At 42.2% G+C, this 72,089-nt stretch overlaps 1 protein-coding gene and 1 non-coding gene across 2 annotated transcripts; one reads left to right on the forward strand and one right to left on the reverse strand.

Moving 5' to 3' along the window:
* Nucleotides 1–32,407: 32,407 nt before the first annotated feature.
* TRNAE-UUC (transfer RNA glutamic acid (anticodon UUC)) lies at nt 32,408–32,479 on the reverse strand. The gene has a single exon. It is a non-coding gene; the product is annotated as a tRNA-Glu (tRNA).
* Nucleotides 32,480–33,279: 800 nt separating this feature from the next.
* On the forward strand, nt 33,280–60,061 carry EXOSC8 (exosome component 8). The gene is made up of 12 exons (XM_078776996.1): nt 33,280–33,302; nt 33,360–33,392; nt 41,226–41,262; nt 41,453–41,516; nt 41,764–41,837; nt 42,571–42,616; nt 44,999–45,104; nt 45,196–45,241; nt 45,402–45,498; nt 51,471–51,591; nt 51,710–51,816; nt 59,606–60,061. The coding sequence occupies exons 2-12, from the start codon at nt 33,376–33,378 to the stop codon at nt 59,722–59,724; spliced, it is 834 nt and encodes a 277-aa protein (XP_078633122.1). The 5' UTR covers nt 33,280–33,302; nt 33,360–33,375; the 3' UTR covers nt 59,725–60,061.
* The last annotated feature ends 12,028 nt before the right edge of the window (nt 60,062–72,089 follow it).

Here is a 72,089-nt window from a genome sequence, read left to right on the forward strand (position 1 = left end):
AACACTGTTCGGGCGCCTCAGCGAGCACGGCCTCATCGTCAACCCGGCCAAATGCCACTTCGGCACGACGGCCGTTGATTTTTTGGGCCACCACATCACCAAGAACGGGGCCGTGCCGCAGCCAAACAAGGTCGAGGCCATCACCACGTTCCCGCGTCCCCGCACCATAAAGGCCCTGCAGGAATTCCTGGGAATGGTGAATTTTTATCACCGCTTCGTGCCCCGCGCTGCTCAACTCATGCGGCCCCTCTACGAAGCCCTCCGGGGCAAGCCGGCCAAGCGCGACATCGCCTGGTCCGCAGCAATGGATGCGGCCTTCCAAAGCTCAAAGCGGGCCCTTGCAGACGCAACACTGCTCGCTCACCCGGTGCTCAACGCTCCCATCGCCCTCACCACGGATGCCTCCGACTACGCGGTGGGCGCCGTACATGAGCAATGGGTGAACGGGGTTTGGCAGCCACTCGCTTTTTTCAGCCGGCAGCTCCGGCCGAACGAGCTCAAATACAGCACGTTTGACCGGGAGCTCCTCGGTCTACACCTGGCCGTCCGCCATTTCCGCCACCTCCTGGAGGGCCGACCTTTCACGGCGTTCGTCGACCACAAGCCGTTGGTTTACGCCATGGCCAAGGTCACGGAGCCGTGGTCGGCCCGCCAACAGCGCCACCTCTCCGCCGTGTCGGAGTTTACCACGGACATCCGGCACGGCGCCGGCAAAAACAACGCCGTGGCCGACTGTCTTTCCCGGGCCAGCGCGAACGCGGTCCACCTGGGCGTGGACTTTGCGCTTATGGCGGCGGACCAAACCACCGACACCACGGTGCAAGCCCTCCGGGCGGCGGACACGGGCCTCCGCCTGGCCGACATCCCCTTCGCGGACACTGTCCTGCTCTGCGACGTCTCCCAAGGCCAGCCTCGCCCCATCGTGCCCGTCACCTGGCAACGCCGCATCTTCGCCTCCCTCCACGGCCTTTCCCACCCGGGCCGGAAAGCTTCCCAGAAGCTGGTGTCGGCGCGATTCGTCTGGCACGGCCTTCGTCGGGACGTCCGCGATTGGACCAGCAACTGCACGGCCTGCCAATGGGCCAAGGTCCACCGACACACCCAGGCCCCACTGGCACCTTTCACCGTGCCCGAACGACGTTTCGACCACGTCAACGTGGATCTGGTGGGCCCCCTCCCCCCGTCACGGGGGTTCACACACCTGCTCACCATGGTGGACAGGACCACCAGGTGGCCGGAGGCCGTTCCCCTCGTCTCCACCACCACCGCCGACGTGGCGCAGGCTTTCATCGCCACCTGGGTCGCCCGCTTCGGTGCACCGGCGGACATCTCGTCAGACCGCGGACCACAGTTCACCTCCGAGCTGTGGGGCGCGGTCGCCCGCAACCTGGGGGTCAAGCTCCACCGTACTACGGCCTACCACCCCCAAGCAAACGGGTTGTGCGAGCGATTCCACCGCTCCATGAAGGCCGCGCTCATGGCCGGCGTTCAAGACGGCGGTTGGGCCGACCGGCTGCCGTGGGTCCTTTTGGGCCTCCGCACGGCCTCCAAGGAGGACCTCCAGGCATCCACCGCCGAGCTTGTCTATGGCCAGGCGCTACGCGTCCCGGGCGAATTCGTGCCCGACGCTACCAGTCCCTGGTCCGCAGCTCACCAGCGCTCGGACCTCCAGGAGGCCGCCCGACGGTTTGCCCCCGTGCCAACATCCCACCACGGTGACCCCCAGTCCTACGTCCCCCCAGCACTTCGCACAGCGGAGTATGCTTTTGTGCGTCACGACGCACATCGGGGGCCACTCCGGCCGCCGTACGACGGGCCCTTCCGGGTGCTGCGACGGGACGACAAGTCGTTCGTCATCGACATCGGCGGCAGGTCGGACCGGATTGCGGTGGACCGCCTCAAGCCGGCGCACGTGGACGTCGACCACCCACCACGGGTGGCCCTTCCGCCGCGGCGAGGCCACCCCCCGTCCACAGTGCCCCCCACTCGACCGCCCACCACCACACCGGACCCCCTCCCACGACCCGCCAGGGGTCGCTTCGGCCGGGTCATCAGGACCCCCCTCAAATTGACCCTGCCGGTGCAAGTCGATTCTGGGGGGACGTGTGTAGCGGCTACCGCTGGGTTTTCACAATCGCCTCGCACCTATCAAGGACGCGGAGCGATCACCATGCCGGGCTCGTCCAGGACGCCCGGGCAGCCCCGCGCTCAACTTGCCAGGCCTCGGTCGGGACGCTGGGCCATGCCCCCTCTCGCCTTTCCTGGGCAAACGCTCCGGGATAATATGTATATATATTGCTGCCCGATAAACGGGCTTTTCAGAGTGCCTGAGTGTTTGGTTTGAATAAAGCAACTCGGATGAATTCCAGCTTTTTTGTCGCGTCCATTCTTCCGATCGACGTGGGAGCCCCAGCTCCTTCACATCCATCAAAGTCCTACTCCATATTGGATGCACCCTCCCTGGAGGCTCCTGTGAGGCCCAACGCTCGTTTTCTTGCCTGCGTCGTCTGAAGACCTACCTAAGATATTCCATGGGAGAAAGTCGGATGGCATCTCTGGCCCTCATGAACATACACCATGACGTCACCATATCCCCACATGATGTGTGTGACATTTTCATTCAGAAACACAAGCGCCGTCTATTCCAAAATAGCAAAATTTACGATTATTAATAAAATAATTCACGTCCGCTGACCTATCTGATCTGTTTTGTGGGGAGAACCCCCTGCCTTGAGCTTCACAACCTCGGCGCATGGCGGTGCCGGGCTTTGACCAGCACCTATTAAGCTGCTCTATACACCTTAACATTGCGTGCGTTCAGAAACATGGGAATTCTTCTGGATTCTTTGTAGTTAATCAGCCTGATTAACTCAGGAGATCATAACAATCATTTCGGGAGAACTACACCAATCAGAAATTACATTTTAGAAAGCTCCATAGAACTACACAAAAAACATGGCGCACGCATGCACACCACGAACACACACACACACCCACACACACACATCAAAGACACACACAAAGACACACACAAACACACACAAACACACCACAGACACACAAACACACACCACAGACACAAACACACACAAACACACACCACAGACACAAACACAAACACACACACAAACACAAACACACACACACACACACACACACACACACACACACACACAAACAAACACACACCACAGACGCAAACACAAACACACACACACACACACACACAAAATTCATCAATTTATAGCAGAAGGCACAGCTATTTGTTGACTTTTATTAACCATTTCACTCATTGGCCAGAAGCGACACTGATGGCTGACATCACTGCACCTACCATCGCCAGAGCTTTTGTCCACACCTGGATCACAGATTTTGGTGTTCCTTCAACCATGACTACTAATCATGGTAGCCAGTTTGAATCGCCTCTATTTCACGAGCTGACTCGACTCTTGGCTACCGACCATGTGCGAACCACCACTTACCATCCATCAACGAATGGCATGGTGAGGCATTTCCACCGCAAACTCAAGTCTTCCCTGAAAGCACATGACAACTCCACGCACCCATACCTACGTTCTTGATGGGTACGTGAACTGCTCTGAAAGATGAACTTGCATGCTCCATTGCAGAGCTAGTGTAGGGTGCAATGCTTTATCTCCCAGGAGAAATCTTCTCAGCGTCCGATAACATTTTCTCCGATACCAACAACTATGCCAACCAACTTCATATGGCCATGCACGGCCTCCATTCGAAACCAACGCGTATGTCTTCAGCACGCCTGGTTTATTATTCCCCAGACGTTTTGTGCATGCACCCATGGATTTGTGTGGCATGACGCTATCCGGAGACCGTTTCAGAAACCATACAACAGACCTTACAAGGTTCTACAATGCTCCGAGAAGGCATTCATACTTGATATTAACGGTAGTCGGAAGACGGTCTCCATAGAACGCTTGAAGCGAGCTTTCCTTGATGCAGTACCGGAAAAATCCACGTGGCAAAGAGAAAAGTCCCACTTGGCAATGAGAAAGTTCCCACTTGGCAAAGAGAAAAGTCCCACTTGGCAAAGAGAAAGTTCCCACTTGGCAAAGAGAAAGGTCCCACTTGGCAAAGAGAAAGTTCCCACGTGGCAAAGAGAAAAGTCCCACTTGGCAAAGAGAAAGTTCCCACATGGCAAAGAGAAAGGTCCCACTTGTCAAAGAGAAAGGTCCCACTTAGCAAAGAGAAAGTTCCCACATGGCAAAGAGAAAGGTCCCACTTGTCAAAGAGAAAGGTCCCACTTGGCAAAGAGAAAAGTCCCACTTGGCAAAGAGAAAGTTCCCACATGGCAAAGAGAAAGGTCCCACTTGTCAAAGAGAAAGTTCCCACGTGGCAAAGAGAAAAGTCCCACTTGGCAATGAGAAAGTTCCCACGTGGCGAAGAGAAAAGTCCCACTTGGCAAAGAGAAAGTTCCCACGTGGCAAAGAGAAAGGTCCCACTTGGCAATGAGAATGTTCCCACGTGGCGAAGAGAAAAGTCCCACTTGGCAAAGAGAAAGTTCCCACATGGCAAAGAGAAAGGTCCCACTTGTCAAAGAGAAAGTTCCCACGTGGCAAAGAGAAAAGTCCCACTTGGCAAAGACAAAGTTCCTATGTGGCAAAGAGAAAAGTCCCACTTGGCAAAGAGAAAGGTCCCACTTGGCAAAGAGAAAAGTCCCACTTGGCAAAGAGAAAGGTCCCACTTGGCAAAGACAAAGTTCCTATGTGGCAAAGAGAAAAGTCTCACTTGGCAAAGAGAAAAGTCCCACTTGGCAAAGAGAAAAGTCCCACTTGGCAAAGAGAAAGGTCCCACTTGGCAAAGAGAAAGGTCCCACTTGGAAAAGATAAAGTTTCCATGTGGCGAAGAGAAAGTCCCACTTGGCAAAGACAAAGTTCCCACGTGGCAAAGAGAAAGGTCCCACTTGGCAAAGAGAAAGGTCCCACTTGGAAAAGATAAAGTTTCCATGTGGCGAAGAGAAAGTCCCACTTGGCAAAGACAAAGTTCCCACGTGGCAAAGAGAAAGGTCCCACTTGGCAAAGAGAAAGTTCTCACGTGGCAAAGAGAAAAGTCCCACATGGAAAAGGGAAAATCCAATTTTACTGAAGTAACACAAGGAAAGGAACAATTGCAAACGACTTAACACAATGTTAGCTATCACATGTTGAGCTCCACTGAGTGCAATTTGTAGAGAGGTCTTTTTGTTATTTTCATCTGTGGATTAAAAAGTTACCTCGCAGCTCATCATACATCAAATGATATTGAAATGTTAACTGTTTAGTAGTTGCCGAAGACGACAAGAAGAGGCCATTTCGTTGGGTACAAAGCTTGTTTATTGTACAGAAATCTCCAGCAACTGCTCCCGAACGGAAGTCGTAACGGCTTATATCAAACCAAGAACCCTCTTCGGAGGGCGTGGCTCCAACAGCCGCGCGTGCGTCACGACCACACAACCAAAAGCCCGTGTGCGTGGGTTAGACCAAACATATCGTATTGGTAACCGTCACATGTGGATAAGTTAACCGCGACATGTGAATAAGATAACCACGACATGTGAATAAGGTAACCACTACATGCGCCCCCCCAGAAGGCATGCCACGGGCATGTACGTAGTTCGCCGGCGTGCTCGGCAGTGCCGAGAAGGCTCGAGCAGGGCCCGGCCTCGGTACGCACGAAGAAACGCAGCCGTGGGGTTGAGCCAACCGAGGGGCTGGTCAAGGCCTCGGGGGAGGCTGCCGAGGTGCCTCGCGGGCCTCCCGAGGTTGCAGTTCGCGGGTGGAACAGAGCCGGGCCGCGGGTGGAACAGAGCTGGGCCGCGGGTGGAACAGAGCCGGGCCGCGGGTGGAACAGAGCCGGGCCGCGGGTGCTGAGCAGCGGTAGCAGTTGTAGTTGCAGCAGTAGGAGTTGCGGGAGTGGCGAGCAGCAGTGCGCGCGAAGACAACGAGGCTCCAGTGCGCGCGAAGGTAACGAAGCAGCCGTGCGTGCGCAATAGATGAGCAGCGGTAGTAGTTGTAGTTGCAGCAGCAGGAGTTGCGGGAGTGGTGGGCGGGGCGTGGCGGCGCCCACGAGGTGTGCATCGGCATCAGCCTCGGGACCCACCAGGTGTGCAGCAGCATCAGCCTCGGGATCCGCCGTAGGAGCAGTAGTAGGAGTTGTGGGAGTGGCGAGCAGCAGTACTCGGCCTGTGTGCGCGGAGGCGACGAGCATCAGTACTCGGCCTGTGTGCGCGAAGGTGACGAGCAGCAGTACTCGGCCTGTGTGCGCGGAGGCGACGAGCAGCAGTGCTCGGCCTGTGTGCACGAAGGCGACGAAGTAGCCGTGCCGCCAACGCCCCGTAATGGCGTTCCTTCGGAGGGTCCCGGAGCTGGTTCGCCCCTCTAGTCGTAGAGGAGGAACCGAGCGCGATGCGCGAACCACATGGCCGCTCGTCGCTGCTAAAACTCCGGCAGTTCGAGTTTAGGTCTTGTGGAAGAAATTGCGGTCGCAATACTGCCGTGTTCATTTGGCCCCCGAATACGTTCGGGGGCGACGGGGTCACCAGTTTAGTAGTTGCCGAAGACGACAAGAAGAGGCCATTTCGTTGGGTACAAAGCTTGTTTATTGTACAGAAATCTCCAGCAACTGCTCGCGGACGGAAGTCGTAACGGCTTATATCAAACCAAGAACCCTCTTCGGAGGGCGTGAGTAGTGTAATAATGTTGCTTCTGGGACACCTCCGTTTAACATGGGAAATCCCTATCTAATGTCATTTACCCCCTTGTCTTTTTCAAAAATCATAAACACCTCTATTTCTCCCACCCTCATCTTTATGAACCTTTTGTCTGTAGTACCTATCCTTAATGTTGTTCATTAGACCACTCAAACACTACAAATATTTGTTTTCTCTTATAGACCTATCATCCTTCTTCTACATATCATCTGGCAGATTAATCTTTGACCCATTCACTTCCATATTGCCCCTAAAGACCTCTATTTCTCTCACCCTGTTCTTTACGAACCTTCTAACCTTTTGACATGCTATCCTTATTCATTAGACCACTTAAACACCTGTGATCCTTCTGACCTTATGAACCTTTTAACCTTTTACTCTTAATATCATCTGGTGAATATAACCCACTCAAACAACGACCCTACAAATATTTGTTTATGCGTGGGAAATAATTTAATTCTCTTGCCACTCTCTTCACCATCTAATATATTAACAAAAAATATGTTTGAGTTTGGTTCTTTATTAAGATATTTTAACTGAGCTAAGATAAAATGGTAAACCTCCCTCAATGTTCTTGTTTGAGCACCTCCAGTGCCACATACCATTTTAAAATTAAAGTATATATTTTCCTGACAACCATCAAAGTTTTCCGTCCACTCAAAAATATTTCCATCTTTTTTACCCAATTCACCGGTATTTAAATTAATTCTCTTATTTGTTTTGTGAATTTTTTTACCAGTTGCCTTTTCAATTATACCTATTTGATATTTTTCACATTCATTATGTTTTCCATTTATATACCAAGGTTGATTACACCTCCACTCTTTAGTCTGGTTGATACTTGGTTCTATCATTTATATAATAGTAAAAAAGGTGGCGGTAGCCCGTTAAAATCCCCAACCCCCCCCCCCCTTTTTAACTTATCACTTATATATATCTTATCACTTATATATATCTTATCACTTATGTATATCTTATCACTTATATATATCTTATCACTTATATATATATCTTATCACTTATATACTTATATAACCATAAGGGAGACTATCAATTCCATTTTCTAAAATAAACCTCTTATCATCAAAAGCCCCCAATGCTTTCTTATTTATCTCTTCTGAATATAATTGATGTTTATAACTTCTTATTCCATTAATCTTTCTAAACTCTTCTTTCTTTGTTGTTAAACAGTTATAATAATCCTTAAAGTTTATTGTTTCTTTAATAACATTTTTCTTTACACCTTTTAACTTCTTATCAGTCTTTTCAACGTTATTCACAATGTATTTATAAGCATAAGCCTTTGACCTCAATCCCACAAATTCACTCATAACATTTCCTCCTAATTCATCCTTGAACTTTCCAATCACCTTTTTATTTTTAGAAGAGAACAACTCACTCTCTGGACTGTAATTACTCGTGTCATAGATATTAATGTCTCTTTTCATGTCTGAATAAACATCGTTGGTATTAATTTTCAAAATAAAACTATCTGTATCCATATAAAGTAGATTAACATCATTTTGATATTTCTTCCTCAAGTTATTATAAAAGTAATCATACATTAATGACTTTGATAAATCAAGAATTGTTGTTCCAATATAAATAGGTTTGTTCATTTCAATACTCTCTTTAATCAAATGGATCGCACAAAAGTTCTCAGTAAAGACCTCAGCTCGAGTAAAACTCGGTCTATTAATTAATTTTGATGCTTGTTCCCAAGATGTTGATAGTCTGATATTTTGTCTTTTCCTCACATTCTCCATAGTCTTACCAAAGACCGCATTATTCATCAATTTATAAAAGTCTTTCTCAAAATCTGTTTTTGACTCTGTTCTTCTTTGTGTATTAAAATCAATGTACCCCTTTAACCAATGACTTTGATTGAACTTTAGAACCCTATGGATCTTCTCTACTCTTAGACCTTTTGATAAATATTGTCGCAAATTTCTTTGGTGTAGAACATAATTTTTCTTGTTATATAATGTAGTAAGTAATTTTTCTGTTGATTCACCTATATCAAACGATCGTTGATAATCACTCAACCATTCTTTCTTTGGACTTTCTTTCTCACAAGCAAATGGGAGATCTTTGTGTAGGTTATGGAGTTCCTCTGGATATTTTAAATCAATTTCAAAATAATAACCAACTTTTTCTTCATCCAATTCTTTTTGTGTAGAGATACATACATCTTGTAAAACGTTTTTGTAGTCTTTTTCCTTTACCCATCTAAGTTTTCCATAAGGAAGAGCCTGAGACATTGCCCAGCCATACAGGTTGTTCGCGTCATAGTACATCAAGTAAGAACTCTCTTTCGTTGGATCATAATTTGGAAGATATTTGTTATTTGCTTTTGCGTATCTACTCGAGCAGACTTGTGAAATTCCACCTCTTTTTGCCTTTTCAATCATCAAAAGCATATCAACATCGGTTATCAAATCCAAATCTTGTTTTGTCATTTTCAACATCGCACTCCAGGCCAATCCAGGTGCTGTGTAGTAGTGAGCAGGATCCAATCCATATCCAGTGCGACAAACAGATCTAAAGGCTTCAAATACATCGGCCAATAAAAGCACATCAGTTTTGAGATACAAATCGTGATACTCGCCAAGATTCTTGATGTTATATTTTTCCCAAACATTTTGTGCGTGTACATAATCTTTATCAGATATATGACTATTATTTAATTTGTTATAGAAATTTTCTTTTGAAGGAAGTTGTGTTTCATTGAATCTCTCAAATGAGTCCATATAGTCATAGGGGTAAATTCCCTTTTGTGTTAGAAAATCTTTATCTAAAAAATACTCTGAAAGACATGGAAACTCTTTTAGATTTTGAACCAAGTTAACCAATGGACTTGCCATGAATTTAAATGTATCAAGAAATCTGATATGAGTAATAGGAGATGTGTGAATTGTTTTTGTGAATGAAATGTATTTCTGATCCGTGTTTGGAATTGCTGAGATACTTCCAGAAGTCTTTGAGAGTTCCTTGATAAATAGATGTGTATCATAATGAGCGTTGTTATGAAGAAAGACAGGAATGAAAGAGGGGAGTTGATAATTAATATTACAACTTTGATGAGCCGGACCTCTATATTTACCAGTGAGATGACAATGGTCTCTAACCTTTAGACCTTTACCAATTTTCTCCTCACAAATATGACAGACATTGTTTTTTATAAATTCCCTTTTTTCTTTACTTGTTAAGGACATTGGTTTATTGGTTTCTCTCATTATCTTGGTTAATCGAACACAGTCTTTTTCTAGTCGTTTCACAAACTCCTCTGGGGTATTTGAGCCTCTATACATCTCTAACTTGTTATATTTATCACCAACGGATGATTTGATATAATAACAAAAACCACAAGGAGTATGTTTTTGATATTTATTTGTGTATGATTCTTTTGGATCTTGAGAAGCAGTATCAATTTTTTCTAAAATACTTTCAAAATCAGCATATATAACAAATGGATGTTTGATCTTTTTATTTTCATCTTTGAATGTGATCTTTGAGCCTTCTTTAGGCATATTGATTACCGTTGATTTATGTTCGCCACAATAATTTGAATGTTTATCTAATCTTTCTTGTGAATTGAAGAAGTTAAGACAACGCAAACAAATATATATTTTATTTGTTCTCTTACAGACTTGTGGTTTTATTAATTTAGCAATATCTTTGATGTATGTATAATGTGAATTTTCGTCTGAATTAAAATATAGAAGATTAATATGAGTTTGTTTACAATTGTCAGAAAGCTTTAAAACCTGAATGTTGTTTGTTTCTGTTAGACCATAAACATTAACTGATAAATTATTCATCTTTTCAAATTTAGGAATATCATTTAAAGTCATCGGAAACTTTAGATCTTTCGTATTTAATGTATTCTCATATTTTTTATAATGAGATACTCTTTCATCATGAAAATGTGGAGGATGTAAGTGTGCTAAAATAGACCAGAGAAAACATTTATTGTCTTTATTTTTGATATTGATAACTGCTTTTCTATTTTTGATAACACTGGGTAAATCAATGTAAGAAGAAGCTTTTAGAGGATCTGATTTAAGAATATGAATGTCTATGTAAATAATTTTTCCTATATTGAATCCACTTCCTACGATTGAATTATCCACATCTTGCTCTTGTTTAATAAGTTCATCATAGACTCCTGATGTTTTAAAATCTTGATATGAAGATATAAAGTGTGGCTCAGTTCTCATGTATGGTGCATCTATAACTCCTTCATCCTTTGTCATTTCTAATTTTACTCCCATATAAAATTTAAGTGGTTTCATTTCCTTTAGTGTTTTTTCAATCAACGTTTGAACAGCAGGTTTAACTATTTCTACAGCATCAACTATAGACTCTGGTTCAGGAGGTTTGAAGTTAAAGACTCTTATTTTAATATGTCCTTTGAATGCTCCATCAGAGTTTTTAGTTGTGATAAAATTTGATAAATGTAGATTTGTTTTAAGATGTATTTTGAAGCCTTTCTTGAGGATATTTTTATTACATGTAGAACAGTGTTTTGTTTCAGGTGGAAGAGGGGAAAGTTTGTTTAAAATGTTGTATGTATGTTTTGCGGTGAGAATATGTTGTTTATAATATTTTACTTCCTTCTCGCAAGTATCACAATAAACCATATTTATAGCGTGAGAAAACGTGGTGTTTTATATATATCACTGTGCTTAAAATAAAACACTTTTGAGCTTTACAGCTCCGTTTTATATATATCACTGTGCTTAAACTAAAACACTTTTTCACTCAGAATCATCTAAGTCATAACTATCACATGAATACTCAGAATCATACTCAGAGTCATCAATAAAGCTACTCTCATAACTATCATTTGAGCACAAACTATTAGTATCATAACTATCATCTGTGTTCAATGAAATACTATCATCACCATCAGCCAAGTTCAATGAAATACTATCATCACTATCGTCCGAGTTCAATGAAATAGTAAAATCTTCACTGCTGTATTGACTCATATTTAATTAGCAAGAAAAATATTCCCATCAATATCTATATACTTTCTTTCATTAACAGATTCAATCTCTACAATTTTTATATCAAAAGTTATCTTTAAATAATCTCTAACTATCATAGAACGAAATGACATTTCACCAGAAATATTAACATCATTCATTTTAATTAGATCTACACCCTTTGGATTATTAAAGAAAATACAAATGTCTCCTCTAGAATTATTAATGGTCTTATCATTCTTTTTCAAAGTATCGTGGTCAATCACTTTTTCAAGCTTTGAATAAATTGCCAGGAGTAGAGGAGAAACTTTTGTTAGATTTACTTTAATGGATGTCTTTCCAGGTATAGTTAGAGCTCTTCCTTTAAATGAAATAGAGGGTCTCATGTTATTTTCCATAACTGGTTTTACCCAAAAATTTCCATATTTATCTTTGTTCAATTTAACATCTTTGACATATTTTTCTATATCTTCCACCGAAGTAGAGATTGATTGAAATTTGTCTTTTGTGCTTTGAAACATTGTATTTATTAATGAATAAACTTGCGTTTAGTTTAAGTAAAAATTTACCACATAAATATGATAAGTTCTGAAGGATATTTAGAATTTCCAGACTCTCCATATGATAAATTAGAGAATTGTCCGGCTTGTGATAGAGTGGGGCTTAATGATGAGGATTCATATAAACAATGTTTATTCTGTGATTATATTCTAATTAATGATAATAAGAAATATAAAAAAACATATAACTCTTTTAAATTAGAACCAAAAATGAATTACTTTACAAGATTAATAAGAGAGATGAATGTTAAGCATTATGGTGATAATACACCATTTCTTACAAGGAAAGAGACTCTTTGTATTGAGGAAATGTATAAGGGTTTAATGATATTTATTATTCAAAATAATTTTAATGGAAATGTTAATACAAGATACTACATAAATAAAATAATGAATTATTTTGAAATTAAACCCGAACTCAGGATAAAATATAGAGTTTCTAAAATAGCTCAAAAAAAGTTGGATGACTTGTTTTCCAAATATATAAATGAATGATTTTTTACCCGTTTGGGAAAATAAGATAAAATTTAATAACCATAAAAACATTCCAAATTCATTGAGATGTCTAATAGTTGGTTCAAGCGGATGTGGGAAAACCTGTTTACTTTTAAAGATGCTCCTTGGTCCTAATTTTTTAGATTATGATAATTTAATAATTTTTACAAAGTCAAGTTTTCAACCCGAGTATCAACTACTCTCACAGGGTTTTAATGCAGGTCTTAAAAAGGAAGACATTATCGGTTTATTTAAACTTCAAAACAAACTGAATGATTATAATATTGAAGATATAATACAATTATTTTGTGATACACAGAAATCAAAATCGAAACCCATAACTTGTATTCTCAGTGATAATACGGATGATATACCTTCACCTCAAGATTTAGATAAATCAAAAAAGAACCTCGTCATCTTTGATGATTGTGTTAATGAGAGAAACCAAACAGTAATGGATAGCTACTATACAAGAGGGAGACATTCTTCTTGTAATTGTATATATCTTAGTCAATCATATTTTCAACTCCCTCGACGCTCAATAAGAAACAATGCCAATACTTTTATTTTATTTAAGTTAAATTCAATAGATGTAAATAATTTTTGGAGAGATAATTGCTCTACGTTATGTAGTAAAAAAGAATTTGAAAATTATATGAAACACACGATTGGAAAATATAAATATATTGTTGTGAAACAAGATGAGATACTAAATGATATTTTTCAATAAATAAATACAGAAAATGAATACCGAAGAAAGAGAAAGAAAGTTTAAGGAACATCAACAATTAGTTTCAAAAGTTGTTAAACAACAGGAAGAGATAAAGAAGAAACGGAGACAGAAACTAACTGGTGAAGAAGCCTTTGAAAGAAAACAAGAGAAATTCTTTAAACCACTTTTGAAAACTCAACACTCACCTACAGTTCCCACGGTAGAATTTACTCCGAAAAAACTTCAAATGCTCAAAGATTTTAGTCAGATAACAAAACAAGAACTTGGTGAATTAGAATATGATGACGAGGGATTATTTCGGAAACTTGAGGAGGTAAATCAACCCCCTAATTATGTTGTGGAAGCTCTTCAAAACAATGAATATTCGGCGGGTTCAAAAACCAGAGCAGGTCTCATTCCAACAGAAGAACCAGCAGTGTTTCATCTTGTGGAAGAAAAGGTATTGATATTTAATGATGAATTGATGTTCTTGAGTTCTACTCAACCAAATGTTAAATTAACTCCAAGATTAATGTTTCTTCTAACAAACCCCGGATTCAGCGGTTCAAAATATTTTGAGGAACCACTTGATATGGAAAGAGAGGAAGATAGGGTATATATTGAGTTGCTAAATGCACTTGATTATGGAGTTTCTGTTGCTGGTAAAAGTAAGAAGAATGAGAAGGAGAAACATATTATTGATGCTTTAAGTAAGCTTGGTTCGGGTGTTAGTTTTCTTCCAAATGACCCATCACAATTAGTTAATAGGCTATTATTGTTGTTAGGTAGTAAGAAGGCTGGAAACAACAATTGTTTTAATGAATCCTCAGCCATTTTAGATCAGTTGATGAACATGAAAATAATTAATAAATGTCAATACAAAGATATTTTATTAGATATTAAATAAGATGAGAAGCACAATTCTTAGTTTTAATTTCACAACGAGCGATTACACAGCTTCATTCCCTTACCCACTACAACTTGACCCCCTTACCTCATATGAGGCATCTTTGTTGTCAATGGAAACTTACAATACCCTTTTTAATATCACAGAGAAAAACAACAAGTTTAGTTATAATCCAGGAAGTGGATATAAAACTATAACCGTTTCACCTGGAGCTTACGAGATTTCTCAAATATCTTCAGAAGTCTCTCGCCTTATGAAAGAAAAAGGTGATGAACCAAAAAATATTGTAATAGATATTCAAAAACACACTTCAAAATCAACTATTAAACTTAAAAATAATTATAAAGTTGATTTCACGATTGAAAATTCGTTTAGAGAGCTATTGGGTTTCTCTTCAAAAAAGATTGAAAATAACGGGACGTTTTACAGTGATAATGTTATCCAAATATCCTCCGGTATAAATTCAGTATTAATTCATTGTGATTTGATTGATGGTGCTTATAACGATGGAATAAGAACAAATACAATATTTTCATTCAGTGCATACTCAACCCCGATTGGTTATAAATTTAATATGGAACCAAAAAATCTTGTCTATTTACCTGTGTCAGGAAAAACCATATACAGAGTAAATTTTAGGATAACCGACCAAGATAATCGTATGATATCCTTTAATGATGAAATTATATCCATCAGAATTCACCTACGTGAAGTTTTTCAATAAATAAATAATGGTTATTGTGAGAAAACACGAGTTGGGAAAATATAAAATAATTACAGGGGAGGGCATGTTCCTTTCACCAGACTATACAAGGTATGTGGGTAGAGGATACTATAAACCTAAGAGACAACGAGGTGTAGGTCATCAATTTCGAAATAAAGGAGATGGGATAATTGATACTCTAATGGGTATTGGTTCAACCATCCTTAAACATAAAGACCTAATTGGTTCAACTGCTTCTGCCGTGGGCTCCGTTGCGGGTGCTATAAAGAGTATAAAAGATGCTCAAAAGGAGTCTCATAAATTACAAGCAATCAAAGAAATAAAAAAAGGTAAAACTCAACTATCTTCACAAGAACGACAAAAAATCATTAAAATACTTGGGTCAGGGTTTCAACAATTTTAATGCTATATAAATACAAGTATGGAAGCGATTGATAGTATCTATGATTTGGATGATACGATTATCATTTCAAACTCCACTAAAAAGGAAGACTATTTTAAGGTAAATGCTATAACAGGAACAGACTGGAATTCAAACGGAACAAAAAGTTTTGAAATAAATAATCAACAAACTTACTTGAATATAGCTGATAGTTTCTTGCTGTGTAAATTTAAATTCACTAAGGCTGCGAATAATACTAATGCTACACTCGTAAATGATTTCTTCTGGAAAATGTTTGACAGTGTCCGCCTGTATATTGGAACACAAGAGGTTGAAGCGGTTGATTATGTCTCTGCTACATCTGAAATGATGAAATTTACACTATATTCGTTTAGTGATAGAATGGGTAAGGGAGCTGTTGAGGGTTTTATTCCTGATATGTCAACGGGTACAAACGCAGACCCTGGTTATAGTCAAAGGAAGTCAATGTATAATGATGACGCAAAAGCTGAGAATAGTTTTACCGTAGCAGTACCTCTGAAAGGTATATTTGGATTTTGTGATTATGATAAAGTTTTGTATGGGCTTAAAATTAGATTTCAACTACAAAGGAATGATAATGTAAATAGATTGCTTTTTGGGGATGAAAATGCTTTTGGAGAAAATAATAAATTTGTTATTAATGATTTGTGTTGGTATATCAGTGAATATACTCCTAATCTTAAAACGGAAGAGATGTTAAATAGAAGACTTAACTCAAAGAAACCGCTAAATGTATCATACCTTAAAAGAAGATGTCAACACGTTAAACTGGAACACACTACCTACACTTGGAATTTAGGTGTTCTTCAAGGAAAGCCACGATACCTCTGGCTCATTTTTAAAAAACCAGATGGAGAGGACGGTACTAATAAGAATAATGCCCTGAGTGATAATGCAAAGGTGAAACAACTTCGGGTTTCTCTTGATGGCACATTTTATCCGCGAGATAGATTGGAAATTGATTGGGAAAAAAATGATTATGCGGAAGCCTACAAGTCCTACCAAAAGGTGTGTGAAAGTAATGGTAATAATGATCCTATTTTGGATATGGTTGCGTTTCAAAAACTTTATACAATCTACGCAATTGACCTGAGTTCTCAAAAGGAAACTATAAAGTCTAATCGAGTGGATACTTCTCTATACATTGAAAGAGGGGAGAGTGAAGAGGTTAATGCATATTGTTTGCTTTTGGAGGAAACAGAATTACAGATTAATACAGATAATGGTGTTATGATTAATATCACATAGGTTTTTTCTCATAAATAAATGGTTGGGGTATATGTTAATCAAATCAATCTTAATAAATTAACATCTTGTATTCAAAATCAAAAGCCTTGTATTATTAATGTTAATACAATTCAAAGAAAAGGAGCTGTAAGAATTGATGTTTTACTCACACACACACAAGTAAAAACACTAAATGATGTTGGATCACTTAAAATTAAAATGACGAAACCTATGTTAAAGAAATATTCAATAGACGAGTCAAGAGGAGGATTTCTCCCGTTTCTAATTCCTTTATTTGCTGGTTTAAGTGCGGCGGGAGCATTGACTGGTGGTATTTCAGCAGCGGTAAAAACTGCTAACGAAAGGAAGGCACAACTAAAAGCTCAAAAAGAATTGGAAAGACATAACAAGGAGTTGGAGAAACAAATTAGTGGAAGTGGTGTAATTGTAGATTTTGCTCAAAAACTTGAAAGTCTACCTGATAAAGCTAGATTGTTGGTTGGAGATATGCTTTCCTCTATCGCTCAAGCGGGTGTTAAACTAACTAAACGGGGTAATGGATTGTATCTTTCTCATAAATAAATGGATAAATGGTTTAAACAATTTGGAAAGAATACAACGTCAAATATAGAACTAGCTAAGTATTGTAAAACACTAAAAATTGATAATGTGGTTATTTGTATGAGAGATGAATTAACACATATAAATAAGAATACAAAGAATATTATTATGAATTTAGACACACAGAATGGTTCTCATTGGGTTTGTATTCATAATAGTCAGGATAAATATTATTTTGATAGTTATGGTATGCCACCACCTGTTGAAGTAATACAATTCTTACAGAATGGTGTTTATCAAACATTCCAAGTTCAAGAAATTAATTCTAAATGTTGTGGCCAATTATGTTTATATGTATTATTTCAACTCAACAATAATGAAAATTTTTATGATATCATTTTTTATCTAATATAAATGACCTATGTTGGAAAAGATGGTTCTATCTTTGGAAAATCCTCTCAGGATATTGATTTATCAAATTATTATACAAAGGCACAGGCTGAACGACAAAAATATAGTGTAAGTAAAAATATTAATATGAAGAATACTTATAAATTAATCAATTATCCAAACCCTACAGATGCGAATGACTTGATTAGATTCAGTGATTTATCACAATATATATCTTTAAAGAAAACAGCACGTTTTGTGAAACAAGTAAAATTTACAACCACAACACCTGGTTATACTGACCATACACCTTTCCTCATTGAATTTAACTACCTGCTTACAATTAAATTTTATAAAGAAGGACATTTAGTTAATATGCGAATTAATAAATGGGGGTATGATATGCCTGATTTAGGGTATAATTGGTCTTTTTCAATAAACATAGAAGACCTACATGATTTAAATCAGTCTCGTAAAGAAGAATATTATCCACTTGGTGAAGATAAGGATTTATGTGGAAGTACAATTAGTAAACAACAAATACGTGATTTTAAGAAAATAAAAATATATGATAGTATAGCGATGGTTCGCATGACAAAGAAGGAAGGTAATGAGATAAGGATAGAAAGCCGAGGAATACAAACCGATTTGGTAGTGGGAAGATGGGGTGGTATTACCTGTCATAATATTAATCTCACATATATTTCTGATACATAAATGGCAGGAAGAAGACTACAAGAGAATTATAATTTTTGTATTCAAGGATACCTACAAGAAAAGGGTGCTCGGTATTACATACCTTATGATTTGGAGCATATACATGGGAATTTTGTCATAAAAAACTGGCCTTATACTGATATTGTTAAACCCACAAATAGAGACTTGTTTAAAATATTAAATAAAAATGAACTTCTCAAAGTTATGAAATATAAAACTCTTTTAGAAATCGTCAACAAATCTTATTGGTATCCTATTATGAGAAAAATAATTATAGATACAAGAATATCTCAAAATCCAGATGAGTATATGTATAATATTCTTTGGGGTTCAAACTCAAGGGTAGCAAGGGATGAGGAAGGAGTTGAAGAAGAGAAGGAGGAAAGAGAGAAAAAGGAGAAGGAGGAAAGGGAGAGGGAGGAGAAGGAGGAGAGGGAGAAAAAGGAGGAGAAGGAGGAGAGGGAGAAAAAGGAGCAGGAGGAAAGGGAGAAAAGGGAGAAGGAGGAAAGGGAGAAAAGGGAGAAAAAGGAGAAGGAGGAGAGGGAGAAAATGGAGGAGGAGGAGAGGGAGCAAAGAGAGAGGGAGGAAAAATATAAAAAGATGGAAATCACTGAGATTCATAAAAGATTGAGTGTATTAAAGCAAATAAATCAATCTCAACGCACCGAAGAGGAAATTAAAGAATTAACAACTCTTATGAAGATAATGGTTTCAAAAATAAGAACGTCAATGTCTTCAATTTCAGGGAGGAGATTTAAACGAGAAAGTGGTGAAGAAGAAGAAGAAGAAGAAGGAAAAGATTATGTGATTGATGATGTTGGTGTCATTGACTTTAGTTAGTTTTTATTTGTAAATAAATGGAGGAGAGAGTGAAGGCATTCCTTAGGATTCTTTATGTTTTAAAAATAAAGATTGAAATGTATATGTTGAAAACCAAAAAGGTTTTGATACTCTGTCGGAATTTTTCTGATAAATAAATATGAGTTATTGTCTCAAATGTAAAAAGAAAACTAAATCTAAAAATATCTCTTATGTTAAAGCTAAAAATAATAGAGTTTATCAAAAAGGAATATGTCAAGTATGTGGCTCTAAAAAGTGCCAATTCATCTCTCCTAAAAGAGGAGGAGACATACAAAAGTTTCTGTCAGGAAGTAAATTTACAACAACTGGAATTCCAGGGGAATTACACCTTCCAGGGTATTCTTTCTGTGGTCCAGGAACAAACTTGGATAAAAGATTAGATGAGGCTGACAATCCTAAACCTTGGTCTAAACCTACAAATAGGGTTGACGAAGTGTGTATGAAGCATGATATTGCTTATGGGAAAACCACTACGTTGACTGAAAAACATAAAGCCGACAGCGAAATGTTGTATAATTTGTCTTTGATACAAAATCCAACGTTGAGAGAGAAAGTTGATAGGTTTATTGTGAGAAATTTGATAAATGCTAAATTGAAACTTGGTCTTGGTTATTCCTCAAAAAACTATTAGGCTCTAATGATGTCATCAAGACTGAGGAGCTTTTGGCTGAAGAATTACACAAACCTATAATCACAAAGTTTAAAAGAAGGAAGGTTTATTCTAAATACACCGACCACATATGGTCCGCTGATTTAATTGAATTGAATAATGACAGGGGATACAGGTATGCTTTAACCGTTATTGATTTGAGGAGTAGATTTGCCTGGGTTGTCCCTTTAAAAAATAAAAGGGGTGATACTTTAATGTTAGCCTTTAAGCTAATATTTGATCGGGATAAAAGGAAACCAAAGAAGTTATGGACTGATGAGGGAACAGAGTTCTATAACAAAATATTCATGAAATTTCTTAAGGGGAAGGGTATTAAATTATACAGCACCTTTAATGAAGGAAAAGCAGTTGTTATTGAGCGTTTTAATCGTACTTTGAAAGAGAGACTATATAAAAAATTCACACAACTCGGTTCTCAAAAATGGGTGTATTTAATTCAGGATATTGTAGATGATTACAACAATGCAGTTCATTCATCAACAAAATCAAAACCATCAGAAACATTTACAAAATTAGAATATGAAAAGGAGATTAATTTGAGAAAGCCCAAGTTCAAAGTTGGTGATATGGTAAGGATATACAAATGGAAAAGCCATTTTGAGAAAGGTTATACACAAAAATGGACTCGTGAATTATTTAAAATCATTGATGTAATGGATACAGTCCCTTGGACCTACAAATTATATGATTTAAATGAAGAAGAAATCTTGGGTTCATTTTACTCACAAGAATTACAAAAAACACAAGTAAGCAGATAATACCCTTGAAAATAATAAATAAATAAATAAAATGTAATGGGGATACGTTTTTATATCTGTGAACCCCAAACACAGAATCCCACAACTTTTTAGTTGGGGCTTAACTTTTGTGTGTGTATAATGGGGATACGTTTTTAAATCTGTGAACCCCAAACACAGAATCCCACAACTTTTTAGTTGGGGCTTAACTTTTGTGTGTGTATAATGGGGATACGTTTTTAAATCTGTGAACCCCAAACACAGAATCCCACAACTTTTTAGTTGGGGCTTAACTTTTGTGTGTGTATAATGGGGATACGTTTTTAAATCTGTGAACCCCAAACACAGAATCCCACAACTTTTTAGTTGGGGCTTAACTTTTGTGTGTGTATAATGAGGATACGTTTTTAAATCTGTGAACCCCAAACACAGAATCCCACAACTTTTTAGTTGGGGCTTAACTTTTGTGTGTGTGTGTATGTGTGAGTGAGTCATAATAATATACAAACCCTAACCCAACCCCAACCCTAACCCAACCCCATCCCTAACCCAAACCCATCCCTAACCCAACCCCATCCCTAACCCAACCCCATCCCTAACCCAACCCCATCCCTAACCAAACCCCATCCCTAACCCAACCCCATCCCTAACCCAACCCCATCCCTAACCCAACCCCATCCCTAACCCAACCCCAACCCTAACCCTAACCCTCACATTCAAAATCCCAACCCTAACCCAACCCCATCCCTAACCCAACCCCATCCCTAACCCAACCCCATCCCTAACCCAACCCCATCCCTAACCCAACCCCATCCCTAACCCAACCCCAACCCTAACCCTCACATTCAAAATCCCAACCCTAACCCAACCCCATCCCTAACCCAACCCCATCCCTAACCCAACCCCATCCCTAACCCAACCCATCCCTAACCCTCACATTCAAAATCCCAACCCTAACCCAATCCCATCCCTAACCCAACCCCAACCCTAACCCTCACATTCAAAATCCCACCCAAACCCTAACATAATCTTTTTTTTATTCTTTTTTAAAAATATGTATTTCATTTTTTTTTTTTCCTCTTCTTCCAATTCTGTCTTTCAAGGCTTTCAAGTTTGAAGAAGTAGAAATGGGAAGAAAGAATTTTCCAGCATTTTCTTCCTCGAACTTTCTTGATATTGCTTAAATCAAGCGTCATTAAACAAAGAACATTGTTCATTGCTTTAGAATCCAAAGAGTCTCCAAGATGGACCCCACAGGTAGAGTCTCCAAAATAAAACCAACTTTCCAAGTTCCCAAGGTATAACCACATTCCTGTTGAGCCTCCAAGATAGGTATCACATTCCGAGTCATCAAAACAAAACCCCCATTCCGAGTCTCCAAAAATATAACCATCTTTCCAAGTCCCCAAGGTAGAACCACAATTTTCAGAAATATTGGGGGTTTCCGTGATAAGTCTCACATAGTATAACTGCGGACCATCAGGGAAAACTTCCCTTTCCCAATTTTTTAGGGTTTCTATGATGTGTCTCACATAGTATAACTGCGGACCATCAGGGAGAACTCTCCTTGCCCAATTTTTTAGGGTTTCTATGATGTGTCTCACATAGTATAACTGCGGACCATCAGGGAGAACTCTCCTTGCCCAATTTTTTAGGGTTTCTATGATGTGTCTCACATAGTATAACTGCGGACCATCAGGGAGAACTCTCCTTGCCCAATTTTTTAGGGTTTCTATGATGTGTCTCACATAGTATAACTGCGGACCATCAGGGAGAACTCCCCTTTCCCAATTTTCAGAAATTTGTGGGTCTCCAATGTATGACTTGTATTCTGGCTCATCAAGGTAGAACTTGTTCAGTGGGTTTTGTTTTGATAACTCACAACAAGTATCATCATGGTAAAACTCTTTTTCAGGATTTTGTGGATCTCCAAGGTATAACTCTTTGGCTGGGTCATCAAGGTATAACTCTTTGGCTGGGTCATCAAGGTAGAACTCGTTCTGGGGGTCTTGGTTGTTCAAAATGTCTTCAAACAAAAAAATAACTTCATCCCAAGTTGTGTTAAAAGCAGAATTTTCATTTCGTATCTCAGATACAATTTCCTGTGAAAGAAAATAACAATGTATTAATTTAATACAATATTTTTATTTGTATAAATCAAGCTCTATGAATATTAAAATAAACTTTGTTAACTCTTACATGAGTCTCATCTAAAAAAAAAAAAAAAAAAAAAAAATTAAATAAATAAATAAATAAATAAACAAACTTACCTCCATTGATAAGAGGTTCGAGTCCAGTTCATCAATCTGAAGGTTGAGTTCTACACAGGTAGTAGGACTCCAAGGAATAGCAAAGTTATCCCATTCCATTTCGGCATAGGAGTCCATTCTCAAGTGAAGCAGAAAGCGTGTTTGAAAAAGCCTGTGTGGTCGGTGCCTTTTATAAGAAGGGCTGGGTGTGTGTCATTTCCTGTGGAAATTCCCTGGGCGTGTCTTAACTGGAAATGATGTGATGGAAATTCCCTGAAAATGATGTAATGTTTTACCTGGAAATGATACAATGCTGAAGAGTTTATAAAGTGGGTGGGACTTAGCAAAAGTGGGCGGAGCTTAGCAAAGGGGGCGGGACATAGCAAAAAGTGGGCGTGGCTTAACAAAAAGTGGGCGGGACCTATTAAAAGGTGGGCGTGGCTTAACAAAAAGTGGGCGGGGCTTAGTAGAAAGGTGGGCGTGGCTTAACAAAAAGTGGGCGTGGATTACCAAAAAGTGGGCGGAGCTTAACAAAAAGTGGGCAGAGCCTACCAAAAAGTGTGTGGCACTGGAGGCGCTCAAACAAGAACATTGAGGGAGGTTTACCATTTTATCTTAGCTCAGTTAAAATATCTTAATAAAGAACCAAACTCAAACATATTTTTTGTTAATATATTAGATGGTGAAGAGAGTGGCAAGAGAATTAAATTATTTCCCACGCATAAACAAATATTTGTAGGGTCGTTGTTTGAGTGGGTTATATTCACCAGATGATATTAAGAGTAAAAGGTTAAAAGGTTCATAAGGTCAGAAGGATCACAGGTGTTTAAGTGGTCTAATGAATAAGGATAGCATGTCAAAAGGTTAGAAGGTTCGTAAAGAACAGGGTGAGAGAAATAGAGGTCTTTAGGGGCAATATGGAAGTGAATGGGTCAAAGATTAATCTGCCAGATGATATGTAGAAGAAGGATGATAGGTCTATAAGAGAAAACAAATATTTGTAGTGTTTGAGTGGTCTAATGAACAACATTAAGGATAGGTACTACAGACAAAAGGTTCATAAAGATGAGGGTGGGAGAAATAGAGGTGTTTATGATTTTTGAAAAAGACAAGGGGGTAAATGACATTAGATAGGGATTTCCCATGTTAAACGGAGGTGTCCCAGAAGCAACATTATTACACTACTGGCGTGGCTCCAACAGCCGCGCGTGCGTCACGACCACACAACCAAAAGCCCGTGTGCATGGGTTAGACCAAACATATCGTATTGGTAACCGTCACATGCAGATAAGTTAACCGCGACATGTGAATAAGATAACCGCGACATGTGAATAAGGTAACCACTACAACTGCACTAGTGGTTTATTACTGCACATGTACATGTGTGAAAAGGAAATAAAATGGACCACGTTCCCACCTGTTTTGTTAGTTAGGGTTAGCACTGCCCAGTTTTCTCCACCTGGGTTAAAATTACCCCTTCCCCCACTTCAATCTTATTATAATTGAGCAAACGTAGATGGTTATGTCATTATGTTTACTAGGGCGTGCCCGTACGTGGGTGCAAAAAAACATGCGTGCAAACAACAACAACAAAAAAAAACTTTGAAACCACGTGGCAGTAACGACCACAGAACCCCCCCCCCCCCCTCTATTTACATGAAATGGTTTGGTCCATTCGCAAAGCCAAAGCGAACGGCTTGCGAGTACGGTAGAACCCCCCCCCCCCTCTATTTACATGAAATGGTTTGGTCCATTCGCAAAGCCAAAGCGAACGGCTTGCGAGTACGGTGACCATACCTTGGGAACCACTTGTCCGATTAATTTCAAACCTTGAAAAGGCACATCCTCGGGTCCCCAGCAATATACCTGGCAAGTTTCAATTAGATCGGACCCGTGGTTGTCGAGAAACAGCGGTCACAGACAAACACACACACACACACACACACACACACACACACAGACACACACACACACACACACACAGACACACACACATACACACAGAGATTACTGGAATAAAAGATAGATGTGGGACGGAACGTCTTCTTCTTCTTCTTCAAATAAAATTAACACCCTCTTAATTAACCCTCTTAATTACGTTTAGACTGCTGAGACCCCTCAGACCTTTGACGACCCTTTAAATCACCCAATATCCTTAAGACCACCAATACTCCCTGAAGACCCAAAAGACCCTGAAGACCCAAAACACCCCAAAGACGCAAAATACCATTGAAGGCCCTGAGGCTCAAAAAGACCCTGAAGACCCAAATGGTTCTGAAGACCCAAAAGACCCAAAAGACCCTGAATACCCCAAAGACCCCAAAGAGCCAAAAGACCCAAAAGGCCCAGAGGATCCAAAAGATCCTGAAGACCCAAATGGCACCAAAGACCCAAAATACCCCGAATACCCAAAAGACCCCGAAGACCCAAAAAGACCCAAAGATCCTTAAAGACCCAGAGGAACCAAAAGTCCATTAAGACCAAAAAGCCCCTGAAGACCCAAAAAAAACCTGAACACCCAAAATACCCCAAAGACCCAAAACACCCCAAAGACCCAAAACACCCCAAAGACCCAAAAGACCCTGAAGACCCAAAATACCCCAAAAACCCAAAACACCCTGAAGACCCCAAAGACCCTTAAATATCCTTTAGACCCAAAATACCCTTAAATACCCCAAATAACCAAAATACCCCAAAGACTCAGAGGAAACAAAAGACCTTGAAGACCCAAAAGACACCAAAGACCCCGAAGACCCAAAACACAACAAAGACCCAAAATACCCTTAAAGGCCCAGAGGATACAAAAGACTCTGAAGACCCAAATGGTCCTGAAGACCAAAAACACAATGAAGACCCAAAAGACACCGAAATGGTCAAAGATGTCTATCCCTCTGAAACGACGTGTGGTGGGTGAGGCGTGCGGAGCGCGCCGAGTCATGCTAGTAACCATGCTAGTAACCATGCCAGTACCATGCTAGTAACCATGCTGGTAATCATGCTAGTAACCATGCTAGTATCATGCTAGTAACCATGCTTGTAACTATGCTAGTACCATGTGTTACGTGGTCCCCTCGGTGACTACCTGGTCTCGGTGACCCCCGGACCGTGAGAGGACCTTCGCCAGAAAGTTGTCTTATATATGCGCTTTCGCCACGCAATCCAGATGAATTCCACCCAAGAGAAAACTGATGTTCAAGAATATATTTCAATGACCATACAATTTCAATGATACAACCACGGAGATTTTCCCCGAGCAATCGACAACAAACAACCATCAACACTTCACAATCCCCAAACAATCCCCTAGACGAGTAAGATGGCCATCTTATATATGTGTGTCCACTTCTGTACTCACGACCCCCTTTTGGTCTCTGCCCCTCACAATGTCTCTGGGCCCCTCCTGACCGAGATGCTGGTCGGCGTCGCCGCACTCGGGCGGTTGAACGAACCCCGGGTGGACGTGTCTCCACCGGGCAGGTATCGTACCAGGCACCGCGGCTGCAGCCTCTCGTGGCCACGCGAAGCGGGTCCGGTAAAGCAAGCCAAAAGCCCCACGCCGCTTGCCAGGCAGGTTCGGCCCCAACGTACGACCCGTACGCGTCTTTTTAGACGGTGCCGCGAACGGTGCCAGACGCGGGGCGATGCACGGCCCCACGTCAACTTGACGTCTCCACCGGGGAGGTTCCCGTCCCGGTAACTCCTCTCGCCAGACGGGCTTCGGAACGCCGCTTTTCCACGCGGCGCAAGGTCGATCCCCTCTTTTCGTCGGAGCGGGGCGAGGAAGAGGAATCCTCGTCGCTGTTCTTCCTCGTGTCTTTTCTCTTCCGTTTCCGGTCACTTCCGTTTCCGGACACTTTGCAGAAGGGCTCCTGACCCTCCAACCACAACAACCCTTAATCTATTACACATGGATAAGCAAAGACCTGAATGGTAATTCACATACATTCACATAAATATGTAACACTCCCCCCCTTCAAGAAAGAAAGTTTGAACCCAGCGAAAACTTTCTTTGCCGGCCAATTTGGAGAAACAAACCAGATAACTCAACCCCCCCACATTATCAGTTCCCCCCGGGCACAGTTATCACTTAAAAATAAAGCACCCAAAATTTCCCCACAACCCCTCCAGATTACTCCCTCTGGACTAAGCACCAGCAACGACATTGTCCCTGCCAAATCAAACTCCATCTCATGACCCTCTGACTTTGACCGTCAGTTTCTTGTGAATGAAGGTTAAGGGGTTGATCAAAGATCCAAAGTTAAGCAACTGGATAGCACTTTTTTCTGGGAAGCCAAGTCGAGTATTCACTACATGGATGCCTTTAGGAACGTGGAGTTCACGGTTAGTCCGTGCAGGAAAGTTCTCTACATGGGCGCCTTGAGGAACGTGGAGTTCACGGTTAGTCCGTGCATGAAAGTTCACTACCTGGACGCCTTTAGGAACGGCGTTCACGGTTAATCCGTGTAGGAATCTTGGCTCGGCGGCTCCGCCGCATTCAGTGCTTCAACTTCTCAGAACTTCCCTAATAATTAGGGTGGGACCACTTGTCCCTGTAGTCCCATGAATAGCGGTCTCCTTCTCGGCCACTACTTTGCCCATCCTTCCTTCGGGAGCGGCCGTAACTCAGGGAGCGTCCATAATAATATTGACTGCGGCCACCACGAAAACTACCGCCCAGTGGTACTCTCCTGTAGACCTCTCGACGCCTACGAAATGCCTTCCCTACTGTTATGGTCCGACCCTCCAAATCCTTGCCATTCCAATTCTTCTCTGCCTCTCTGGCGTCTTTTGGGCTTGCAAACGTGACAAAGCCGAACCCTCTTGACTGTTGCGTTTCCCTGTCTCTTACCAACCGCACTTCCACCAGCGGCCCATATCTGTTGAAGACAGAGGTCAGAACTTCTTCCTCTGTTTTGAAGTTCAGTCCCCCTACAAATAACTTGGTACTTTTGTCGCCATCCCGAGCTGGTGTGGTGTTATTTTCCCTGCTAGGCTCTTTACCAACCCTCAGGTTACCATAAACTTGACCCCCGGCCAAATCATTCCCGATAACCACAGATACACCCTCTACAGGAAGTGTGGCTTGTAAACCGACGGTGACCGGTCCTGACATCAACTCGGACTCCAAATGGATGACATGAAGTGGAGCACTAACACCGCCCCCGATCCCCTGTAAACGAACACTATCCCCCGTTGCCGTCTCCTCGGACCATGGCAAAATGCCTTCAAGCATTAAAGATTGATGTGCTCCTGTGTCCCTCAATATCCTAACCGGTCTCCGGTTAGTCGAGGCTCCATCCAGTGACACAAACCCCTCTGAAAGAAATGGTTGGTAACCCTTTTGATGGCGATTTCTCACAATGGCCATTGCATTTGGAGTCGTAATAGTCGGACTCCGCTCTGGGTCTTCCCTTTGCATGCGGTAACAACTGGACATCAAGTGTCCAGGTTTCTTGCAAAAAGCGCAAGTAGGCCCGGAGGAAAAACTCGTGGTCTGCCTTGGGCCCCCCGAAATATAAGTTTGTCTTGGGCCCGCATCCCTCTGATTTCGACCAGGTGGGGTATCCGCGTTGTCCCCATAATCCTCTCGAGGTCGCCGCCATGTATTGTCGTTCTCCGCACCTGCTGTTCCCCACCTCCCCTGCGGAGATCTAGGCGAGGAGTTAGGTTCGTGGACCCCTATTCGGTGGGTTAAGGCATAATCATCTGCCATGGGGGCTGCGTCCCACAACTTTGGTACTTTCTTTTCCTGCAGGTACACTTTGATGTCCTCGTGGACACACTGCTGAAATTCCTCCACCAGGATCAAGTCACGCAATGTTTCGAAGTCTTTCCCGACTCCTTTTGACTCACACCACCGATCAAACATGTTTTCTTTCACTCTAGCAAACTCCACATGGGTCTCACCCTCCCTCTTCCTGGCATTCCTGAATTTTTGCCTGTAAGCTTCCGGAACCAACTCGTAGGCTTTGAGGATGTGCTTCTTCAGTACCTCATAATCTGCACATTGGTCCATTGGTAGCGCCGAATAAATCTCTTGAGCTTTTCCCACCAGCACACTTTGCACGAGTATGGTCCAGGCCTCCTCCGGCCAGTTTAATTGTCGAGCCACTTTCTCAAAGTGTGGAAAAAATCTCGCTACTTCCTTTTCACTGAACGGTGGAACCAGCCTCACATGTCTGCCCACATCCCAGGTTCTCTGGTAAGGTGTCGACCCCGTCAGCAAGGGTGGTGCCTCTCCCCGTTCTCTCATTAACTCCAGCTCCTTGAATTTAATTTCTTGCTGAAGCTCCATGTCACGTTCCTTTAATTCCCTTTCCGCTTTTCTCTCCTCTGCTTCGAGTTCCCTTGTTTTCATCCTTTCTAACCTTTCCTGGAGTTCTCGTTCCCCTCTCCTTTCTTCTTCTGCTCTTTCCTTTTCTGCTTTCCTTTCTTCTTCTTTAATCCGTTCCTGGCTCCGTAATTGCAACTCCAGTTTCCGGAGCTCAACGTCTTCTGGTTCTTCGGGTAGCCACTCCCAGGCTAACTCGTCCCATGTTCCTAATCCCACCATAGACTGTATCACCGTGGTCTGCAACTCTGCCTTCCTCAAATTAGTTCGGACCTCCAAGTTAAAATGTTTGGCCAATTTCAAGAGGTCCGACTTTAGTAACGCTCGGAACTGTGCCTCACTCGGTGTTACCGCAAAGTTCTGTGCCACAAACGCCATGGTGACTATCGTTAACACCTGTTAACCTTCACCCACGACTTTACCCCAATTTCCCCAAAATTTACCAATTAATACTTAATTAATAAATTTTAATTAATAAAAATATTATTTTATTATTTTATACAAATACACTTTTAGATCCCGGACGTAGACCCAATTGCGAAATCGTAATTTGGACGAGCCCCCAATTCTGTTACGTGGTCCCCTCGGTGACTACCTGGTCTCGGTGACCCCCGGACCGTGAGAGGACCTTCGCCAGAAAGTTGTCTTATATATGCGCTTTCGCCACGCAATCCAGATGAATTCCACCCAAGAGAAAACTGATGTTCAAGAATATATTTCAATGACCATACAATTTCAATGATACAACCACGGAGATTTTCCCCGAGCAATCGACAACAAACAACCATCAACACTTCACAATCCCCAAACAATCCCCTAGACGAGTAAGATGGCCATCTTATATATGTGTGTCCACTTCTGTACTCACGACCCCCTTTTGGTCTCTGCCCTTCACAATGTCTCTGGGCCCCTCCTGACCGAGATGCTGGTCGGCGTCGCCGCACTCGGGCGGTTGAACGAACCCCGGGTGGACGTGTCTCCACCGGGCAGGTATCGTACCAGGCACCGCGGCTGCAGCCTCTCGTGGCCACGCGAAGCGGGTCCAGTAAAGCAAGCCAAAAGCTCCACGCCGCTTGCCAGGCGGGTTCGGCCCCAACGTACGACCCGTACGCGTCTTTTTAGACGGTGCCGCGAACGGTGCCAGACGCGGGGCGATGCACGGCCCCACGTCAACTTGACGTCTCCACCGGGGAGGTTCCCGTCCCGGTAACTCCTCTCGCCAGATGGGCTTCGGAACGCCGCTTTTCCACGCGGCGCAAGGTCGATCCCCTCTTTTCGTCGGAGCGGGGCGAGGAAGAGGAATCCTCGTCGCTGTTCTTCCTCGTGTCTTTTCTCTTCCGTTTCCGGTCACTTCCGTTTCCGGACACTTTGCAGAAGGGCTCCTGACCCTCCAACCACAACAACCCTTAATCTATTACACATGGATAAGCAAAGACCTGAATGGTAATTCACATACATTCACATAAATATGTAACACATGCTAGTAACCACGCTAGTAACCATGCTAGTAACCATGCCAGTACCATGCTAGTACCCACGCTAGTAACCATGCCAGTACCATGCTAGTAACCATGCTAGTAATCATGCTAGTAACCATGCTAGTAACTATGCTAGTACCATGCTAGTAACCATGCTTGTAACTATGCTAGTACCATGCTAGTACCATGCTAGTAACCATGCTAGTAATCATGCTAGTAACCATGCTTGTAACTATGCTAGTAACCACGCCAGTAACCCCAGTTTCCCAGTAAAGTTTTTTGTTTTTTTTCCCCAAAATCCCCATTCCTGTCTTTTTTTTCATCCCTTGTAGGGGGTCACTGGTCAGCATGGGGTCGCGGTTTTTTTTTTTGTTTGTTTGTTTGTTTTGTATACTGAATCGAGGCTCGTGAAAGAGCTAACATTAATTTCACAAACAAATCAACCAGACAAACAAAATATACAAAAAGAGGGAGCGGAAGACAAGATGGGGAAAGAAGGGGAAGCACACAACCACAACATTTGAGAGCAGGGAGAAGTGTGGGAGGGAGAGGGTTTGGGGGCAGGAGGCGTGGGAGGGGGAGGGGGGGGGGGGGAGAGGTATAAAACACAAGGGGACCGAAATTAGCGGGGGTAGAAAAGATCAAGGTTTTGGATGGGGGAGGATAAGAGATGGTGGTGAACAGCTGTTTTAAAGACCTGGAGGGTGGAGTGGGATTGAAGAGAGTGAGGGAGTTTGTTCCAGAGGCGGGAGAAAAGAGGAATGAAGGAGTGAAGGTGAGCATAAAGTCTTGATTTTGGCAGTTTAACCATAAGAGGGTTGCAGGCAGATCTTGTGCGACCTGTAGGAATATTTGGGGGACAGAGCCCAGAGAGAGCTGGGGGGGGGCAAGGCCAGAGAGGAGTCGGTAGAAGACAGAAAGACCACCAACCTGCCTGCGGTGAGTGAGTGAGAGGCCCTTGGAGTTAGCTTCATCGCGGGAGATTCCAATGATTCTGAATGCTTTGGTTTCAACAGCGTGAAGACGGGCTGGGTGTGAGGCAGGAGCACCAGCCCAGAGGGGAGAGCAGTATTCCATTGAGCTGCGGATGAAAGCCTTGTATGTGGTGAGGAGCTCAGTCGTGCCAAGGAAGGACTTCACACGACGGAGGATGCCCAGTCGGCGACTGGCTTTGGAGGCCAGATTTTAAATGTGGTTTTCCCAGGAAAGATCATGGCAGATAGTGAGACCCAAAAGCTTGAGTGACAGAACTTCTTGGAGAGGATTATTCAGAAAGTGGATGGGAGGGTTTTCCAGTCGGTTTTTTCGGAGAGACATCGTAAGAGTGTGAGATTTATCAGGATTGAAAGACATGTTCCGAATAGCAGGGACGGGTGGGGTCGTCTGGTAAATCTGGCTGAGAAACACTGACGTAACCATTACACCACCGAGTGTGGTTAATACGAATGAGGAGTCCAAACCACCGACGGCCACTCAGAGCGGTTGGTCCAACCATGACACCACCGAGTGTAGTTGGTGTGAATATAGAATGTTGAATGAAAAACAAAAAACGAGTCCGGACATCGTTTTGCACTTGTTTTTATTGTCACTTTTCGCAATCTTCACGTTTTCAAAATGTGGTTTATGGATTGAAAAATAAAAGATCGGCTTTCCCACACCGGGAATCGAACCCGGGCCGCCTGGGTGAAAACCAGGAATCCTAACCACTAGACCATGTGGGATCGCTGTTTAAATGGGTATTATAACTAGGTATATAGAGGTTTATACGAAGTAAAATTTATATAATGGCTGGAGCATATATATATATATATACACAGTGCACATGTTCCCTCACATTTCAACGCAAGTGGAGGCATTGGGCCTACACAGACCTGCAGTATGATTGCCGACCTTCGTAGCGCGAAACAAGCATCACGTAACGTTTTTATATAAGTTTATATTTTGACCAACAGACCAAGTGATGTTTTTGTTGAACTTGATATTATGACCACGTGACGTTTTTATTAAAATTTATATTATGACCACGTGACGTTTTTATTAAACTTTATATTATGACCACGTGACGTTTTTATTAAACTTTATATTATGACGAATTGTTCGTTTGTGTCTCTCTAAATTCCCTTGTGAAACACTGAAAAACGGCATCTGATACTGATAGTGATACTGATAGTGATACTGATAGTGATATATTTCCTGTTTATTGTGAAGCATCGAATACTTTCCATAAAATAAGTTAAAATTAATCGACGTATAATAATACATATTATATTTCAGTCGATTGTATTTTATTTCTTGGAGGAAAAACATTTCCGAATTGTTTGCACAAAACGATCGTGAGGTTTATTCATTAATTTGTGTTTTCTTTACTGATTTTTCTTTTAAAACATTATTGAGAATATAAGATATAAAATCATGTTGTTTTGTACCGCATACTTGGGTATTTTATATTTCTCAAACTGGTGATATAAGGGGGAAAAAAACCAACAACAACAAAAAAAAAAAAACAACAACAACACGGGCCGCAGCACGTCACACGTGGGTCGCAGCACGTCACACGTGGGCCTCAGCACGTCACACGTGGGTCGCTGACTCGCTGGTGATTGGTGAACGGCTGCGAATGGCGGACGCCTTCAAGTGAGTCGTGTGTTCGCTGCGCCTTTCCTCACGCATTGTTTCCGCTATAATTAGAGTCGTGGAATTTTAAATTGTAGTTTTTCATTACTTTATACATTTTTAAACATTTAGTCAGGGATCCACAGGCTCAAAAGCTCAATAAAACGGGTTGGACCTGGCATGGCATGCTATACTTTTTGTTTGTGTTTTTCTATTAATCTGGACGTTAAGGTCCGCTGAATGAGAGGTCGGCTCTGCCGGAAACTTTGCGAAAAAAATTTGTGTCTGCGCCTTTATTTTTTGACCGAAAAATGTGAAAAACGTTTTTGTTCTTCAAATCCCCAGTGGGTTGTGTAGGCTGTCAACAAATGCATCCCAGGTACACATAACACACGTGTTGACAACATCAAGTTGAGAAATGCACTTACAAAACCTTTCCAAATGATTTAGAATCATTTTTATGCAAAAGCGCCCCCGATATTTTTGCATTTTTTCATTATTTTAATCTTTACTTCATTAGTAATCAACTCTGCCCTGAGTTATGACGTCAGCCAATGCGTCATTCTTTTCACCAAACATTATAGTCATTCCACAGTAAACATTCTGAAAATCAAACCAAAATCGATGGATCTGTGGTGATTTTATTCCCCTTACGCTAAAAAATCCCAGAGACATTCCGCATATTTAGCATCATGGTAGTTTATGTCCATTTTATTAAACATCCTGGCAAAGGCATCTTTTTAATTCCAACAGAACCCTGTGCCCCCAAAGAAAATACTTGTAACACAAGAAATACAAAACAACAGAATGATTTTTTTTAAACAAAATGTACACAGGATGACAAGCCAACAAAACAATGATCGTTACGCAGATGAATTTGGATAGATTAGTGACCAGTATGTAGAAAAAATGAAATTAAAATTTAACTGAACAAAATAATTGAACATAACAAAATAAAAAATTACTGGCAACAACGTCTGTAATATCACATGAAATGAACATTGCACTGAACAAAATAACTTATAATGTGTAATGCATGTCACCGTCTTCGAGTGCGAGTTCAATCCTTGAACATTTGTTGGGGTCCCCGGTGGCCGGTGCAGAGACATGCGATGACACACTTCACATTTGCTCTCGCACAGGAGCATCCTCGGGCACACATGCTTTTCTTGCAGTGACAGTATTTGGTGCGTTTGAATTCTGCAGGTTTTGCCTCCTTCAGCATCATGGTTGCCACCAACTTACCATTGACAAGCTCTCTGCCAAAGTCAGTGCAGCAGGGTTGGTTGGCTGAAACATGTGTGCTCGCTTGCATAGAGCCAACTGATGCAGGGCTCGGCGAAGGTGTAACTGGAAGGCATCTTCAGTAGGTGGAAGGCAACGCATGTCTCCTTTGATGTTACCAAAGAGATGGGCTAGCAGTGCATCCAAATTACCACCGAAGTCACTCCTCTCATACAGTGACACCATGTATCACCTCGCTGCTGTCACAACATCTTCCTGAACATCCAGGCTTTCTTCAGGGTCACCGTATCTGCACAGGGGCAGAAGGTCTGCCAGGTGATCAATGGCAGTTTTGTAGGCACACCTTTTTGCTCTTCCGCAGAGATAGCTCACTGTGTCACATCCAGTCGGTATGTAGGTGCTGAGGAGCATGCATGTAAGATCTGCAGCTTCAACGTCATACTTCACTGCCAGGGCTTCGGCAATTGCATGAGCAGGTAGGTAGATATCCATCTTCTTCACCCACAGCTCCTGCAGGCCATCCAGGTGTGTGATGTAGTATATGCACATCATGATCACGTCTGTGTCAGTAGCCACCACTACAGCCCATTTGTGGTGCAGATGTTGTACTGAGTATGCAATGTGGGCAAACATCCTGGTATCTGCCTCCTCATGCTTCTCACAGGACAGTTCTGGAAACTCAACCTGACAATCTGCTGACAACAGCACGGTGCAACCAGGATCACGGAAGATTCCACCAAGAATAAGTGTGCATCCTGCACGAAGTGACTTGGTCTGAGCTGCCCATGCTTCCCCCATGTAGTTCAACAGGTTTGCTTTATTCGGTGGATTGTGAACGAAGCCTTTCCATTCGGGTATGGCGAGAGTATCGTGTGGCTTGTACTCCTTCATCTTGCTGGGGCAGGTCTTCATTCTCTTCTCTCGTTCCTCACCTTTCAGACTTTCAGCTGGGGAGACATATCGATTGCCAACAAAGTGGATGCAGTCACAGTTGTTTGGGATACTACTGAGGAGCTGCTTCAGGTACTTTACTTGCAGTTCATGGAAGGTGCTTCTCCCAATATGTTGGTGACGCTGGATGAATGCCATGGCACCTACTACCATTACAACAGGCTTGTCGGATGGTGGCAGTCTGTCCACCTCCCTCCATGAGCTGCCAAGGGTTGTCTTGATTGCAGCCAAGTAGTCGGCCTTGTTCCCTTTACGCATGTCATAACCTTGGTCAAGGGATGGATCTGGCTCAAACAGGGAGGCTGGGCAACTTGTCCACTCATGACTGAAGACCTCCACCTTCTTGTCTTCATCCAAGCCCTGCACAAAGTACAGGTTTCGGACAACTGCACTCTTTTCCTCGTAGACCTTCTTAGCTTTGAGTGCCATGGACTGACTTTTTTGGCTTTGCTGCAAATGTGGCAAGTTTTATTGGGGCTATTTTCTCACTCTGTTTTTCTTGCTGCAGCCAGTGCCTCCAGTACTTTTTCACGGGCGCTCACCAAGTCTGCAGATGCAGCTTTGTGGCCTTGTGAGAGGTTCATCAGCTCCTGTTCTTCACATGTGAATGGATTGATCATCTGGTTGTTGATGACATCTGTTATTTTCCTAACACTTTCAGCCTCCATTGTGCCTTGGCTGTTGGAGTCCTCATGGTGTTTTGTGTCATCCATATCCAGGTGTGCCATAGCCTTTGTCTGCTCTGACACTGCTGTTGCCTTTCTTTTGGTTACAGCATATGGGAGTGCAGGATTGCCTTGATCTGTCAGTTTCTGAAGAGGACCGGCGTTACTGTCTGTCTTCTGACATATTAGGCAAGCAGTATTGTTTTGTATCGGGCCGCTTTCTCTTCAGCTGCTTGGTTGAGAACTCAGGCTCCATGATTCAGGCTGCAGGTCCTGCAGGGTCTTCAGGTCCTGCAGCAGAAAAAGAAAAAAATAATCACATGTTTCGGTCAAAAAATAAAGGGCGCATATACAAAAACGGCCACAATTATTTTTTAGCAAGATGAAAATAATGAAAAAATATCGGGGGTGCTTTTGCATAAAAATGATTCTAAATCATTTGGAAAGGTTTTGTAAGTGTATTTCTCAACTTGATGTTGTCAACACGTGTTATCTGGGATGCATTTATTGACAGCCAGTGTTTCCCACAGGTCTGAAATATACTTGTGGTGGTACTCTATTCGGGGGGGGGCTGGAGCGGGGCGAATTTTAGCGGGGGTCCTCCCCCAGAAAAATTTGAGCGTCAAACACTTATTTTCCTGCATTCTGGTGAAAAATTAGCTAATCATATTTAGCCAGGACAACTCTGCTGCTGGTTGCGCATGTGTTCTGAATACAGTTGAACGTTAGCCTTGGACAAACACGTGTGCCTGCCTACCTAGCTGGCATACAGGTCGACCAAGCGAGCTAGCATACAGGTCTACCAAGCAAGCTAGGTAATGCAGCATAGTTGCCGCTTGCTTTCATAGAATTCAAGCTACTATGAAAGTCAAGAAAACAATTACACAATAAGGAGAAAAGGAGTTGCTTTACCTCGTCCGTGCTATATCCATCCAAAATATCCACCGTGTCCGCGTCTTGAAAAGCTGTCCAGAGAACCCTCTCGCTCTCTCTCTCTGTGTTTTGATCTCTGCAGAGCACGCAATTGTCAGTAGGGGAGGGGGGAGGGGTAGAGCGAGGAGAGATTGTCCGCTAGACTAGTTAATCAATAGCAGGTGTCGCCGGTCGCGTCGTTCTCTCGGACGGATGGCTTAATTTTTTTTTTTTTAACATTTTTTTATATTTTTTTTTTTTACTTGGGTGGCCGTTAATATACGTGGACGGCCCGCCCAAGTAAAGTCTATGTGTGGGAAACACCCTACACAACCCACTGACGATTTTAAGAAAAAAAAACATTTTTCACATTTTTCGGTCAAAAAATAAAGGGCGCATATACAAAAATGGCCACAATTTTTTTTCGCAAGGTTTCCGGCAGAGCCGACCTCTCATTCAGCGGACCTTAATGGCCAAATTAATAGAAAAAACACAAACAAAGAGTATAACATGCCATGACAGGTTTTTTTCAAATTTTGGTGACTGGATCCCAGACTATTATCAAAACTTGGCTCATTGAAAACGTTCTTTAAAAAGATCCGTTTGTGAGGAAATCAGTAAAAACAAATCCAGTGTTTATAACTCACAATGACTGTGATTAATCAAATCCAGTGTTAATAACATACATTTACTTTGTGATTAAACAAATCCAGTGTTTATAACACACAATGACTGTGATTAATCAAATTCAGTGTTAATAACATACATTTACTTTGTGATTAAACAAATCCAGTGTTTATAACACACAATGACTGTGATTAATCAAATCCAGTGTTAATAACATACATTTACTTTGTGATTAAACAAATCCAGTGTTTATAACACACAATGACTGTGATTAATCAAATCCAGTGTTAATAACATACATTTACTTTGTGATTAAACAAATCCAGTGTTTATAACACACAATGACTGTGATTAATCAAATTCAGTGTTAATAACATACATTTACTTTGTGATTAAACAAATCCAGTGTTTATAACACACAATGACTGTGATTAATCAAATCCAGTGTTAATAACATACATTTACTTTGTGATTTAACAAATCAGCATTTATAACACACATCAACTTTGTGATTTAACAAATCCAGCATTTATAACACACACCAACTTTGTGATTTAACAAATCAGTGTTTATAACACACATTAACTTTGTGATTTAACAAATCAGTGTTTATAACACACATTAACTTTGTGATTTAACAAATCCCGCATTTATAACACACACCAACTTTGTGATTTAACAAATCAGTGTTTATAACACACATTAACTTTGTGATTTAACAAATCAGCATTTATAACACACCAACTTTGTGATTTAACAAATCAGTGTTTGTAACACACATTAACTTTGTGATTTAACAAATCAGTGTTTATAACACACATTAACTTTGTGATTTAACAAATCCCGCATTTATAACACACACCAACTTTGTGATTTAACAAATCAGTGTTTATAACACACATTAACTTTGTGATTTAACAAATCAGCATTTATAACACACATCAACTTTGTGATTTAACAAATCCCGCATTTATAACACACACCAACTTTGTGATTTAACAAATCAGTGTTTATAACACACATTAACTTTGTGATTTAACAAATCAGTGTTTATAACACACATTAACTTTGCGATTTAACAAATCCAGTGTTAATAACACACATAAACTTTGTGATTTAACAAATCCAGCATTTATAATACACATCAACTTTGTGATTTAACAAATCCAGTGTTAATAACACACATGAACTTTGTGATTTAACAAATCAGTGTTTATAACACACATCAACTTTGTGATTTAACAAATCAGTGTTTATAACACACATTAACTTTGTGATTTAACAAATCCAGTGTTAATAACACACATCAACTTTGTGATTTAACAAATCAGTGTTTATAACACACATCAACTTTGTGATTGAACAAATCAGTGTTTATAACACACATTAACTTTGTGATTTAACAAATCCAGTGTTAATAACACACATGAACTTTGTGTGTTATAAACGCTGATTTGTTAAATCACATCAACTTTGTGATTTAACAAATCAGTGTTTATAACACACATTAACTTTGTGATTTAACAAATCCAGTGTTTATAACCTCAGGCTCAGTCTTAGGAAGCGAACCCATGAGGATTTCTGTGTAGTTTTCATTCATAACGAAGTGTCATCCGATCTTTGTCATTCTGTAGGAAATTTACTTGTAAACAAATGCTGAATCGTATTACTAAAACCATAATCGTCGTCACCACCGCCACCCTTGATACTTGATGCTAGTACAAAAAAGGCATAATAATGTGGGTATTAATAATTGCCAATTACCTTTGGATCTATCTGGTTTTCCAAACTGATTTAAGAAAGAAAATGCACAAAACAACCATCTTGGCAGGTCACCTGACCGCCCATTACCGAACATGCTAAAAAGGCAAGGTCATCAATATGTCTCTCCTATAGAACAAGTCTAACGTCTGCCATATTGAAATACGCAAACCCCATATTTAATCCACAATTGATTCCAGGTGTGCAGCGTGTCTGAATGAGGCGGACCAAGACAAGATTGAATTGTACAAAGACAGACGATGAGGATGAGATCTGACAGAACATCATCGGTATCTCCTCCGTTTAATCAAGCTTCCCAAATTGGAACATAAAGGACGGGACGGTATGCTCCATTTTTTAGGATTTTGAACATGTCTGGCATCCTCTGGACCCAACAAAGAGCTTGAGTATGTTTTTCCTTGTATCAGAGGTTGAGACTTCACTTGAGGGGGAACTCTTTTGTATTGCCGGTCATTAATTCTTTGAACAAACTGGCAGAATCTGTTATGGTAACTTAGTGTGCAAGGGTCTTCAGAAGCAGGCAATGGGACCAAAATACAGAATATTTGATTTGGTGCACAAACTCCACAAACCATCTTTAACGTCCACCAACTCTTGCTGGAAGATGGGACACCCTGGTTTAAGTTAAGGTCCATCTGAGGGATGGCACGCATGTTGAGGGATGTCAAGGTCCATCTGAGGGATGGCACGCATGTTGAAGGATTTTAAGGTCCATCTGAGGGATGGCACGCATGTTGAGGGATGTTAAGGTCCATCTGAGGGATGGCATGCATGTTGAGGGATGTCAAGGTCCATCTGAAGGATGGCACGCATGTTGAGGGATGTCAAGGTCCATCTGAGGGATGGCATGCATGTTGAGGTTGAGGGATGGTAAGGTCCATCTGAGGAATGGCACGCATGTTGAGGGATGTCAAGGTCCATCTGAGGGATGGCACGCATGTTGAGGGATGTCAAGGTCCATCTGAGGGATGGTACGCATGTTGAGGGATGTCAAAGTCCATCTGAGGGATGGCACGCATCTTGAGGGATGTCAAGGTCCATCTGAAGGATGGCACGCATGTTGAGGGATGTCAAGGTCCATCTGAGGGATGGCACACATCTTGAGGGATGTCAAGGTCCATCTGAGGGATGGCACGCATCTTGAGGGATGTCAAGGTCCATTTGAGGGATGGCACGCATCTTGAGGGATGTCAAGGTCCATCTGAAGGATGGCACGCATCTTGAGGGATGTCAAGGTCCATCTGAGGGATGGCACGCATCTTGAGGGATGTCAAGGTCCATTTGAGGGATGGCACGCAGCTTGAGGGATGTCAAGGTCCATCTGAAGGATGGCACGCATCTTGAGGGATGTCAAGGTCCATCTGAGGGATGGCATGCATGTTGAGGGATGTCAAGGTCCATCTGAGGGATGGCACGCATCTTGAGGGATGTCAAGGTCCATCTGAGGGATGGCACGCATCTTGAGGAATCGTCTTCCCTGTGAAATACCAGGATGGTGATTTATAGCTGGGTGGACATTAAAACGCAGACTAGACGAATCACAGGTGAGTGTGTGTACCTCGAGGATATCCTGTCGGTCACAGAATGACTCGTCGGTGGAAACACCATGACAGAGCGATAAGTGGTTAATGATGTTGTAAGTAATTATTTCATTTTATGTCATCGTTTGCAGGGCTGCAGAACCTGTGGCGTACTACCGGCGGTTCTTGGTGAGATTAACATCATTATTTTTATAATATCATCTTGAGTTTCTCTCCTTAATCATGGTATTGAGTATAGTTCCAAAGAATAAGCACTATTGTACTCTTCTCACCTGTCCTACATCCCCACGACATTACGGAAGGTGTTTTGATTTGAACTTGATACACTCATGGGTCTCTTCTGCACGTCCCTTTTCAGAAAGAGAATTGTCGTCCTGATGGTCGAGAACTCGGTGAGGTCAGAATAACAACTCTGAACGTCGGTGAGTTCATTACACATTGTCACTTCGAATGAACCTCAATCTCATCATTACATTTGTTTTTCAACAAATCCACCTGACCACAGACAGCACCATCACTCGGCTGTCAAATTTGGATTTGCATTTGTGAGCCAGTATTTGCCGTACGCAAGAAGAAGAAGAAGATTGCATATTCTGTGGTGATTCTCACACGTGACACCTCAATGGAAAAGAGATTATTCCTCATCCCTTGAACCCAATCCTCCCTCAGGCTCCATAACCTCAGCAGATGGTTCAGCGTTGGTGAAAATCGGGAACACAACTGTTGTGTGTGGTGTAAAAGGGGTGAGTCAATGCATTTTGCCCTTTAACCACCACCTGACCCTCATAGCCTTACACAAACATGACACTATATGTGATGTTTTTCCAGTAAATATGTTGTTGCAACCATTTTTTTTATATATATTTGAATCAACCGACATTGGTCCGGTTGAGGTCGAGCAGGACGAGGTTGAGGCCATTTATTCCAGCTACATGAAACCCTGCAGCCCATGCCCTCAAAAAACAACAACAACAATTGGAACACCGGGCACATTTTCCATCCAATCATCATGTAACTTTGTATGAAGCTTTTACCATTGCACACATTTCTTATTGAGTCAACGTGGTTGTGGGATGGCTTTGAATTATTTGTCGTTTGAGTTAAATCGTACCGCGATGTAAACCTGTGGACAATACAAATATGGAGGTCGACTTCTGAGTGACGTCACGGCCAAGTGTGAAGAAGAAGAAGACTATTTCGACTTTTAATCACAAAATTACTTATTTTATAAATTGCAAATCAGAAAAAGACATATCTATTTTGTTAGGTATCAAGGGATAGATTATCATCAAGGTGGTCTGAGCGTGTGGGGTCCCCTTTGAAATTTCAACGCAATATCGTGCTGAATTTTTATTTATTTATTTTTGATTAACATGTGGACCGCAAGGCTAACCCCCGCTCTTGCAGGGAAAATGGCCTTAAAATGCCTGTTGTTGTGGTTTTGATTAACATGTCACTGCATTTCCTGTTATACAGGAGCTGTCAGCACCGACAACCGAGACTCCGGGAAAAGGATATGTTGGTGAGTTCTGCTTGCAGGTTGCGACATTCATGAGCTGAGAGGCAATGACTGGCCCTTTATTGTACTTGTTTAAAAACTGTTAAACAGAACCATCGCCCCCTTTCTGGCCCATGATCTTTGTTACCCCCATTAACCAACACTTCCTGTCACAACCCTCTTACTTTCTGCTTTTAGTGTTTCCTCTCCAAAACCCGTCCCCTCCCACCCTCTCCCCCCACCACTCGCATCTTTTCCTGTTCGTTCATTGCTCTTGTTAACTCTGTGCAATTTTTGACCTGCTGCCCCACTGTTAGTTCCATCTTGTTCTTCCATTAACCTCACTATTGTATGTAAATAAAGGGTGCAAACTATCATTGATGCTTTTTGTTTGTCATGTGTCATTGTGAACAAGTGCGTCATCTGGTTAAATTTCAATCTTCGAGTATCCTCAGAGTATCTGTAGATGTTGAAGTGTATTTGTACTTTGCGTTTCCTCCTTTTTCATACGATTCATCCTTTTTTGGAGGTTGCCTGGGGTATCATGATATTTTGTGGCTCTGTTCGTGTTCTTATTGTTGTTGAGTTTGATCTTGGAGCCGGCGTGAAGCTGGAAGGTGTGAAAACATTTTGCTACCTCGGAGACATGCTGAATGGAGAAGGTGGATCAGACTCGGCAACGGTTGTGAGAGTGAGATGTGCATGGAAGAAGTTTCGGGAATTGAGTGGCGTGCTGATGATGAGGGCAGTGTCGTTGAAGCTGAAGGGAAAGGTGTATGCTGCATGTGTGAGAAGTGTTATGATTTATGGGAGCGAGACATGGGTAATGAACGTAGAGCAGCAACGAAGGTTGGAAAGGGTGGAAATGCGAATGGTTCGGTGGATGTGCGGAGTATCGTTGAGAGAGAGGAAGACAAATGATGAATTGCGATAGATGATGGGAATAGAGCCTGTGATTGATGCTGTGAAGAGGAACAGGTTGAGATGGTTTGGTCATGTGTTGAGGAAGGATGAAAGTGACTGGTTGAGAAGAATGATGGAAATTAATGTGGAAGGAAGTAGAGGACGGGGAAGACCGAGAAAGACTTGGCTAAAAGTGGTGGAAGAAGAAATGCGGACAAGGGGGTTAACAAGGAGAGATGCAGAAAATAGGGCAAAATGGAGAAGATTGTCATGGGGCTAACCCCCGCAAGGCTAACCCCCGCCTTAGCAGGGAAAATGGCCTTAAAATGCATGTTGTTGTTGTTGATGTTGTTGTTGTTGTTTTTATGCCTAGCCAGGCCTGGAAACCGAATAATGAGTTGTCTATGTTAGATGTTGTTTTCATTTATACATTGCACCTGTCTGAATTTACATTAGATTACACTGTAAATTCAGGCTCAATTCATGAGTACTCGTACGCAGAGCCCACAGACATTTTTAGCTCACCTGGAACAAAAATTGTTCAAGTGAGATATTCGCATCGTGCGGTGTCCGACAAGTCAGTCAGAGTCAGGTTTATATGTAAGCACTCGGAACTTCTCCGAAACTCCACATATGATTTCGATGAAGCAATACCACAACCTTCATCACCCGTGATGTACTAACGGTTGTTCACGGCATTAAATGGATCAAGGTTTAAGAGGGGGTTTTGACCCCTCCAAAATAGGTACATGCTTTCTTCTCTGAAACTACACACGTAATTTTGATGAGACTTGAGCACAATCTTCATCACCCATGATGGACTAAAGTTTGTTCACAGCATTAAAACAAATCGGGGGTTTGCCCCCCTAAAATAGGTATTTACTTTCTTCGTTACATATTTTGTGGGTCATCCAAGCCTACCAGTGGTTCCCTGGTTCTACTAGGTGAGCCCAGGGGCATTGCCCCTTTTTCACGTCGTTGTGGTTATATAGCAATCTGTCTCTAAGGATGATTTACAGACGGATGGGGAAGAGTAGACAGACAAGCAAGAGAATGTGTGAGAGTGCATGTGAGACAGTGATCAAAATGTAACAAGGGTAACACAATCCCTGTTCAAGCCAGCGATTCAAAACTTCAGTCTGGGACATGTGTATGGCCCTCAGGAGTTCAATACAAAAATGGCCCTCAGGAGTTCAATACAAAAATGGCCCTCAGGAGTCGTTGGCAAGACAAAAATAACCTTTACCAAGCCTAGGGTTGTGTGTGTGTGTGTGCGCGTGCGTGTGCGGGTGCATTCTTCTGTATGCATGCGCATGTGCCTTGTGGCTCGTGCGTGCATTCATCCTGCTACTGTTCTCCCACATTACGGCCATTGCCACAAGTGTTTTTATCAGCAGGTGTCACCTGCCATTCAAACCCTGTGCAGCTGAGCTTCTGTTTTGTAAATTTACAGCTTCTCTAAATGGTGATGCTTGTTCTCCCTTCATTCTTCTCTTCCTGCAGTTCCCAATGTGGATCTCTCACCATTATGCTCAGCACAGTTCCGTCCGGGCCCACCTTGTGAGCAGGCTCAAGTTGCAGGGCAATTCCTTGCAGATGTAATAACCAGGTGAAGCCTCAGCCTTTCGTACAGCACACTTGATGTTTGTGTTTTACGTGTTTGTTGTAGAGATTGTCATGTTATTCATATGTGTTTGCAGTTCTGAGCTCATTTCCCTTGAAGACCTGTGCATCCAGAAAGGCAAGGTAATCCAAAACTGCAGCACCCTCATCATAACCAAATGTATTAAACATTTCAAACTTTCTATTTGAGTTTGGTCGAGAATTTATTTATTTAAACCTTTTTTTAATTGAGAAAATGATAAAACACTCCAGAACAGTTGATGCAGAGATGTTCTTCTGATAGTTGGTGTGGGTGCTCTACTGTGACTTGGAGTGCCTTGACTATGATGGCAACGTGCTGGACGCCTGCTCCATCGCTCTGCTTGCGGCGCTGCGTAATGGTCAGTGGGAATGGGACAGGAGGGTGATTATGTGCCAGGTGTGGTAAACCTGATGAATGAATGAGTCTCTTTTACACATGCTGCTGAGAGTTGTGTGGCTTTCCTCCATTTTTTTTTTTTTTAATGTGCACAAGATCGAGGCTCGTGTCAGAGCTAACATTTATGACAAAAACAAAACAAAAAAAAACGGACACATAAGAGGAAATAAAGGGAGCGGGAGACGAGATGGGGAGAGAGGGGGAAGCACACAAGTACAACAGTTTAGAGCAGGGACATCGGGAGATCTGTGGGAGGTAGAGGGAAGATGTTCGGGGAAGTATGGGGTGAAAAAGAAAACTGGAAAAATGGACTACAAACGAAAGTAAATGGACCACAATCGACCGCCGAGAGGAAACAACAAAGCCTCAAGGCCTGGAAAACCAGGCCTGGAAACGCGGCAGGAACCAACAGATGATTAAACACAGGTAAGCACGATTTACACCGAGATCTAACTCGGAACACACAGTAGGCACTCACACCGTAAAATAAAAATACAGTTTTGACAAAAATACAAATGTAAAAATTCTTAACTTTGGTAGTGTGGAGAGCTGGCAAATACACACGAACTCACCGGCAAAACGGGAAGCGGAAGGGGCAAACCATTTTAAACTTATCCCACCGAAGGTCACTAGATACTCATTTCCAGTTTTGAAAATTGCCCACACGACTGTCTGGTTTACATAACTGTGTATGTCATCAACAGACTAAAAATAATCAAGGAGCAGAGTCATTGCTCGATTTTGGAGGATCATGTTCCAAAAGGAGTTAACTGAGTGCCAACAAAGAATGACAACCGACACCTGCATCGGCACTTTTTTTTTAAACCAAGCTAGCCATCTCAAATTCGACTGTGGGAAATGTCCATCATTAAGTAAATGACTCCATGCAACAAACACCATCTCTGCCATCAATTTAGGAGATGGCAAAGACGAGAGACATGGCTTCCATCACGTTAAACCTCCACGTGATGAAAGTTCTGGAAATCATTCCTGATGATAGGCAAGCACCAGTGAGGTTCGTTGAGCCACAATCTCCTTGGAATACCAGGCAAATGCAACTTCACATAAACTTTTCATCAATGCAGTCATTTCATGGCAATGTGTGGCAGGGTCAAACTAACAGGAATCCTGGGGCCTCAAGTTTGATGGAATGTTCGAGTTTGATGGAATGCCAATTAGAGACTCGATACCATTGGCCATAACATTTGAAATGACCAGAGGATGCACTGTGCACAGAATGAATGAATGAATGATCGTTTTTAAGGCCATTTTTCCCCGCTATAGCGGGGGTTAGCCTTGCGGGCCCCATGACAATCATGGTTCCCTGTTTGAGGCAATGTTTTTATGGCCGGATGCCCTTCCTGACGCCAACCCTCTTAGTCGCCTCTTACGACACGCAGGGATATGGTGTACCTATTCTAACCAGGGTACACACCGGTCCAAGTCAATTCATGTAAAAGCACAAGGATGGCCGAGTCGTCCTCCCAAATACATTACACATACAAGCTCCTCCACAAGCTTGAGATCACCATTGATAACAAAGAAAAGGTTCGTTTACACTGCACGTTAAGTAGCTAAGATGGCCAGGCGAACAGAATGTTCTTAATGCAGGAAAATAATACCTTTTTTATGTTCTTAATGCAGGAAAAGAATTTATTTTATGTTCTTAATGCAGGAAAATAATACTTTATTTTATGTTCTTAATACAGGAAAATAATACTTTATTTTATGTTCGTAACACAGGAAAATAATACTTTACTTTATGTTCTTAATACAAGAAAATATTACTTTATTTGATGGTTTTAATGCAGGAAAATAAGGCTTTCTTTTATGTTCTTAATGCAGGAAATTAAGGCTTTCTTTTATGTTCTTAATGCAGGAAATTAAGGCTTTCTTTTATGTTCTTAATACTGGAAATTAAGGCTTTCTTTTATGTTCTTAATACTGGAAATTAAGGCTTTCTTTTATGTTCTTAATACTGGAAATTAAGGCTTTCTTTTATGTTCTTAATACTGGAAATTAAGGCTTTCTTTTATGTTCTTAATACAGGAAATTAAGGCTTTCTTTTATGTTCTTAGTGCAGGAAATTAAGGCTTTCTTTTATGTTCTTAGTGCAGGAAATTAAGGCTTTCTTTTATGTTCTTAATGCAGGAAATTAAGGCTTTATTTTATGTTCTTAATGCAGGAAATTAAGGCTTTCTTTTATGTTCTTAATACAGGAAATTAAGGCTTTCTTTTATGTTCTTAATGCAGGAAATTAAGGCTTTCTTTTATGTTCTTAATACAGGAAATTAAGGCTTTCTTTTATGTTCTTAATACTGGAAATTAAGGCTTTCTTTTATGTTCTTAATGCAGGAAATTAAGGCTTTCTTTTATGTTCTTAATGCAGGAAATTAAGGCTTTCTTTTATGTTCTTAATGCAGGAAATTAAGGCTTTCTTTTATGTTCTTAATACAGGAAATTAAGGCTTTCTTTTATGTTCTTAATACAGGAAATTAAGGCTTTCTTTTATGTTCTTAATACAGGAAATTAAGGCTTTCTTTTATGTTCTTAATACAGGAAATTAAGGCTTTCTTTTATGTTCTTAATACAGGAAATTAAGGCTTTCTTTTATGTTCTTAATACAGGAAATTAAGGCTTTCTTTTATGTTCTTAATACAGGAAATTAAGGCTTTCTTTTATGTTCTTAATGCAGGAAATTAAGGCTTTCTTTTATGTTCTTAATACAGGAAATTAAGGCTTTCTTTTATGTTCTTAATACTGGAAATTAAGGCTTTCTTTTATGTTCTTAATGCAGGAAATTAAGGCTTTCTTTTATGTTCTTAATGCAGGAAATTAAGGCTTTCCTTTATGTTCTTAATACAGGAAATTAAGGCTTTCTTTTATGTTCTTAATACAGGAAATTAAGGCTTTCTTTTATGTTCTTAATACAGGAAATTAAGGCTTTCTTTTATGTTCTTAATACTGGAAATTAAGGCTTTCTTTTATGTTCTTAATACAGGAAATTAAGGCTTTCTTTTATGTTCTTAATGCAGGAAATTAAGGCTTTCTTTTATGTTCTTAATACAGGAAATTAAGGCTTTCTTTTATGTTCTTAATGCAGGAAATTAAGGCTTTCTTTTATGTTCTTAATACAGGAAATTAAGGCTTTCTTTTATGTTCTTAGTGCAGGAAATTAAGGCTTTCTTTTATGTTCTTAATACTGGAAATTAAGGCTTTCTTTTATGTTCTTAATACAGGAAATTAAGGCTTTCTTTTATGTTCTTAATACAGGAAATTAAGGCTTTCTTTTATGTTCTTAATACAGGAAATTAAGGCTTTCTTTTATGTTCTTAATACAGGAAATTAAGGCTTTCTTTTATGTTCTTAGTGCAGGAAATTAAGGCTTTCTTTTATGTTCTTAATACTGGAAATTAAGGCTTTCTTTTATGTTCTTAATACTGGAAATTAAGGCTTTCTTTTATGTTCTTAGTGCAGGAAATTAAGGCTTTCTTTTATGTTCTTAATACAGGAAATTAAGGCTTTCTTTTATGTTCTTAATGCAGGAAATTAAGGCTTTCTTTTATGTTCTTAATACTGGAAATTAAGGCTTTCTTTTATGTTCTTAATACAGGAAATTAAGGCTTTCTTTTATGTTCTTAATACAGGAAATTAAGGCTTTCTTTTATGTTCTTAATACAGGAAATTAAGGCTTTCTTTTATGTTCTTAATGCAGGAAATTAAGGCTTTCTTTTATGTTCTTAATACAGGAAATTAAGGCTTTCTTTTATGTTCTTAATACAGGAAATTAAGGCTTTCTTTTATGTTCTTAATGCAGGAAATTAAGGCTTTCTTTTATGTTCTTAATGCAGGAAATTAAGGCTTTCTTTTATGTTCTTAATACAGGAAATTAAGGCTTTCTTTTATGTTCTTAGTGCAGGAAATTAAGGCTTTCTTTTATGTTCTTAATACTGGAAATTAAGGCTTTCTTTTATGTTCTTAATACAGGAAATTAAGGCTTTCTTTTATGTTCTTAATACAGGAAATTAAGGCTTTCTTTTATGTTCTTAATACTGGAAATTAAGGCTTTCTTTTATGTTCTTAATACTGGAAATTAAGGCTTTCTTTTATGTTCTTAATACAGGAAATTAAGGCTTTCTTTTATGTTCTTAATACAGGAAATTAAGGCTTTATTTTATGTTCTTAATGCAGGAAATTAAGGCTTTCTTTTATGTTCTTAATACAGGAAATTAAGGCTTTCTTTTATGTTCTTAATGCAGGAAATTAAGGCTTTCTTTTATGTTCTAATACAGGAAATTAAGGCTTTCTTTTATGTTCTTAATGCAGGAAAATAATATTTTATTTTGTTCTTAATGTAGGAAATTAATACTTTATTTTATGTTCTTAATACAGGAAATTAAGGCTTTCTTTTATGTTCTTAATGCAGGAAAATAATAATTTATTTCATGTTCTTAATACAGGAAATTAAGGCTTTCTTTTATGTTCTTAATACAGGAAAGTAATAATTTATTTCATGTTCTTAATACAGGAAATTAAGGCTTTCTTTTATGTTCTTAATGCAGGAAAATAATAATTTATTTTATGTTCTTAATACAGGAAATTAAGGCTTTCTTTTATGTTCTTAACACAGGAAAATAATACCTTTTTATGTTCTTAATGCAGGAAAAGAATTTATTTTCTGTTCTTAATGCAGGAAAATATTACTTTCTTTTATGTTCGTAACACAGGAAAATAATACTTTATTTTATGTTCTTAATACAGGAAAATAATACTTTATTTTATGTTCTTAACACAGGAAAATATTACTTTATTTTATGTTCGTAACACAGGAAAATAATACTTTATTTTATGTTCTTAATACAGGAAAATATTACTTTATTTTATGTTCGTAACACAGGAAAATAATACTTTATTTTATGTTCGTAACACAGGAAAATAATACTTTATTTTATGTTCTTAATGCAGGAAAATAATACTTTATTTTATGTTCGTAACACAGGAAAATAATACTTTATTTTATGTTCTTAATACAGGAAAATAATACTTTCTTTTATGTTCTTAATACAGGAAAATATTACTTTATTTTATGTTCGTAACACAGGAAAATAATACTTTATTTTATGTTCGTAACACAGGAAAATAATACTTTATTTGATGTTCTTAATGCAGGAAAATAATCCTTTATTTTATGTTCGTAACACAAGAAAATAATACTTTATTTGATGTTCTTAATGCAGGAAAATAATACTTTATTTGATGTTCTTAATGCAGGAAAATAATACTTTATTTGATGTTCTTAAAGCAGGAAAATAATACTTTATTTTATGTTCGTAACACATGAAAATATTACTTTATTTTATGTTCGTAACACAGGAAAATAATACTTTATTTTATGTTCGTAACACAGGAAAATATTACTTTATTTTATGTTCGTAACACAGGAAAATAATACTTTCTTTTATGTTCTTAATACAGGAAAATATTACTTTATTTTATGTTCGTAACACAGGAAAATAATACTTTCTTTTATGTTCTTAATACAGGAAAATAATACTTTATTATATGTTCTTAATGCAGGAAAATATTACTTTATTTGATGTTCTTAATACAGGAAAATTATACCTTATTTTATGTTCTTAATAATTATTGTATTCATGAAAATAATTAGCACAAACACAATGCACAAACATTAATGCTATCGTTTGGACAAATTTTAAAGCTGAAGTCCACAATACTATTTTCCTCATTACTCCCTGAGTTTGTGGAGTTGTGATTCACTGGGATTTTCAAGAACGTAAACTCCATGAATGGCAAGGCCTTCCTATATATACTTGAACACTGCATGGCGTATTGTGTTGTATGAACTAACTAGCTCGTTATGTCATGACTTATTTTGAGAGTTGAGTTTGAGTTGTTTTTCATCTCTGTTTACAGCAACACTACCACGGGTGGAAATCTGTCCGGAGACCAGCTTGGCAAAGGTCTCACTCACGGAGCGAAACCCCTTGCAGGTCCAGCATCTCCCGATTGCTACCACATTCGCCATATTTGATGGGTATAAAACGCACATAAATTGTATTTTTCCATTAAGCGATGGACCATTTGCTATCTATCACGACAATTTCCATGGTGTTTCATCCTACTGCTTGCTCGTGTACCCTGTCTTCCCCTAGGTCAGTGCTACTAACAGATCCTACAGAAGAGGAAGAAGGCCTAGCTTCTGGTGTGATTACAGTGGTTGTTAACGAAGATGATAGGCTTTGCTCAGTTTACAAACCAGGTATGTTGTTCGGTAACTGCAGATTACCCGACTCGTCCTGTGCTGGACTTTCTTCCAAGCAACACATTCATGCTCACTTATTGTTGGCATTCTCTTCTTGTACTCCATTCTCTTCACTCTCACTTGTTCTTTCCCATTGTTGCTTTGTTTTCCATTTTACTGCTTTGCTTCAATAATCTGCAGAGACTCTTATTACCTCCGTTGCCGTTGGTAGATGGAGGTTATGTTTTCACCCCTGTCTGTCTGTCTGTTTGTCTGTCTGTGAGCAGGATATATCAATGTTATGGACGGATTTGGACAGAATGTGGTGGACAGGTTGGGTGTGTGAGAAGGACGAGTTGGTTGGATTTTGGTGAAGATCCAGATCCAGATACTAGAGTTTTAAAAGTTATTTTTCACCATTGAGTGTTTCAGGCCAAAAACAATACATAGCACGATATCCCGTTTTGGATGGGGGAAGATCTCAGATGGTGGTGAACAGCTGTCTTGAAAATCTGGAGAGAAGAATGAGATTGAAGAGAATGTGGAAATAGGTTCCACAGGTGGGAAAAAGAGGAACAAATGAGTGGAGGTGAACAATGATCCTGGATTTAGGTAGTTTTACCAGAAATATGTTGATGGTGGACCGTGTGCGCCCGACAGAAACCTCGGGGTGTCAAAGCATGAAAAGGGCAGAGGGTGCAGGACCAGAAAGGAGACAGTAGAAGACAGAAAGACCAACAAGCCGATTGCGATGGCAAAGTGATAGGCCCATAGACTCAACTTGATCGTGGGAGATTTGAATGATCCAGACGGCCTTTGTTTCCATGGTGTCAAGCTGAGCAAGGTGAGAGAGGGGACACCAGTACTCCATAAAGCTGCCAATGAAGGCCTTGAAGGTGGGTAGGAGATCAGATGTGCCAAGGAGGGAAGGACTTTGTACGACAGAGGATGCCCATTTGGCGTTGGAGGCCAACTTTGAAACGTGGTTTGCCAAATAGAGATAATGGCTGATAGTGAGCCGCAGGAGTTTGAGTCACTGAACTTCGTAAAGAAGATTGTTAAAAACGTAAATGCCAGAGTTTGCTAGATGGTCTTTTCGGAGAGAGACAGTGAGAGAGTGAGATTTGTCAGGATTGAAAGACATGGCCCAAGTGTTTGACCAGCCTGTGATTTTAGAGGTCTAAAGAGAGGGAAGAGGCTGCAGCCTGTCTGTGTGAAGGATGAGGGATGTCACGGCAGAGGGTGGAGTCATCAGCAAATAGATAAAGAGGATTTTTTCAGAGTCAAAGAGATCATTGATGAAGATTAGGAATAGGACTGGGCCCAGAACATTGCCTTGGGGGAACTCCAGCCTTGACAGGGAGAGGAGATGAAAGGATTCCGTTGAGGGCCGTACATTGCCTAACAGAGTCGAGGAAGTCAGTAAGCCATATGTTGAGTTGCCATTGGATTCCATTGGCAGAGAGTTTGGAGAGCAATGCGTCATGTGAGACTCCATCAAAAGCATGAGCTATGTCTGGAGAGACAGCCCTGATCTCGTTTCTGACATTGAGGGTCTCCAACCATTATTTGGAGCATAGTAGCAGCATGTTCATGGTGGAGTAGTCCTGGTCTGACACCGAATTGGTGATCTGAGATAAGGTCAATGGAGAAACAAAATTATTTTATGTCAACTTGATCTTTTCTACCCCCGTTAAAACACCCCAAATCCGCCTCTTTAAATCCCCAACTTCTTTCCTGATATTCCTAGAAGTGTTCATTTGCTTTATACCGTGTACCCCTCCCTCCTCCCCCAGCCCTCCTCCTTCCACAGATCTCCCGATGTCCCTGTTCTCTTCTGTTGTTGTGCTTGTGTGCTTCCCTCTCTCTCCCCCTCTTGTCTCCCGCTCCTTTCAATGCATGTTTTGTGTGTCTGTGCATGTTTTCATGTTCGATGTGTTAACTCTTACACGAGCCTTGATTCTGTATACAAAAAAGATAATTTAACTGCAACGATGGATTCCATGGCCTTGCTGATGATTGGAAGTAAGCTAATTGGTCTGCATTTAAAGAGATCGGTTTTTGTACTATGTTTAATGTTTATGTAATGTAGTGATGTTGGTCCATTTCTAAGTAGATGGAAGATGACCTCGAGCAAGTGATAGGAAAAAAAAAGGGCAGAGAGAGGATGTGCAAGAGCATCAATGCAGGTTGTTGGGACTCGTGAGCTGATACTGTTCAGTCCAGTTGCAGAATCGGAATCGAGAATTCCCCGAAACTTCACCATCTTCTCAGGTGCAAAGGACCCATAATCATTGAGCAGTTGGGTATGACAAGGAAGGATGGGTACTGAGTGCTCGGGGTTGGGGACACAAATTTGCAAGCAAACACAGATTTGAGGCATTCGGCCTTCTCACGAGCTGATTCGGCCGTGGTGCCATTTGAGGAGAGGGAAGGGATGGAAGGGGGAGCATACACTAGAGTAAGGCTCGACAAGACACCACCAGGTTTAGAGGAGGAAGACTAGTTTTAAAGTTCATTCTTGAGATTGGACAGATCTTGCTTTTTCTGGCTGTCTTGATAGTGGACCCACACTTGTGGGCTTTATGGAATGATCTGAGGTTGCCTCCAGTCAGATTTGCCTTCCAGGAGGAGAATGCAAGTTGTTTCAGTGCAACTTCCTCACCACAGGTTTTAGTGCACCATGGGTGGAAAGAAGGATATGATATTGAAGACGAGATGTGATGAATCTGTGCATAAGGGAGAGCAGGTTTCTGTGGAAAAATTCCCAGGCTGACCTAATATTGGGGGTGGTAGATATAGGAGACCAGGCCTGAAGAGAGATGGCCGCTTGCAGTCCCTGCCAGAGTAAACTGCCAGACTTGCCGGCGCTGAGGCTATTCTCTGAAAATGGCCAGAGAGATGTTGACATTCACAAGCGAATGATCACATGAAACAAATGGAACAGATGAAGAGCACAAGACATTGGTGTCAAAGTTGGTTGGCACCAAATCCAGAATGGAGGATTTGCCATTGGGAGAAATCTCGGTTGGAAAGTTCACAGATTTAGTCAGTCCCATGTGGAGTTACAGAAGTTATTTGCTGAAGTGCCATGGCTGGTGGGAGAGGTACCAACACTCAGCCAATTGGCATGGTGACAATTGAAATCGCCACATATGAGGAAGAGAAAGTTGGGATGAGTGGTTTAAAAGTTGGTCCGTGTCATCTGAGACAGATGTAGATGGAGTGGTCACTGATTGGAGGACGGTACAAGACACAGACAAAAATGAGGTGGGAGCTGAGGGGAAGTCACAGCTAAAGGTATTCCTAAGGTTTGGATGGTGTAAGAGCAGTACACAGAGTTAGATTTACAATTCCTGATGTACAGGGCAACTCCGCCACCAGGATGGGATTCAGATCGATCAAACCAGGAGAGACAATGGCTGTGGAGAGACACTAATGTGGACATCCAGTGTGAGGAAGGATTCTGTTAAGGATATGATGGCTCGGTTGTTGTCACTGGCTTGGATTGAGAGATCTGTCAGGTTGGAGAGGAGGCCTCGGATGTTTGAGGCCCACACAGTTAGCACCAGGGAATAAGGAGCTGCTGGCAGGGTGCTGGAAAGTGGAGAGGGAGCAGGGCAGGGGGATGCTGGGAGGGGGTGGGTGGGACAAGGGGAAACAGTTGAGGGTGTGTGGTGTGGGAAGGTACTGACGTGTAGCCGCTAAGAGTTGCACACCAACACAATGTCTCTCTTCACTTGCTTAATGAATGTTTGGTTTGATCGGAACACAACATAAGAAAAGGGGCTAAAACTTTCTGTAAATAGAATAGAAACAATAATCAGGTAAATATTATTAACTCAGATTGATGAAAATAAACCCCTTTGGCAGGCGATACATTTTGATTATACTAACACGTGTATCAACATTCATAGCCATTTCATACTTCAGCCAATAACATCAAGCATACTGTAATTTAATGCAGAATCACATAGGTTGATACCACGGATCTCCCAGAGACAATTTAATAACTCTGAATCGATCAACACAAAGCAAACTCCCTTGCTGCTCCGAGTCCACACACCATCCCGCCACAACCTTTCTCGAGGAAAGGGCGGAAGTTTCGCATGGACCGAGTCCTAGGGTCGTGTTCGAGTCTCAAACTCCAAATAACAACCCAAACCAAAGACAAATGGTCTTAAGAGGTGACACCGGCGAAGCCACGCCACATTGCTGACGTGGCCTGGGAATGCGCCGCCCGCCACAACCTGTCTCGAAGGAAGTCAGGGTGAAAGCTCGCACCTTACATTGCTGGTGGCCAACAAACTAAACTTGACGTAACGTTTTATCAACCCTTTTGGCACAAATCACCATAAACCACACAATGACAACTCGATCCATGCAGAAATAAAAATATGCCAAAACAACAATCTATTGCTTGACTTTAAACTACAGTGGCAAAAATTAATAAAATAAATACCAGCAAAATGAAAACAACTCTGCTATGCCGTGGCCAAACATTTCGCCTACACATGGAGGAGTTTAACACCATAAATGGATTTGAAGGGGAATTGGAAATCGTATGCATACGTCTGCAACATTGTCTTCCCAGGATTCTCAAACTGTGTATACGGCGACAGACTTCATGGGGAGGGTGGTGATGTTTTCCGCTCAAGGTACAGAGGGAAATTGAACTGTAGATACGAGAGGAGGGTGAATGTACTAAGCATTTTGGAATGAAATTATTTTGGGAAATAAAACTTGTGAAAAAGAACGAGGAAGACATTTTGATGATTGATGAAGAAGAAGAAAAACTGGGGGGTTGTTCCTGATGAAGTAGTAAGGAGAGAGGCATTTTACAATTTGTATAATTTAGTGTTTTTTTGCATTAAGGGGTTAAAAAGGGGGAAAAATTAGTCAGTGAAGATTCAGTTTGGGGATACTTAAGAGAATGAATATAGGGAATGAAGAAGTAACTGTGCATGGCAGAATGGCAGTAACTGTGCATTTTCTGGTTTAAATTTTTTTCTTTTTTTTTGAGTGAGGAGGGTTAAGGATTAAGCTGAGGGATCAGAAATAACAAGACGTACTTGGGAGAAGAGGAGCTAAAAGGAAGCACTGCAATAAATAAAAAAACACAGAGGCAGAAGCAGCAACCCGACTAGCCCAGCCCTAGATGAGTAGGCTGGATTTTACCAAGGACACCAGTTCGGCAATTCAACACAATGGGGAGCAGTTTGGCATGGAAAATTGGCCGAAGACACTTAGTGGGGCAGATATGTGCGAAAATTGAGAGGAATTGTGGTTTTTGTGGTAAAAGCATCAACATTGGCATAGATCGTGTTTAATATAGCACTAAATGATTTCAGATATAGTGCCCAGCTGAATATTTCCCCCGACACCCATCAATGGGAAATATCCAAGATTGCCACCATATCATATCAATGGCAGGGACGAGAGCTTACTCGTTCCTCCACGTCACAGGAGTCAAATTTGTGTACGACTTGGGTAGTGACGGGATCTGTTTGTTCGAAAGCCTAGGCTTGGAAATATCCATGGAAAGCATCATTCCACCAAAATCTATGCCACAAGAAAATCCATCTGTGCTCGTTTTCTTCACCTACTCATTCTTCCGGCTGCTGGCATTATACAACTTCACTAGGCACTGGTAATGATATTCGGCATCCTGTGCCACTAGGTCACCAGAGCCAAGTTGTGCTATCAGTTTTTGATCTTTTAGTTTCAGTGCATATTGTTTCATGTGTGGAGTAAATTTCAGCAGCATAACTTCATGAGGAGGTTTAGGTTCTGTTACAAGTTCATCGCAAAAGAAGCATTTGTGACACTGGGGAGGTCTGTCTTCACATGTCATCTGTCGCCACATATACGGGCAATCTCCTGCTTCACTTGGAGATGTAGCGGTTCCTTTGTACTCTTGCCGGTCAACTGATAGAACATTTCAGGCGACAGGATGTATGCTATCGAGCATGATTTCTGGCTGGACAGGGCGGTCACAATGCCCTCCTTCATCAAGCATTCAAGCCGGCATATGTCTACTGGTACTGACTGCTTCCAAGTTCATGGAGATTTGTCAAATTGTCATAGCCAGCTACAACATCTGTCCATTTAGAATTTGCTGGACACTGAAGTGGAGTGGAAGAATGTTCTTAACACAAGGCACACAGGGTCCAATCAATAGTATCAGGTGCGGACGTAGATGACTGCAGACTGTCACTGTGAAGAAGCTACATCTGCTCAGCCATTGCAAAGAAAGAATTTTTTTAAAATATGATTCCTAAAATTAATAGCCATGCATTTTTTTTTAGAATAAATGTTGGTGGCATTGGATTCCTTATGTCTGAAAACAGAAAACGACACTTCATTTATGTTTTTGTGTCATAAGTTGCCGAAGATATGTGACTTGATAGATTTTTCGCAATTAATGCGGTGGCTGTCTTGGATGTTTTCCCCATTAATCAGCTTGCCACTATATCTGAAATAATTTCGTACATATTAATCTTGATCAATTTGGGTGCTTTAACCACAAAAGCCACAATTTTCTCACATCCGCCCAGGGGCGTCGAGAGGTATCACGGGCCGAGGAAACCAATTTCGGGGCCCCCACCCTTTCTCTCTTTTATAACGTTGAAAGGAACTTTCTTTTTGGAAGATCCTAAATTAGAGTAGCAACGAGCTCATAAATACAGGAAAATCACAGCAGCCTTTTTAGCTCACAGTACAAGTGTTGAAAAGTAAATAAATAAAGTATTATCAAATCTATTATACAAGTTGAAATTGGTGCACCCCATACGTGTTGCAGAGTACGGAATATACAGTGCGGTCCAATTGTCCAAAGTGTCATGGAATGCTCCAGATAAACGGCCTCAAACAGTATATAATAAAATGCACACAAGGACAAAATTATTATTTATCCATGTCATTTACCTGAATATTTTACCGAGAAAAACAAATGGTCACTTTAACTTAGCCATATGATCGAAAATAAAGGAGATAGCGGGATGTTTGGACCGATCGAGTCAATTCGCACCCTCGACTGTTGAACATTATTTTTCCCTAAGATTGGCAAAACAATTTTGCTACCTCGGAGACATGCTGAATGGAGAAGGTGGATCAGACTCGACAATGGTTGCTAGATAGAGTGAGATGTGCATGGAAGAAGTTTCGGAAACCGAGTGGCGTGCTGACGAGGAGTGGAGTGTTGTTGAAGCTGAAGGGAAAGGTGTATGCTGCATGTGTGAGAAGTGTTATGATTTATGGGAGCGAGACATGGGTCATGAATGTAGAGCAGCAACGAAGGCTGGAAAGGGTGGAAATGCGAATGGTTCGGTGGATGTGCGGAGTATCGTTGAGAGAAAGGAAGACAAATGACGAATTGTGAAAGATGATGGGAATAGAGCCTGTGATGGATGCTGTGAAGAGGAACAGGTTGAGATGGTTTGGTCATGTGTTGAGGAAGGATGAAATTGACTGGTTGAGAAGAGTGATGGAAATGAATGTAGAAGGAAGTAGAGGACGGGGAAGACTGAGAAAGACTTGGGTAAAGGTGGTGGGAGAAGAAATGCAGGCAAGGGGGTTAACAAGGGGAGATGTAGAAAATAGGGCAAAATGGAGAAGATTGTCATGGAGCCCGCAAGGCTAACCCTCACTCTAGCAGGGAAAATGGCCTTAAAATGCCTGTTGTTTGTTGTATTGAAATGTCACCATCCTCCTACCACATGGCTTATTCAACCAATCAAGGAGCACCAAGCCGACCGGACGTGTAACCAATTTATTTGTGAAAAGCTCTCAAATCTCACCTCTGTAGGTGGAAGCACTGCCTCACCGGAGCAGCTTCAAGGCTTGGTCGGCCGAGCCCAAAGCCGGGCACGAGAAACCAGGCGGCTTCTTGTTGAAGTTCAGGCTACGGAAGCACTTGCCTGTTAACCGCGTCCGTCATCATTTTAATCCAAACCCATGTGATGGCTCAAGTTTCAAAACTTGTGCACATCAGTCCTGAACCAATTGTAAGTGTAACTCTGATGCTTGGACAATATTTTTGTTATCGAAGTCACTGGATAATCCCAGCTAGTTAAAGAAGATCTAAGATCAAACTCGAGACACAAAAAGATTGTGGATCAGTTTTGTCTTGCCATTCACTTTTTTCCCTCTGCAATTTGGTTTGGCATTCGTCACGGTATCGTTGGATTTATAAACATTTTCCCCCATTTTTACATTCCATAATTGAATTATATATGTGAAATAAAGGATGTGTTTCTCTCCAGGCGTTGTTTTTACCGTTAGGTCAATGTCTATAGCAATGTCTGGTTATTTGTCCGTTGTGATAAATTGCCATCAGTTTTGAATGTTTGAGCCGGTAGGATAGTCTAGAGGTCTCCACACTCCTCTCTGAGCTGTTTAGCCTGGATTTGAAGGCCTAGCCATAAATTGCCATCCCGGTGTTTCTCATGCAGGGCTAGGAAAGAATGTGTGTACCGTCGATTGGATGGACGTTAAGACGTTAGAAACTCCACGGTCTCCTTCACAATGATTGGGCGAGTTATAGCCGGAACACTGAACAAACTCCTGCCATGATTGACTGCTGTGAAGGCAATGGAAAACCACCCAGTGCAGTGCAACCTTCGGTGGGGGGAGGATTATGGGCTCACAAAGTCCGCCACTGGGCCCCTCCGTTCGCCCCGTCACAATCCCCAGCATCAAAACTCAATTTCGAGGCCCGTCATAGCGACCCTACATATTGAGTCAGTCACAGCCAGAAAAAGGGGTTCCCCTTCGTGTCCGTATTTGCGTGTGCGGGGTCTAGATAAGATCGTAGGCATGGTATTCATTGCTCCTGCCATTGTGACATTTTTGTGGCCCCGCATGGTCGAACAAACCTGGGAAGAGGTTCTCCAGGTATGGTCCGTATGTCCCCTACCAGTCTTGCTGAAGCCCACTGTTCGATGTTGTCGCCTTCCAGTGTGATCCACATTTTCAAGATGGTTGCTGGTCCATAGTTTGTCTCTATCGGCACACGGCCAATGTTCAGCTCCCTTCATTTTAAGGTTATTTGCTTCAACATCCCTTGTTTCCTGCTTATCTCCTGCTCAATTTTTTTGTGACTTAGGTTTCATTGCTTGGAAACTTATCAGGCCATTCACCATTTTGAAACATCTCACGAACAATATAATCACTTGGGTCTGTCATTTTGCTTCTGATTGTACATACAGTCGTGGCCGATTTGGGATCCTAGGATTCTGGGTTCGAATCCCGGTCGATCACTGAATTAACACCAGGGGGGTTGACTCACCCTGTCATCCTTCCGAGGTCGGCAAAGTGAGCACCAGTTCACTGGTAATTCCCTGTGTGTCGCAAGAGGCGACTAACAGCGTTGGTGGCAGGAAGGGCATCCGGCCATAAAACATTGCTTCAAAAAGGGGACCACGGTGCCCGAAAAAGGCCAACCACTGCTCGGCGGGAAAAAATGGCCTCTAAAGGTGGTTCTTCTACCTACAGTCGTGGCCGAAAATATTGGTACCCTGGCTCTTTTTTCAAATAATGCACCATTTCTTCCAGGAAATTGTTGAAATGAAAAAAAAATTTTTTTTGTATCCACATTTGTATTTCTTTGGTTTGCCGTGGAACAAAATTTTAAAAAGCTGAAACAATTACGAAATCTTAGCTTATTCCACACAGAAATCCTAAAATGGCCCAGCCAATAATATTAGTACCTTTTAGAAGTTGTTAAAAATAATTAGATTTCAAGCAGGTGATTCTCCTTTACTTTGGAATTGAACTCACCTGTGGTGAGTTGCAGGTGCCTGCAATATAAAAATCACTCATTCAACCAGTTTGAATGGAGAAAAGGAGTCATTCTGCTGTTTTGTGTCACTGTGTGTACCACAATGAGCATTGAGAGAAGAAAGAAAGCCAGAGAATTGTCTGAGGAGGTCAGACACAAGATTGTAATCAAGCATGGACAATCTCAAGGCTACAAGTCCATCTCCAGAGACCTTAATGTTCCTGTATCCACCATACGCAATGTTATCAGGAAGTTTAAGGCCTGTGGCACTGCAGCAGACCTCCCTGGACGTGGCCACAAGAGAAAACGTGATCGAAGATTGCAGCGAAGGATTGTTGGAATCGATCAACTGCCAAACAGATTCAAGCTGAACTTCAGACACAAGGTACGACAGTTTCAACTCGAACCATCCATTGCCAACTCTATGAAAGGGAGTTCTATGGTAGGAGACCCAGGACTGAGAGAGAGACGTAAGAAAGCCTGACTGGAGTTTTCCAAAACATGCCTGAACAAGCCAAAATCCTTCTGGGAGAATGTCCTGTAGACAGATGAGACCAAATTAGAGCTTTTTGGTGAAGCACATCATCTCGATGTTTACAGAAAACCAAATGAAGTCTTCAAAGAAAAGAACACCTTCCCTACAGTCAAACATGGAGGAGGTTCAGTGATATTTTGGGGTTGCTGTGCTGCCTCTGGCACTGGGTAACTTGAATGTGTGCATGGAATCATGAAATCAGGAGATTACCAAGTAATTTTGGAGCGCAATGTTCAACCCAGTGTCAGAAAGCTGGGTCTCTGTCAAAGGTCATGGGTCTTGCAGCAGGACAATGACCCCAAACACACTTCAAAAAGCACCCAGGAATGGTTCAAGACAAAACTCTAGACTGTTCTGAAGTGGCCAGCAATGAGTCCAGATCTAAATCCCATTGAACACCTGTGGGGAGATCTGAAAACAGCAGTTGGGAGAAGACACCCTTCAAATCTGGGAGAACTGGAGCAGTTTGCATGAGAAGAGTGGGCCAAAGTGCCAGTAGAGAGGTGTGGGAAGCTCATTCATGGTTATAGGAAGCGCTTGACTGCAGTTATATTGTCCAAAGGCCGTGCTACCAAATACTAAGTCGAGGGTGTCAATCATTTTGTCAATGCCATTTCTATTTATTTTCTGATTTAAAAGGATATATTAAGTTTTGGGTTTTTTTTGTATGCAAGATCGAGGCTCGTGTAAGAGCAAACATTAATCACACAAAAACAAACGGACACATAAAACATAATAAAGGGAGTGGGAGACACGATAGGGAGAGAGGGGGAAGCACACAAGTACAACAGTGGAGAACAGGGACATCGGGAGATCTGTGGGAGGATAGAGGGCTTGGGGGGAGGAGGCATGGGAGAGGGGGGGGGGGGAGGTTGGGAGAGGTATAAAACACATGGACACTGCAAGGACTTCCAGAAAGAAGTCGGTATTTCAAGAAAGTGGATCTGGGGTGAATTAAATAGGGGTGGAAAAGATCAAGGTTTTGGATAGTGAAGATATGAGATGGTGGTGAACAGCTGTTTTAAAGACCTGGAGGGAGGAGTGGGATTGAAGAGAGTGAGGGAGTTGTTCCAGAGGTGGGAGAAAAGAGGAATGAAAGAGTGAAGATGAGGAGAGAGTCTTGATTTTGGCAGTTTCACCAGAAGAGGGTTGCTGGCAGATGTTGTGCGACCTGTAGGAATATTTGGGGGACAGAACAGGGGGAGCAAGGCCGGATAGGAGTCGGTAGAAGACAGAAAGACCACCAACCTGCTTGCGGTGAGCGAGTGAAAGGCCCTCGGAGTTTGCTTCATCGCGGGAGATCCCAATGATTCTGAAAGCTTTGGTTTCAACAGCGTGAAGCCGAGCTGGGTGTGAGGCAGGAGCACCGGCCCCGAGGGGAGAGCAGTATTCCATTGAGCTGCGGATGAAAGCCTTGCATGTGGTGAGGAGCTCAGGTGTGCCAAGGAAGGACTTCGCACGACGGAGGATGCCCAGTCGGCGACTGGCTTTGGAGGCCAGCTCGGAAATGTGGTTTTCCCAGGAAAGATCATGGCAGACAGTGAGACCCAAAAGCTTGGTGACAGAACTTCTTGGAGAGGATTGCACAATCACGTGGCAGATCGGGCAATGTAATCCAGGATCGTTCTCAGAACTATGGTCTGTATTTTAGAACAATCATTGATCACGATGACTTCGGCCAGACTGTCAATCCGATGCCCCAGTGCAACAGGGCCCCATTCACTGATAGGTTCATCCATGGGGATGCACAGGTAGTGTGGGTAAGTTTGCACATCATGTTGCTACACCCCCAGACGAGGGTTGTTTCGATGGTTCTCAGTAAGGTCATTATCCGGGTCAATGGCACAATCCTTCGCCCACGAAAGGTGTTGACAGCCCACTCAGTTTTGCTGGAACCACTCTGGCCTGCAAGGTACATTTGTCGGGCCGTAGCTGCTGCAATGTCAGTTTGTAGTGGCGGTGCTTGTGAAACTGTTTGGGCTTTGTTGGGGGTATCAAGCCTCCAGCTGTATTTGATTTTCCAAACAGCCACCTCCAACTGCGTTGATACCCAGAAGTTTTGTGACACCACTGACCATATTCCAGATGATCCTCAACAAGCAGGTCATGCACAAGCTGGGGAATTCGGCAGGTGTAAATTGCATCCGTGCAGATGCACAGCACATCCCCTTGAGGAATTTGCAGTAGCATCCACCAAAGCCCCATGTCAGTGTAACCCAAGATGAAGGGCCGAATGTGTTGCGATTGAGCTCTCACCTTTTCTTTCTTGTACAGGGTCCGGCTGGGAGGTGTGACGATTTTCAGAAAACTCGTACACAGTTATTTTTAGTCGAATTTCAATTTTTATTTTTTTTAAAGATTACATATATAATGCCATGCAATACACTGTAACAAAGACATTTTAAAAATGTAATTCATGTTTGAATTGGGTATAACAATGCAAGTGGGGGGTCTAGCGCATGTGTGATGGCTGTTGGTTACTCGTTAGGCGCCATTTCAGTAGCCATGGAGCTGTGGACGATTGAACATCGCGTCTTTGTTGTTGAGACGTTTATTCAAACGGGTAGTTCGGTGGTGCTTACACAGCGCAGATTTCGTACTCACTTCAATGTTGGTCGACGTGGCGCCGTTCCGTCTCGAAACACAATATTGAAGTGGGTAAAAAACTTCAGGACAACTGGATCTGTGAGGCCGGGAGCAGCTCGGGGAGGTGATCGAACCGTTAGGACCCCGGAAAACATCGAAAGGGTTCGACAAGCTGTGGAGGCCAGCCCTCGTCGGTCAGCGGTACGGCACGCTCGCGCTCTACGGATGTCAGACAGATCAGTTCGTCGAATTTTGCACTTGGACCTTCATTATCACGCGTACAAAATCATGGTGGTTCAAGAACTGCAGCAGAATGATTTCGTACGGCGGTTTACGTTCGCAGAAAGAATGCTGGAACTGCTGAGGGATGACACTGTTCTCATCATGAGTGATGAGGCGCATTTCCACTTGTCGGGAAGTGTAAACAAGCAAAATTCCCGATATTGGTCAGCAACAAATCCACGAGAACTCCATCAAAGACCCCTGCACTGCGAGCGAGTCACTGTGTGGGCCGGAATAGTCCGATTCGGCATAATTGGGCCTTATTTTTTCAAGGAAGGCGGACGCACTTTAGTGGGGCAACTTAGCATAACAATTGTGCATTTTGTGAGGAAAGCACCAAATTTGGCACACTATAATAATATTAATAATAATAATAATAATTCATTTATTTTGTATAGCGCTTTTCCAGAAGCCCAAAGGCGCTTTGACAGAGTGCAAAACATAATGCATAACAATACATGAAAACAACAATTGCAAAAAGACAAGAATCAATAGGGAAATATTTAAAGCAAAAGGAGGGATAAGGAGAAGAGATAGTCAGGGGTTAAATGCTGTGGGTTGAATGTTGAATGCAGTGTTGAACAGGTGGGTCTTTAGTGATGTTTTGAATGTGGTGAGTGAGGAGGAGTCTCTGATGGTGTGAGGTAGTGAGTTCCAGAGGGTGGGAGCAGCGTTGGAGAAGGCCCTGTCCCCCCAGGATCTGAATTTGGTCCGGATGGAGGGGGTCAGGAGGTTGGTACCAGCAGAGCGGAGGTTGCGGGTGGGAGTGTGTCTGGAGAGGAGGTCAGCCAGGTAGGATGGGGCCAGGTTATGGAGGGCTTTGTATGTCAAGAGGAGGATTTTGTACTGGATTCTCTGGGGGATGGGGAGCCAGTGAAGCTTGTAAAGGACGGGGGTGATGTGGTCACGGGTCCGGGAATGGGTGAGTAGACGGGCAGCGGAGTTCTGAATGTATTGGAGTTTATTGGTGATTTTTGAGGGTGAACCATAGAGGAGGCTATTGCAGTAGTCCAGACGGGAGGTGATGAAGGCGTGGATGAGGGTTTCTGCAGCCGTGGAGGAGAGGGATGAGCGGAGACGGGCAATGTTTTTCAGGTGAAAGAAGGCTGACTTTGTGATCTGTTTAGTGTATTTGTCGAAGGAAAGGGTTTGGTCAAAGATGACGCCAAGATTCCGGATGTGAGGGGAGGTGGATACTGGGATACCGTCGATGTTGAGGGCAAAGTTATGGGTGGATTTTGTGAGCGTTTTTGGGCCAATGATGATTATTTCAGATTTATCACAGTTAAGCTTGAGGAAGTTGATTTGAAGCCAGGATTTTATTTCAGTGATGCAGTTTGTCAGGATAGAGTGGGTGTCGGTGGAGACGGACTTGGTGGAGATGAAAAGCTGGATGTCATCGGCGAAGCAGTGGAATTGGAGACCATGACGGCGGATTAAGTGACCGAGGGGGGACAGGTAAAGGATGAAGAGGAGGGGGCCAAGAACTGAACCTTGGGGGACACCTTGGGGGAGGGGAGCAGTGGGGGATTTGCAGTTATTGATGGAGATGAACTGGCGTCTGTCAGAGAGGTATGATTTAATCCAAGAGAGGGCAGTGCCGGTAACGTTAAAGGTGGATTCAAGTCGGGTGAGGAGGATGGTGTGATCGATGGTGTCAAAGGCAGCGCTGAGGTCGAGGAGGACGAGAATGTTGAGGTTGCCAGCGTCAGAGGAGAGGAGAAGGTCGTTGGTGATTTTGAGGAGAGCAGTTTCAGTACTGTGGTTGGAGCGGAATCCGGATTGGAATGTTTCATACAGGTTATTGGCAGAGAGATGATGTTTGAGTTGAGTGGCTACAGCGCGTTCCAAAACTTTTGACAGAAAGGGTAGGTTGGAGATGGGTCTGAAGTTGTTTAGGGTGTCAGGGTTTAGACCAGGTTTTTTTAGAATGGGGGTAACAGCAGCAATTTTGAGGGAAGGTGGGACGATGCCTGTAGACAGGGAGGAGTTTATTGTTGCAATGATAAGTGGAGAGAGAGCAGGGAGGGAGGCCTTGACAAAGCTGGAGGGGATGGGGTCAAGACTGCAGGTGGCAGTTTTCATTCCTATGAGGAGTTCAGAGAGGTCAGTAGGGGAGATTGGGGAGAACCGAGACAGGGGATGGCAGGACAAGGGGGGGCAGGTGGTTGGAGGGGGAGTGGGTGCGGCGGTGGTCAAGCTGTTGTAGATGTTGTCAATTTTGCGTTGGAAGAAAGAGAGGAAGGAGATGCAGTTGTCTACTGTGAATGACTGGGTGGTGGTGTTCAGGGGGCGGAGGAGTTTGTTTATTGTCGAGAAGAGTGCTTTTGGGTTTCCGGAGCCAGAGTGGATAATTTGAGAGTAGTAGGCGGAGCGGGTGCGGGAGAGGGCATCTTTGTAGTGTTGTAGGTGGTCCTTGTAGGCTTGGGAGTGAACTGTGAGACCCGTTTTATTGCGGAGTCTTTCAAGTTGGCGAGCACGAGTTTTCATCAGGCGGAGTTCAGGGGTAAACCAGGGAGCAGAATGGGTGAAAGAAACTGTTTTGGTTCTTACAGGCGCAAGCTGGTCAAGGCAGGAGGAGAGAGTGTGGTTGTAGTAGTCAGTGAGGTCGGAAGGGGTGTGGAGGTCAATGAAGGGAGAAGTGGACATTTTTTCAGAGAGGGTGGATGAGAATGAGGGAGGTGAAAGAGCGTTTAGCTTACGGAAGTTGATAGAACTAGTAGATAGTAGTAGATAGACTATCATATTATGAAAAGATCTGGATATTGGGCCATCGCAGATTCAGAGATTTGATTTTTGCAAGATTTCGATTCGATTGGGATCGAAGAGAACACCTTCTTCGTCTTCTGTACAGTGAAGTTGCCAGCCCTGAATTCTCTGGCTACATCTGGGTGCTTCATTGGGAGTGCAACCGTGTCCCTCAGGTGAACAGAAACCCACCTGGCATAGTGTGTGTGGTCTAAGGCATGGAACCATGGGACCAGTTCCGTCAGGGCATCAAGGTACATCGTGAATGAAGCCTGCCGCAGAGAACGCACGTAGACCAGTACCAACATCTCTAGTTCCAGCACAGTTGCCCAGTACTGAAAGTTGGGAATGTCTTCTCCTCTCTGGTGACATCAGTCTTCGAACTCAGGCAGGTCTTCTGCATCATCAGCATATGTCATACAGTGGCGTTCATACGCACGGTGTTGCAGGATGTGCAGTGCCACTGCAGTGATTTGATGAGCTCTTCTTGTGCGGGTGACGTGGGCAGCTCGCAGGAAGGAGTCGGCCGTCCCTGGCGTTGCAATCTCAGCTTGCAAATCTGCAAAATCTGCAAATCTTGCAAAAATCAAATCTCTGAATCTGAGATGGCCCAATATCCAGATCTTTTCATAATATGATAGTCTACTAGTGTGCCAAATTTGGTGCTTTCCTCACAAAATGCACAATTGTTATGCTATATTTAGCTTAGCTGCCGGACTACTGTGACAGTCAACTCACAACGTTATGTTACGATGTTGCGCTAGTTCTTACTGCCTGAATTGAGACGACGTCGCATTGACCTCCCTACAGTTTGGTTTCAGCAAGATGGGGCTACTTGCCATACCTCAAGAGAATCAATGGCCTTATTAAGAGAACATTTTCCAGGGCACCTCATTTCAATCCGTGGGGATGTGGAGTTTGCCCCCTCGATCGCCCGATCCTTCACCCTGTGACTATTTTATGGGGTTACCTGAAAGCTAAGGTTTACATTGAAAAACCACGTACTCTTGAGACCCTTTCAGATGCCATCACCAGAGAAATTCGAGCTATTCCACTTGCCATGGTTGAAAGGTCTCTGGACAACTTTTCCGCGCGTCTGCAAGAATGCTTGGACAAGAACGGCCGCCATTTAGATGATGTCATTTTTCAAGCATGAATTACATTTTTAAAATCTTTGTTACAGTGTATTACATGGCATTATATATGTAGTCTTTAAAAAATATATAAATTGAAATTCGACTAAAAATAACTGTGTATGAGTTTTCTGAAAATCGTCACACCTCCCTGACGGACCCTGTATTTGATGAGAAGGGTGAAACTTTTTCTGGTACCTTTTTGAAATTAAGAAGCCCCCACCAGGACATTGGTCATGTGTGGAACCTCATTGTCGTCCCGCACGATGATGCTTGACATTATCTCAATTTCTCCTTTGTGCCAATGCTACATACTACCTCATGAGTGGTTACGGTCTCCGAGCAAAGGCCGCCTGCTTGTAGTAGGTCAGCCAATTCTGGTGTGGTGATCCAACCATTGTTCTCACGTAGGTGCTCCCCTATGCGCTCTACTTTAAATGGGTTAACGTTTTGAGAAAACTTCCATGTTACCCAAATGGGTTTAACAGACAGCGTGCTGTAAAAGGTTGGCTGTCAAAAATCATATCTATATGTATCTAGGAACAAAACGTATATGGACAACCTCGCCAACAAGCTACTGGAAATGTGTAGGAAGCCTCGAAGCAACATGACCCTTTACGCGAATATGGCGCCTTTAGAGGTGATCTGCCATTATGGTTTATCCATGTTCCTTGAGCAATGATGAAGGAAAAACTTAATTCGAACAAACCAAATATATCGTAAATAAATTATTACTCCCTGAACCATTTACATCTCAATATCAAGGCATATTTTGGGGCAAAGCATTAAAGAATTGTTCAAAATTCACGCTCAATCCTGAATTTAATTGTTTTGTTTGTGAACGTAACATTAGAAGACGCATTTCTGTGGTGATTTTAGTTGTCACTTTCTGATTCACTGCTGCTGCCAAAGATGGCAGTGTCGTGGGCACGGCTGAACTTTTTTTTCAATCCCTGACAGCAGCAGTCTGTACAACAGGCAATGTTCTTCTTCCCACATGAGCCACACCTCTTCCCAGTAAAGTAGGGGTAGCTGGTGATGTCTCGTCCACTCAGACTGTGAATGAAGGGCAGTCCTCGGCTGCTTGCAGGTCCCAGTGCAGCAGCATTCTCATGGGTTGGTAGATAGCTCTCTCGTGCAGTTTGAACCCACAGTTCAGGCAAATCTTTCAGCAGCGTTGCAGCGTAGTACACGCATATAACAATGACATCTGTGTCATTTGCATGGATGATCATTCGGTCCACCTCCTCGTTAGACACTGGACACAGAGTGCAGTGTGACCTGGTATAGGCCTCTTGTTGAGTGGACTCCAAAGCAGCGACGTCTGTGACTGTACCCTCTGTAATCAGCACACTCTTCATTTCTTCCTTGAAGCAAACACCCAGGTACAATCGGGTCGAACCTGTTGTTGGAGCAAGATGCTCCTCCTGGCACAATGTCTTACACAGGAAGCTCAGAAGTCCAGCTTTGTTGGCTGACACGGAGAAGAACTCCTGCGGGTCAGGGGCTCTGTGCTGCTCACTGATTTCAATCTACCTTAGTGGTCGTGACCGGGTGTACCTATGCTGCTGCTCTGCAGACTTCAGGCAACACAAATTGACATAATGTTAGCTTTCACAATAAACATCTATAAATTATATATTGTTGCGAATATGGAATTTGGCCTCCATATCCGCTTGTAAATATTCCCCTATTTCCCCAATACTCCCCAACTATCCCCAATCCCCCATTCCCTAGTCCCATTGTCTGTAAACAACAATCAGTAGAGCCGACCTTCCCCTATTTCCCCCATTAAATGTCGTGCCCAGGTCCACCGCATCTCACGTAGACAACTTTCGGACATCTTGCTAGTTATTCTTAGTCTATGTCAGTTAAGGACTCCTTTCCATTAATTCTGACTCTTCGTTGCACCAGAATGTGATTATATGGCACCAGTAGTGAGTTTAGGACCTTTCCCATACCTCCTTCCATCTTCTTCCCCAAACAACAACAACAACAACAACTACAGCTACAACAACAACTACAACAACAGAGGGGCACGGCGCTGCGCGGGGGAGTGTGCGTCCTCACACCGGCTCGGTTAGCCGCCATTGACAATGCGCTCCGGACCATGCGCTCCACGGGGTTACCACGAAGGGGCTGGCTGTCAGCTCCTCGTCAAGGGCGGAGCCTGGTAAACCCCCCGCACGCACCCAATGAGAAGCAACGTGCCGATTCCACGAGGCGGAGCTAACGAGCCGAGGGCGTGTCACTCCCCGCCGGATATACGAAGCGACTCACCGGATGTGAGGTGAGATGCGCCCCCAGCCTGGAGAGAGAAGTTGCCACGTACGAGCGCTGAATACCTCCCCGCATCTCTGGACCGGACCGAGTCGATTCTGACCTTTGAGCCCAGGTGCACCTGGAGCCATCGATCCTGCCTTTCCTAGCCATCAATCCCCGTGTGAGTCAGCCTTTTGTCCCGTTTATCTGTCGTCTGTTGGGGTTAATATAAGATTGTGTCTAAGTGCTTGTCTTTCTATGCTGTACCTCTCGTCCCTGTAATCTGACCTTCCGAACGAATATAATCTCCTCCGGAGGTCTTGTGACCGTATCCATGGTGTCGTGTCATTTTAATCCCAGCCGTGTGTCTTTTCCTTCATTGACCTAGCGTAGCGCGATTAGTCAACGTTCGGGTATAATCGGGTAACTTGTGCAGACGTGGTCATACCAAACCGCTCGGTAAATAACATCTAAGCCACGTCTGTAACAATTGGTGTCAGGAGTGGGATTCGAACCCGGGACTAAATTTATTAGGCCCAAATTTGTAACAATTAGAATCGATTCGGAGCGCGTTTCCCGTGCGAAATTATAACGGCGAAATTTGAATTTGTTTTACAAAAATAAAAACCCGAATTTTGAAAGTCGCGCTATGGCAGACCAAGACAGCTGGGGTCCGGTAGGGGAGAGTGAGGCAGGGTCGGTCCAGGACCAAATTGAGGGACAGGAGGAGAGCGAAGCAGCGAGGGTAGCAGACGCACAAAATAGCGTCGTTGCGCCCGACGTTGCGGGCGCGCAAAATGGCGCCTCGCAAGAGCGCGCGGTAGCCGAACCCGAGATGCCAATGAATTGGAACCTGTTTATGAAACAGATGATGGCCTTTATGGTAAAAACAGACGATAATTTCAAAGGGATGGAAAACAGGATGGGAAACCAAATGGGGGTAATGGGGAACCGGATGGAGGCT

This window comes from Myxine glutinosa, chromosome 4, assembly GCF_964187855.1.
Source record: "Myxine glutinosa chromosome 4, kmMyxGlut1.1, whole genome shotgun sequence".
Lineage (NCBI taxonomy): Eukaryota > Metazoa > Chordata > Myxini > Myxiniformes > Myxinidae > Myxine > Myxine glutinosa.

Bases quoted from the DNA above. Each gene is read 5' to 3' on its own strand.
- EXOSC8 (XM_078776996.1), top strand. The intron at 41,838-42,570 runs GTGAGTCAATGC...CCTGTTATACAG, and splicing joins TTGTGTGTGGTGTAAAAGGG to GAGCTGTCAGCACCGACAAC. The intron at 45,499-51,470 runs GTCAGTGGGAAT...CTCTGTTTACAG, and splicing joins GCTTGCGGCGCTGCGTAATG to CAACACTACCACGGGTGGAA.